General features: G+C 40.9%; 2 protein-coding genes across 4 annotated transcripts; both read left to right on the forward strand.

The window, feature by feature from the left end:
• Nucleotides 1–3,669: 3,669 nt before the first annotated feature.
• On the forward strand, nucleotides 3,670–46,039 carry GPCPD1 (glycerophosphocholine phosphodiesterase 1). Its single transcript, XM_034060672.1, has 20 exons — nucleotides 3,670–3,846; nucleotides 12,212–12,297; nucleotides 14,724–14,808; nucleotides 15,661–15,745; nucleotides 22,297–22,372; nucleotides 24,190–24,231; nucleotides 25,558–25,681; nucleotides 26,779–27,025; nucleotides 28,085–28,247; nucleotides 28,336–28,468; nucleotides 28,706–28,760; nucleotides 30,156–30,248; nucleotides 31,198–31,275; nucleotides 32,351–32,390; nucleotides 33,218–33,279; nucleotides 34,736–34,801; nucleotides 35,775–35,911; nucleotides 36,701–36,836; nucleotides 37,149–37,309; nucleotides 44,266–46,039. The coding sequence occupies exons 2-20, from the start codon at nucleotides 12,249–12,251 to the stop codon at nucleotides 44,465–44,467; spliced, it is 2,034 nt and encodes a 677-aa protein (XP_033916563.1). The 5' UTR covers nucleotides 3,670–3,846; nucleotides 12,212–12,248; the 3' UTR covers nucleotides 44,468–46,039.
• A 1,734-nt stretch (nucleotides 46,040–47,773) lies between these two features.
• Nucleotides 47,774–56,897, forward strand: THUMPD2 (THUMP domain containing 2). Of its 3 annotated transcripts, XM_005147483.3 has the most exons (10): nucleotides 47,774–47,866; nucleotides 48,128–48,260; nucleotides 49,185–49,585; nucleotides 50,639–50,716; nucleotides 52,070–52,122; nucleotides 52,401–52,488; nucleotides 52,997–53,068; nucleotides 53,645–53,759; nucleotides 54,768–54,885; nucleotides 56,055–56,897. In XM_005147483.3, the coding sequence occupies exons 1-10, from the start codon at nucleotides 47,774–47,776 to the stop codon at nucleotides 56,371–56,373; spliced, it is 1,470 nt and encodes a 489-aa protein (XP_005147540.2). In that variant the 3' UTR covers nucleotides 56,374–56,897. The 3 variants fall into 3 exon arrangements, with proteins under 3 accessions (XP_005147540.2, XP_030903466.2, XP_030903468.2); XM_031047606.2 differs by lacking the exon at nucleotides 48,128–48,260 and having other exon boundaries at nucleotides 47,852–47,866; XM_031047608.2 differs by lacking the exons at nucleotides 47,774–47,866; nucleotides 48,128–48,260 and having other exon boundaries at nucleotides 49,412–49,595.
• Nucleotides 56,898–70,840: the final 13,943 nt, after the last annotated feature.

Here is a 70,840-nt window from a genome sequence, read left to right on the forward strand (position 1 = left end):
TTGCCTGATGCGTCATGGCAAAGTAAGACCTTATCTGATCCAACCATATTGAAGCAACTCCTTAAGGAGGAGGAAAGTAAAAAGGACACTGTCAAACTTAATTAAATGTAGACTTTTTTCAGCTTAAGCCAAGACATAACAGTATTTTCCATTCCACCCTTTTCCTACTTGCTCTGCACTGAACACAAGCTTAGTCATCATTCTTAATTAGCAGGTTTTGGTTTATTCAGCAAGACCAAGGAGTGCAATGGAATTATTTACAGGAATTAAGCTATTAAAATTTGTATTTCAGTGAAAGGCTTAAGAGCAAAGCAAGACAGGGATCTCACAGGTTGAGACAGAGTACAGAGCAGAAGACATGGCTCAGCCCTTGTGATGCAAGCCTAGTAACATTAACAGTTTAGAGAAAGGAATCATGCAGCTAACCAAAATTTCTTCCCTTTGAAAAGCCTTATCAATTACAGACTGAAGAACATTATCTCTGATTTTGACAAACTCAAGTTACCTTTAAAGAAAAAAGTAGTCCTTGAAAGTTGCCATGACCAATTAATGCTGCACAGAATCAGCTGTTTCTCTTAACGCAGCACAAAAATTTGTATTAACATTCTTTCCAATTGAATATATACTATTTTAAGATACCTGAAGAATTTAAAAATTATTTGACCAAATTTCAGCGTTTAGCAGAAATCAACCACATAAATTTACAAGGGGAGAGAATTCTCTAAGCATTTCAGATGAGCTCATTCCATTAGCTTCTGTTATCTTAGTGAAGAAGCAGGGAGATGTACATCTTAAAGAGAATGAATGCACGAGCATTTCTTAAATCCATTTAGGGTCTGAATTGCAATTTTTAGCTATAATAAATTGTAGGAAATGCACTAATAGTTTTGACTAGATAAAGGCATTTTTTGAAATAAACAGTAGAGCTGAAAGAGACAAAGTCTTATACTAGTAGGTTTTATCAAAAAATTAAAGGTACAATCTTATAAAATGACTTGCACCATATTACATTTTGGTAAAAATTTAACACACCAAAGCATGTTTGAAAGTGTTCACTTCCACCCCAGCTTTACAATAAATTACTTGAACTAAGAAATCTTAAAAAACAGGCAAGAGAAAACCAGTAGGCAATAACTTTTCTAAATAGTATTTTCTCTGAAGTTTCTTCTTCCCTTTCCTTCAGCTCACTGCTGGGTACACCTGTAGGAGTGATGGCTTCTAATGTTTACTTAATTACTAAGGGTTTGTAACTAGAGTAGTTCACATCCGTGTTTAACAAGATCCTCATTTTCCAACAAGCACTTTTCACCAACACTCCCTCCTCCTTACCCAGAGGAATTCTTCTTATTCTTTTGGCTTCAAAATAAATTGCTTTCAGCTTTTGCTTTTACTGCATACCTTCGCCTACAATTTTTCCTTTAAGCAGGGTACTCTCGTGTTGCAATGCTTATATAAAGACCTCAGCAATTCAGATATATTACATACTTTTCTAGTATAAGCCATCTGATATTAACATTCATTTTCCCTACAACATCCAGGGCTGTATCACAAATTACTTACGTCTGGATTTGCAGGGGATGAATTAATGGAAAATAGCTCTCCATTTAAAGATGGATGGAAAGAAATCATAAAGATGTACCTGTAAAGCTCTACTTGTAACTGTGCTAACTCCCAGTACAAGAGAGGATAAGTGGTTTCTCTTCATACTCAGACTGCAGCTTCTTTGTTAGCTGACACAAGTTGTATAAAGCAGAAGCAAATTACTTACCAAACTATTAATACAAGTACTCTGCTCTTGTGAGACCTCACTTGGAGTATTGTGTGCAGTTCTGGTGTCCTCAACATAAAAAGGACATGGAACAGTTAGAACAAGTCCAGAGGAGGCCACGAGGATGATCAGGGGACTGGAGCACCTCCCATATGAAGACAGACTGAGAAAGTTGGGGCTGTTCAGCCTGGAGAAGAGAAGGCTGCATAGAGACCTCATAGCAGCCTTCCAGTATCTGAAGGGGGCCTACAGGGATGCTGGGGAGGGACTATTCATTAGGGACTGTAGTGACAGGACAAGGGGTAACGGGTTGAAACAAATAGCAGAGGTTTAGACCGGATATAAGGAAGAAATTCTGTACTGTTAGGGTGGTGAGGTACTGGTTGCCCAGGGAGGTAGTGAATGCTCCATCCCTGGCAGTGTTCAAGGCCAGGTTGGATGAAGCCTTGGGTGATATGGTTTAGTGTGAGATGTCCCTGCCCATGGCAGGGGCGTTGGAACTAGATGATCTTAAGGTCCTTTCCAACCCTAACTATTCTATGATTCTATGAGTTTATGACTGGTCATACTCTCACAACTCCATAACTCTGCTACCAAACAGAAAACAAGCTCCCTCAAAAATGCAGAGGAAAATTGTTTCCCTTTGTTTGCTAATGCTTTGTTGGGTGAATTCCAGTGGGATACTAATTTTGTCATAAAATCAGGTTTTGTAAAGGCCAGAAGTTCCAAAAATAACACTACCTTTTAGTGCAGCGAATCTTCCTCAAGTCTTCACCCAATGGTCTCAGGTACCCTGAAACATAAACAAATATCACACTTAAACTTTGCCTGCAGCTTCAGAACTCCAGTGTGGGCATCCCCACATCGAGTTGCCTTGGTGCCATTGCTATGAAAACATGTTTGTAGCCGTACCATGAATGACAGCTCTCTTGCTTATGGAGCTGGGCTCATGGGCAACTGGACCCGTGTAGATGAAGAGGCAGAGCCAGCATGACAGCAGGAGGCCTTCCTGCGAGCCCCAGCCTGGGTCTGTGGGGACCCGGTGCACAGCCCACTGGCACAGGGCCTCAGGAAAATGCACATGGAGAGAGATGGCCAACATCAAATCCGCTAAAGAGACTAAAGCCTTTCAAAACAGGGATGCCGGCCTCCCCCTTCATACCACAAAAACATCCATTGCATCCCTGACGCCATGAGCTCACAGCCTGCCTAAGCCACTGGGACTCAAGGGTACCACAAGAAAACAAGGCTGCTTGTCCGCAGCGCAGCCCTCCCACTCCTAGCCTGGGTACTAGGGCCCCAGCTTGAGGTAAGGCAACGTCCAGGGTAAAAACGTGCTAATGGAAGCCCACCTCACCTCAGCAAGGCCTCTACCCAGCTCGGCCCGTGCGTCTACGGTGGGGATGTGCGGCGGCAGCACGGGACGGTTGATGCGTGCCCCTGAGGAGACCCGAGAGAGTCGGTTTGCCCCCCGGTACCGACAGAGCGCTGAAGAAGCTGTTCCAAACTCCTCGCAGGTGGTACCACGGGAAAGGTGCTAGGTAGATTGCTATGGGGGGAAATGCTGGAGCTTAGCACTGAGGAGATGAAGAAGACTGCGGGCGGGCAAGCAGCCACAAAACAGAACCCCCTTCCCCTCAGCCCCAGCCTTGGCTTAACCCCGCCCCTTGTGCATTACCCCCGCCTCTTGTGCATTAGCCCCGCCCCTGCGCCTTAGCCCCGCCCCCACATTAGCCCCGTCCTCAGGCCCGGCCCTGGGCTTTCGAGGAAAAGCCCCGCCCTTCCTGCTGTGTTCCTATTGGCTGACCCTGGAAGGCGGGGACCAAACCACGGGCTGGGACGCGTCGCCAGGGGGAGGTTACGTGAGGCCACTTCCTCCGCCCCGCCCCTCCGCGGTGCGGCCGGGGGCAGCTGGAACCGGTTGGCGGCCGCGCCGCCCCCTCCCCTCCCCCGCGCTGTCAGGCGGCCCTGGGCAGTGTCCGCGGACCCCTGCCGCGGGAGGAGGGGCCGGGAGCCCGGGCGGTGCCTCCCGCAGCTCCGCACGGACGGGTTGGGAGCAGGGAGCGGTGCGTGGACAGGTCAGTCCGTGCCCGAGGCGGGTGTCGCGGACGGGCTGTGTGGTGGCAGGGAACGGTTGGTTGGTGCGTGCTGCTGAGGAGGCCTGGAGGGGTTAAGGCGCCGTGGGTTTGCCACGCGGTGTGGGCAGGGCGCTGGGGGAGCGGTGCCGCGTTCCTCGGGTGTCGGTTGGTGTGTGGTGACTGGAGGGCAGGGATGGCGTTCGGCCGTGAGGGCGGCCGCGGAAAGGGCGTGTGGCTTCCTGAGGAGGGTGGGTGAGGCGGGGAGTGAGAGGCCGCGCTGCCCGGGGGTGGCTGAGGTGTGGTGGGGACATCGTGCTGCCGGTGCTGCGGTGGAACCGGCACCCGGTGAGCGTGGCTCGGCTGGCTGCGGGCCGCTCTGTTTATTTACGTCCCAGCCGAAAGCTCTCGCCCGGGGCGGTCCCGCGGCTGTTGCATTATGTAAGCGGCCGCGAGGCTGGGATGGGGCGGGTTTGGGGACGCGGCGCGCCGCCTCCCGGCCAGCAGCCGGCCGCTGTGCGGGGTGTGCGGGACGGCAGCCGCCTGCGGCGGGCAGGGAGCAGTCAGTAAGTCCCCGTCAGGCCGGCGGGGTGCGGCCGGCGGACACCCTGCGGCACCGGTCGGCTCCGCTTGGGGTGTGTGTGCCGATCCGCTCTGCTCTTTGTCTTCGCTTTGAACTGAAAGGAGCACTCTAGCAATGCTTATGGCTTGCGTTGTAGTATGCTTGGTGTCACGGAGACTAATAATGTAATGTTAGATTAACATTATTACTTGCTTCCTAACCAGGCTGCTGCAGGAGGCACAGATTAATTTATGTATTTTCTTCTTTTCAATCGATAGCATGTCTTGCAGGGTGTTTGTGTTTTAATTCATTAAAACATGTGGTGTTAGATGGAGGTTTAGCCTTCAAAGTATTTAAAATGTTAATGGCAGAGTGTAATAGTTAAGTGAAATAATTTTTTATCATAAGAGATACTTTTCCTTATAGTTTTTTGTATGTGTTCTAGCACTGTTGCCTGTAAAATAACTGTAGAAAATACAAAAAATTAATCAGGGGGATACCGTGTGTCTTGAATAGAAGCTATGACTAAACTGCCACAAAATTAATCTCTTAGTAAAGCAGGTTGCTCCTGCTTTGAAAACCCCATAAAAATAATTGTTTGTTGCTGTGTTGAATACTGAGAGCTGTGGGGAGCATTATGAATCTTACTTGTCCATGTCATTCCTAAGTGAAGAATATTAATGTGATCATGAAGAGCTTAATTGCTACCTTGTTAAAGATCTTCTCAGCCACGTGTTAATAATGAACAACACATAAGCAAAGAGAAATCAAACTGATGCTGGTCTGGTTTACTTTAAGAACTTTGTCTGCAAAGCTGCTATGACATAGGTAAGACAGAAGAGTCTGCTACATGGACAGGTATTTAAAACATGCTGAAACCTATTAAGGTCTTGTTGTTTAAAACAAAGCAGAGGCATTATAGGCAAACATAGTATGTCAGGTAGGGTTCTTGTGCCTGATTACCAAGGCTGGCTTGGCCCTGCAAATGGGTAGTTAAATTGATACTTAAAATAGCATCTTAAAGATATTTTTCTGTATGCTAATTTGATGTTGTTTCAGAAATAGTACTTAGGCTTTGATTCTTTTTAAGTGTCAGCATAGCCCTATTGGTAAAATTCCTGCCATTGTATCAGATGTGTCCAGATCTTGCATGCAAGTTTGTTTTCTGTCCAGTGTTAATACTGCAATGCAGTATGAGAGCTTCTGACTTTGTGACCGTCCTTTCTCATGCAGTCAAGGTGCGGGGAGGGGAAAAGGAGAAGGAGAGGGCAGGAAGAACCTTCTGGTTGTTTGAGTGAAAATGAAGGTGTTGATGCTGTAATGCTGTTTCTAAAAATTCTTCACTTGTTGGAGTGAATGTCCTGACAGGCATATCCTCTGACCTTGGTCTAAAATCCAGTTGTTGTCAATTATTGTTACTTAATTTTATTATGTATCTAATTTGTTGCTTTAGATGTGGTCGGTAATATTCTGATACCTTATTAGGACCAACAACAAGCCACGTCTGTTCCTCATACTACAAGTTTAATTTTATTTGATTAGATGTCATTTAAATATTAAAGGTATAGTCTGAAGTAGTATTTCTATGCTCTACAGTAATTCTGCGAGTAAAAATGAGAAAACTGAATCTTAAACCGCAGTTTTGTGTGGTGAGCCTCATCTCTCTGTTCAGCACAGCACTAGATCCGATGCATGGTGATGGATTTTTCTATTGCTGCATATAGTACAGCTTTCAGGAAGGCAGAATATAAGTGCAGTACCTTGTCCTGCAGTGCAAGGTAGTGTTCATATGCAGGCCTCCTGAGGCAGGTTGCAGGGAGCTGTGGTGCCCTGCATTGGCCCCACTCTTGCCAGCACGCACTCTCAGATGTCGAATGACTTGGCTGATACTGTGGCACCTTTTCCCTGCTTCAGGCTGGCACTAGTCCTTTCCTTGGTGTTGATATGTCACATAAGTCTGCTTTTAAGGTGGAGAATGCCTGCTTAAAATCAGTAAAATAAAAGCAAAAATATTGCAGCCTTCTTGTCCTTACCCTTTTGATCTTTGAGTGCAAAAAATAAATGGGAGTGATATTTTGAAATAATTGAGCTTATGTTTGCTTTTTGCAGTGCCAGTAGTCTGCACTGTGATCTGTGATGAAATGTGTGCTAATGGTATGGAACAGCCTGTTTGTGCACAGCTGGTCTTTATTTTTCTGCAGGTAACTAAGCAAAGTCAGTAATACAGTGGTTGAAAATATTCTTACATTAAGAATCAGATTTTTGAAAATATTAAACTGCATTCCAGGAATATTATGGCACCTAGGTACCAAGTCTCATTTTAATTGAAAAATGCCATTAAGTACCTATAAAAATGTATATGCCTAGCTATCTTTAAAAAATTCACCCATTAGAAAGATTCTTTTATAAGTTGTATTTTACTGTAATTTTGAAAAATCTATATTATTATCCAGTCATTCTTAATGTTACCCAAGAGAGTTTTGGGTTGATAACCTTACATCAGAAATTTCTACTAATTGCTTATTGAATAATGTTTTGGGGCTTTTTGAGGGGAAGAAATGTCCCACAGTATGTTTCGGTATAAATCTGCTGCTTTTTGGCTTTCTCATTGGCATGTTGCCAGATGCTGGCTATCCTCAATGGGCTAAGTCCATGCAAAAGGTCATGGTCTCATGATCTGTGTCATCTAGATTTTAGGAGCTTAAATTAAGTTGCTTACACTCCCATTAGCTGCATCCTAGAGAGGATAAAACTTGGAACACTTTGGATCTGTTATGTACCAAAAGAGCAGCATTTTGTTTCTCTTTTTGTGTTATGAGTTCAGATTAGTTAAATGGAAATGTTCCCTGTGGGTACCCCCAGTTTAGAAAGCTAGTGTGGAATTTACTTAGGCTTGGTTTGTCTCTCTTCTCTTCCACCATTAGATGTTTATGTATGTTTTTCCTTCTACTGCTAAGTATAACCAACCATTCATCAGCCCTTACAGCCAATTCTGTTGATAAAGTCAGCTTTTCATTCAGATCTAGCTCAGTATAGTTGCTTAATTTTGAAAGCCTTCTGTCAATACAGCAAAAAGAAAGTTCAAGGCCTTCAGCTGTGGAAGTCTGCAGTAGAAAAAAATAATCACATCATACTTCAAGTCCATCTCAGACATTGTCTTGACACCATTATAAGTCAGATCCTCAAAAACCTGTTTGAGTTGCTATTAAGAATCTGCCTTGTGCTGAGAGAGAGTGTGTCATCTGACTTTATGAATGCTCTGAATTTTTGAGTCTAAAATTTGTTCAGTGTTTGCAGTCTAGGCTCTTATATGGCAGGATTGTCACAGATTACTTGGTGTATGTTTATCTAAGCCTGAAATACTGAGTATGGGATACGGGACAGCAAGCAGCCAACACCTCTTAAAATATATTAATACCTCTTAAAATATATTGCAGAGGTTAAGGGAATTAAGGGGAGGGTGTGTGTGTAAGCTGAAGGGCTTTTGTGTACCACCAAACCTGGAAGCCACAAAGTTCAAATGAACTTTGATCTTGGAATTATTAAATTAAGTCTATGTTCTGGTATATTTTGACTACAGTGAAAAATTGTCTTGCTCATCCATGAGGACCTTTGCTACCTCATTTTAGAGGGAGCTATGGTATTTAGTATATTTACATTAGATATTAGTATATTTATATTAGATATTTACTACACAGCATAGCTGTTTAGTAGTTGATTGTGTTATGCCAGAAGGAGGGTCTGAAATGTCATCTTTTCACTTCTTTCAAGTGCCTTTAGGGGTCCACAGCTGTTTGCCTGCATCTTTTATAAGTGCTCTTTTAGATTCAGGATGGGAGAGCTTGTGTTTAATGTTATGTAGAGAAATACATCAGCTCCTGTTGTTCTTGTACTTCAGGTGCCCATGAGGAGGAGGAGGTTGTGAAAGGAAAGCTTTATGTGCAATATTAGAACAAAGAGCACGTTTTTTTCTCTTCTGTTCAACCTGATGGGTACTGTGCTTAAAATCTTCATTGCTTTTTTTTTGGGTGTATAAAGCCATGTAAGTGGATTTCTAAAATTGCAACATTCCCAATTGTTTTTCTTCCTAAGACTATAAGGAGAGCTTTGTGTTGTAGAAGGGGAACCAAGATTGTACATGACCTTAGCTACCAGGCTGTTGATCTTGCCCCTGCCTTGCAGACAGCCTGTGGGTGAGGTTGGTTGATGGGCAGCATTACCTGAGTCAGGCTTTTAAAGGCAGGTTAGCACAGCGCCAAAACTGAGTGCTGCTGCTGTGCAGTCACCATCTCCTTGAGAAGCCTCCAGAGACTGAAAGGTAAGGGTTTGCTGTGTTTGAGGGGGAGAGTGTGAGAGATTTGAACTGTGACATGGCAGAGGAAAGAACGCGTTTCTGTTGGAAAAGCAAAAATCAAGGTAAAGAAACACTTTGGGGGTTTTGTTTTGTTGTTTTAGTGAAGTGCTGATACCATTGTGTGAATGTCTACCTGCTGAGACCTCTTTTCCATGAGGAAATGACCTAGGTGCCGGTGTTCATTCCTTGCTTGCATGTAGTTGCAGTCTGTAAAAGCTGACCAAAGGGAGGAAGTGGGACACAGGATGAGGGGCAATTGTTTGCACCTTAGGTAGCATTTAGGTGCGTGTAGTTGCAGCAGATGTGAATACAGCTTTCATGCTTTTGAACCCAAAGTTAGGTTTAAAATGGTTGTTGCACAAGGACTTCTAGTTTGTAAATCTGCTTGGTTGGCTTTGTTAATAGTTGCTGATTAGGAAATGTTTAATATTTTCAATGTAACTCTTCTTGTTTCAGTTCCCCTAAGCAGACAGTTATGACCCCTTCAAGCTGAGGAGTTTGCATTCTCCCAAACAGTCCATTTTTACAGATGTAGGGAGTGGAGAGGATTTTATTGTTCTTTGTCAGCTCTTTTGGTGAGGCAATGCTGAAAATCAGAAGGAAAAAATGTAGAGTTTAAAAGATTGCCTGACACCTACCGGGCAGAGAATTTGAATGCGTAGGATTTCTTACCATTGCCCTCTGGGAATTAAGTTACTCCCGTTCTTAAGGAACCATCAGTAGCTAGACAGCTAAACTTAGGCTTTTTTACTCCTAAATAAAGCATTTTTGTATTGTGTCTTGAAAGCACAGAATGCTTTGTAGGTGCATGGTAATACACAATGTGTGCTTTTTGTTAATGAATCAAGCTGATCTGTTTTCTTTGCTGTATGTTTCTGCAAGAAAAGCTGTTTCTTCAAAATGAGGGGTAGTACTTAGACCCTAAACATGGATGTAAGTGCGGTACCTGTAGCTGCAATTCTTCTAGAAAAATTGGCCCTGTGTTTGGTGATGCAAACCAGAGTTTTTTCTTCTCCTGATATACATCCTAAAGGCAGGTTGAGTGGGGCTTTGAGATAAAATGCTTTTTGAGTAGAATTTTAGACAGCTGTGGAAAATCAGTTTATCAGTCTCAATACAGTTAACTACTGTTATAAAGAAAACTAAATCTTTTGCCAGGTGGTTTAAAAAAGCCTACAGATGTCTTGCAAGTAAGTGCATAGAATTTTTACAAGACAGGCTAAAAGCTTTATAGACTTAACAGGGTTTCAGATTTTTTTTTTCCTTTCAGAATGGATGGACAGTTAATTTGAAGGTAGGCAGACATGCTGGCTTTTGTCAAGTTTGATTTTGAGTCTTGGGTAACATAGTTTAGCATATGGCATCCCTGCCCATGGCAGGGGTGTTGGAGCTAGGTAATTTTAAGGTCCTTTCCAACCCTAACTATTCTCTGATTCCATGTTGCATTAGCTTTGGAAATAGTGTTTTTTACAAGGCAAAATCCTATTCTTGCTTTGGGGAAGTGAGTTCAGGATTTATCTGCCACTTACCTGCTGTGTTTGGCAAGGAATTTTTGCCTGCTTCATGTCCCCTTTGGCTTCTCTGCCTTTGCAGTTAAAGGGTGTCCAGGTAAGGACAAGTCGGTGAACGCAGCCAGGGCCCTCAACTATTCATAAATGCACACTAGTAGTTTATATTCTCCGCTTTAAACTGAGCATTTTTATGTCATATGGGACCAGTTTCACAACTCTAATTTTAGTTTCAGCACTGAAACATGCTGCGCTTCTGTGTCTATATATAACTGCTAAAAATAAATGCTAGAATGTGTCACTGTTAATGCACAGACTACCTAATGACACACATGTGACAAAGTTCATAAAAGGTGTGCCCTTCATGGAATTCAGGTTAATTGAGATTGTTTCCAGCTTCAGTAGTTCGGGATTTTATCATTTACAGAACTGTTACTTGTAAAAGATTACACGCAGAATTAGAATACATGACCATAAGAATCTATATTGCTGCTATTTTCTTGATCTAGTTTTAGCAATGAAAAGCCATCTCCCTTGATGTGGGGAGAATGACATAAGGGAGGAGAAAAAGTAATATAAAGGCAGCAGTAGTTAGTCAAAGGGTAAATTGAGAGGAAGAGAAGATTAGGTGTTTAAACATCTTTTAACTAACTCTGCCCAGGAGGAATGGGGATTGATTATGAGCTTTTCCCTACCCTACCCGTTTGGTATATCTGACTTTCTATAGTTTTTCTTGTTTTCAAGGCATCTGTTAAACTGCTCTGGGCCCTTTCAAGACAAGGGCTTGTAGCAGAGCTAGTGAAAGGTAGATTTTTTTTTTCTATAGTGCTGTTAGTTTTTCTATTATTAAGCTGTTACTAAAGAATTGCTAACCAGCATTGTACTAAAGTGCCGTTTCCAATTAAAAAATAGCAATACAAATGTTCTAATAAAGTGCTTTTTTCCCGTGTTCAAAAAATAGCAATAAAAATATTCTACTTGTTTGGTTTAAAGCAAACCAAAACAAGCCCATGAGAAAAAAATACACATACACTCCTCCCACACCTCAGTGATATAAAGAAATGGGTAAGTTGAGAGCATTGCAAAGTTCATTTTGCATATAATTAGTATGATTATTTTATAGCTCATGTCCAAATGAATATACTTGGGTGATGACAGTTAATCTAGCAACAAACAGACTTGGACTTTGGTATGATTTCATAAATAATACAAAAAGATATGTTATATTAATAGTGTTTCTGCTGTAATGGGGAGAATGGAATTCTGCCAGCTTTTTTTTTTCCCATCAAGTTACTGTATATTGAAGGAGGATAGAAAATTGAAGCAGGGTCAGTCTTCCCACTGCTGTCCTGGCTGTAGGCAGTTGCTTCCTGCTGCAGTGTTTTGAAGACTGCTTAGTGCTTCTAGTTGCTGGTGCTCCATGTGAAAGGCCAGAAGTATTGGTAGGTAGGGGAGCAGAGTCCAGGGTGATGAACACCACCATGAAGGTGGTAGTGCTTATAGGTGAAACCTTTCTTGTGTTCTGAAGAGAATGCTAAGTAATAGCATAGATGAGGCAGTCAGAAGTTACTGCTTGCTGGAGGTCATGATCTTAAATGTGTTATAATTTCCAGTGGCCTCTTTGGAAGCAAAATCAGTCAAAATGGGCTTTTGAAAAATCTTAGATTAAGACTGATAAATGCTGCATGATATTGATACTTCTGTATGGTATTTGATTTAGTAGTCTTTTTCTTGAGCCAGTGTAGCAACAGTGTCTTCTGCAGCTGGATGTTTTCTGTGGCTGCTGCTGGTTTTAAAGACTTATGTATTTTTACTATTCATTCACAGCAGCATCACTAGTGGCTCATTTCCCTGTAAGTGGCGGGATTTGTGTCTACTTATTTAGGACAGCAACAGATGTAGTGCACTGTTTCTGAAATGCAATATTTTTTCCTCTCACTACAGGAGATTTTAACCATCCTGAGGCAAGAGTTCTGCAGTTATGACCTCTTCTCAAGTCACTTTTGCAGTAAGAGGACCATCAGTGCCAGGTACTTAAATCATGCTTTCTCCTTTTTATATGTGGTTTAAGTAGAGGTTAATGTTGAAAGGCTGCCTTGTCTGTGTTCCTCAGAAGAAAAAGAACATGTCAATTCAAACACAAAAATGAATCCTTGTATAATACATTAATTAAAAAAAAATCACATAGGAATTTGAAAGTGAGATTTGGGAATTAATTTTTACCTTTTTCTTCAAACAACAATTCCATGGTATGCTAGGGAGTTTGATGCTGAAATTGTTATTTTTAAAGGCAGTGTTCTGTCTGCAGCTTTTTATTCCATGGAAATGAGTATTTATGTTCTGATCCAGGCTTGCCAAGCATGCATTGACCTGTTCTGTTTTTTAGTCTCTGTTACTTCCACAGTTGCAGTGGCACTGGCACTAAGAAAGTTGACTTTGTGTGTAACTTTCTCTTGTCCTGATAATATCCACAAAAAAAAAAAAAGAAAGTAAGGCAGGACCTATTTCTCCCTAATCCTACTAGCAGGTTACAAAGAATTGCCTGGAAATACTCACCATATGTATAGCATAAAGACGTGACACTGAAGGCTGCTTCTGCTTATGACAATATTGATACTGCTGCTTTTGACTTGGGAAGAAGAGCTTTGAGATGCAGTAGTGGCAAGATGCAGTCTTGTGAAAGAAGAGGCTTTCAGAGCTATCAACAGTTTTACAAATAGCAAAATCTGGCATTATGTAGAAATGTCATGTACTGGTTGGCAGATCACCATGGTGAGTAGTTAGCTGGTGAGACAGGAACCCTTACCTTGAGCACTAACCTGCTCCCCATGTTCTCATCACTGTCCCTTCCTGTTGATGTCAAAGCCATGCTAACTGGCAGGATGAAAGAGCATCACCAGCATAGGAATAATGCTTTGACTCACTCCCTCTTGCCAAACCACTTTGAGAGTCAGCATTGGTGATGAACTGACATAAGGCTTTGACATATTTGTGACATGCACTGCTTCATTTTTACCTTGTCCTAGCAGAAGGAAGAGGGTCAGTGCTTACTGGCTGTGACTCCTTCAGGTTTTCATCAGGACGTTGTCCCATACCAAGAGACTGCTAGGTGGCCAAAGATTCTTTCTTATGAAAGAAAACCTGGAGCTTCTAACTTCCATCTGTACACTTCTCAACAGAGCTGGCCCAAGCAGAGAGATTGCAACATCAGTGGTACTGTTGCAAGCTTTGAGATTGGGCAGGAGTCTTGGAGTAGCTTCCTCTTTTCTGTAGCTGAAGGAACTCTGCAGGTTGCAGCATTGGATTACCTGGCAAAGGGAGGGGAGAAACTGAAGACCCCTGAACTTAAAGCACAAAACCAAACTGCTGAGTTTAGAGTTGCCTTTGGAAAGGCAGTTGCAGTTTATGATGCATTTCACTTGTGCCTTTCCTGGGATGATATAAGCAGCATTTTACAAATCGTGGTTTAGCCTTGCAGTGTAACTGTCCAAGTGAGTTTAGGGGCAACTGCATCTTATTCAAATGTTGCCTTTTGTGGATTGTTCTTTGAGTGATAAGTATTCACACATGTTCATTTAAAAATGAAGGCTAGAAAACTATTCTAACCACCTGCTACTAAGAGGAATATAATTTAGATGGCACTGCAGAGTTTAGCTGGCATGTACACTAAGTTTTACTAAATGCTGCTATTTTAAAGGGATATTAAAAGAATTTTAGCTTCTCTTTAATATCTCCAGTCAGAAATTCTAACTGTGTGGTATTTAGGTGGTCTTCTCTCTCCCCTTTATCTCCTCCCTGCAAAAACAAACCATAATTACTTCAGCACAGAGTGGAAAAGGTAAAGCACCTGACCCTAGGCAATTGTGTGCAGTGAATTATGTAGTAAATATACAGATTGTCTTTGCTTATGTCTGCTTTATCTGCTTACAGTGAGCATCTACAAAGCTTAATCTAATCCCCCTCAATAAACTGGAACAAAAAATGTATTAAAAAAGTACTGTAGATCAAGATGTTTTCTGAAATTATTTTGGTAAACTTTTTAGGAACAAATTACCTTACTTAATTCCTTGCTTTTGTAGATCCTTCCCTCCCCTCCCAATTGTTATGTCTGCAAAGGTTTCTTTCATAAGCAATTCTGGTGATATCTTTTACTATGTTAAGCTGTATAACTGGAAAAAATGGACATAATTGGGGAGGCATAAGAACTTCCTCAAAACTGAAAAACCTAATCCCTCTGTCAGTGAGATCCTTATGATAGTAAAGAAAATACTGTTGTTTTGGGTGGGGGAAAAATGCCTTTCTGAATGAGAAAGAGGAGGTAGTTTAGATGGATGACTCTGGGGTGTATGTTTAGAATATTTGACAGTTTGACCACGTAGGCTATACTTCTTAATTCCATATATGCTTAAGTAATGATGATTGCGGGTTTCTTCTGCTTGGGTTTTTGTTTTTTTAGGAGAGGTTTTTGCAATATGCGGGAGCTGCAGTACTTTGGGAAATTGGAATCCACAACTTGCAGTGGTCCTCCAAACTGATGACCAGTGAGTTGGGTTTTGGGGGTTTTCATTTGTTCTCTTTGAAGTAGCTGGAGTGCTGGAGCAACAAACTTATTCTGGCTTTGAGTTTGTAAGCTAAGGAGTAAAATTTTATGGTTAGTAAAATTCTGTACTGCCATTGAACATTTTGGATGTTCAGGAATGTGTCTAAGAAAATATTTAACTTGGGTATGCTTTTCTAGTTACAAATGATGCTTCAGCCATTGTGACTGGCATATTTCAGTAGTTTAATTGTAGACATTTTGAGCAAGAAACTGCTATGGGTAAGTCTCAGTCCCAGAACTAAACAGGAAATTAGAGGACACATTTATAATCATAGAATCATATAATGTTTATTTTTTGTTAAGCTGTACAATACATATTGTAGCTATAAAGAGATGGGAAGAAATGGTTGTGTGTATATAAACATGACTGTATGAGAAGAAAGTTAAATGCAGCAGAGGAATTCAGTGTTACCTTAAAATGGTACCCAGCCTGTCACTGTTTGTATGATGCAGGAAAATAGGGCTTTTAGGATGTATTTATATTTGTCAGTGACTCGCTGTGTGATCTTGAATGAGTTCCTGAATTGTTTCATCATGTTTTCCCCATCTGTTAAATGAGGATGAGAATTCTTGCTCCATTAGAGCACTTCAGATCTTGAGATTAGAAAGTGCAATTTCTGTGTAAGTATTTATTGTGCTTTGTGCATGTTTGGCTAAGTTACCTTGTAAAAATCTTTCTTGCGGCAGTATGCCAAATTGTATTTTAGAATATTAATTAGGACAGACATATGTCTGAGACGCTATTAGCCTGTATTTGGAAACTGTTTTGTTCTTGTTTTCTTTTTCCCCACAGTGAATTATGGAAAGCCACCGTAGAGCTTCCTAGAGGAGTTCCTGTTTGTTATCGCTATTTTAAAGGGTACTTCCTAGAACCTAAGGTATGTACAACCTTTTCCATTTTAAGTTGGCTCATCCCTAGTATAAAAAAAATCCCTTATTTGAAGTGAAAAGGATTTTTTGAGTTAAACTTGAGTTTTTAGAAATAAATCTTAAATTGCAACATATGAAACATTAAACTACTTACAGAAATACAAGCAGTTCATTTCTGAAAATTTGTGACCATATGCCATTATTTTTGTTAAATTGTCTATCTTTTACCAGTGTTAGGGTGTTAAAATTGCAGCAGTAGTGAAATGCCTGACATGGTTAGAAAGCTTGAGTGATATGGTGAAGTTCTCATTAGTTATAGTAGGGCTATAACAACTTGTACATTTATAATTGAATATGGACTTCAGCAGAGCAAGGATCTCTAACATGGAAGTAAGTGATAGCAAGAGAAAAATGGTTAATTTGAGCAGGTGGATTTAAATTTGCCAAATCTGCTACAGATTTTAAAATTACTGTGGAACTTTTGTGGTGAAGCGTGAAAAGTATTAACTGGTTTTTGTGCTGCATAATTAACTTGTGTTAATCTCTTGGAGTGAAAAGGTGAAACAAGGAATGGGGCATCCCAGTGTTTTGTCTAGGTTTGTATATAGGTATTTGCATGACTGAGGTGAGGGGGAACCCAGGAGACAGACCCAGATGTGTTTTTGCAGGTACTGATGTGAGAATTGCATGTGAGTTGAATGTATGTGGTAGTATTCTGGTGTGTAACAATTGTGCTGGGTAAGTACGATTCAGACTACTTACCCTTCAGACTAGGGATGAGACTGCATCCAGAAAAATGTTGGACTAAGTTGTGAAAATAAGCACCGCTCTGTTTTTATTAATAACAAGTAATAATGGTAAGAAATAAGCCATTTAATACTATCTTTGCTGTATTTCTTACTCTATTAATATCCTGTAGCTATTCACCCTGGCCTTTAGTTCTTCATTGAAGTTGGGATTATGAAGACTGTAGCTATATGTGAGAACAAGTTATAGAATCATCTGATTTATACCTTCTATGTATTTTAAATTAGTGTTGAGAGTATGTAAGTGTGTGTCAGCTGGACTAGCCTTTCTTTCGCTGAAAGAAATATTTGACAGAGGTATCATCTCTGAAGGATACTAATTTTAAATGAAACACAATTCTGTCTTTTATTACAGCATGTGAAAACAATCTAATCTGAAACTGATGTTTAAATTGTTACTCTGAGGCAAAAGAAGGGAATGCCAATAATAGATTTCTTTTTTGTGAGGCCAGAAGTAGATCAGTTCTTACAGCCTACCAGCTCTTACATTTTTCACAGATGCCTCTAAGTTTAAGATGTAAGCAACAGCACATTAGAAAAAGCATGCTTAGTGAGAACAGATGGGCAGAAAACATGCTCATAGACAACACAGTTTCTGTTTTAACATTTGAAAAAGTTTACAATATGTATTGGTGAGTGTGTTTCTTTAAGTAGGTGCTCTGTATCGTGCACGCTTTATGTACCGTGTGATGCAGAGTCTGCCAAGGTAAGTATAAATTTTATGGAATACAGCATAAAGAGCTACTATGTATAGAAAGGAGCAAAAAGAAAAAAAAGGAAAACGACCCTGCAAAACAAAATGTGAATTGCCAGGGTAAATGGTTACCCACTTAGTGATGTTTAGCCTATACCTGTTTAGTGCACAGGGCTTTATTTCTTATAACACAAGGTCTTTGGAAGAAAAGAATTCCAGCTCCAATGTTTTATTGCTCTTTTTGTAAATTTTTTGTTTTGAAAAATGGAAAAGCAGGATCCCTTAGTTCTAACAAATATAATGCACAGTATAGTGCAAATGAGACACTGTATGGAGAACTTTAGCATTAACAACTCTGATAAGAAAAAGGTACTTCTAAGTTCTAAGTTAAATTATTCTGAATAGTCTTAAGTATGTTGAAGTCAGAATATATGAATTTGACACCACAGCTGAGTAAATCATGCTGAAGATGGCTCCAGTTGAACCTAGTGTTTCCTTCTTTCCAGATCAACTGCGTCTATGAAGATGCTTGAGATGGATGTGGTGGCAAAGCTGGGGGTGATCCATAGTTACACAGAGAAATAGTTCTCATATTATTCAAAATACTGCTACAAACTAGAAGTGAAAATGTATATAATCACATTTTCTTGGGACACCCCCCTGCAACCATAGCAGATAGGAAAGCATTTTCCTCATCTCCCTTAAAAAGTCATTTAGTCTCTGCTAAATTATTTTGCTTGAAAGATAGTACAATGAGATGGGCAGTTTGTTTGCACTGAAATCCTTCAATATTAACATGATTGTGCTTGCATAATTTTTTTCATAATATAATGAAATTTATAGAATTTTTGTATAAATGAATGTATATACAAAGATCATTTTACTATAAAATTGGTGCAAGTCTTTGCTCCTGCATATCAAGAGCTTTTACTATATTATAAACATGTTAATTATAACATAAGTCATCTTAAGCATTTTAAAAGAATACATTTATTTGATGAAATAAGACAGTAATTTAAACTGTTGTGCTTGAGGTTTTTTTGTTCCTTAGACATAGTCTGTATCAGTTATCTTATTGTAAAGATCTTCCCATGTTTTATTCTACACATACCCTCTGTTTGTTAGGAGTTAAGGGAGGTGTGAGACACCAAAACCCCTCTTGTGTGGAATTTAAGTCTTCTGTATACCATGTTTCAGGAGAATGTTTTTATATGTATTGTTTGCATCATGCATCTTTGAAAAATTCAGTAAGGTAAATACATACCTTACTCTGTTAAGCTGTGTTGTGTATTTTCCCAACAGTAAATAAGCGTGCAAGTTCAGGTTACTTATTTCAAGGGAAGTATGAAATAACTAAGCTATCCATGCATGTAGCAGGACTTTCAAAACTAGACTGTGAACATTTTCACACTCATGAGAATATTGCTTAATTATAGAGGCTTCAAATGAGGCTTAAATTTACTTTTCTAAAATATAAATAAATCCATTTAGTGTGTGGAATATAGTAATAAAGGTAAAACTTAGGTCTAGACTCAGTAATTTCTTCAGTATCAGACTACCTTAGGAAAACTTTTGAAGACTAATAACCCATTAACCTGATAATAATGAAGGAACACTTACGCCATGACGCACTGAAATAGCAGACTGTGTTAAACTGTTCTTGGAAATACTAGAGCAAAAAAAAAATCTCTTCTTAGCTCAGGACTTTCTGGCAGGTGACTTACATGTGCTGTTGCCTTACAAAGGCTGAATGACTTGATGGTTGATGTTTGGTTTTGTGCTTTATTATTGTCTCTTACATGGTACAGAAATTCATCAAGATTTTTGTCAGAAAGCCTGCACTGGCAGTTCAGTGTAATTTGCTTGGCTGTTTCGTGTTCTTGAATTAGATTAATGTTCTTGACACAATAGTTTTAAGAAGTGCAGTTGGATGAAAGTAGTTGGGTAGTGCTCTGAAGATCCTGTTTTCTTTTCCCTAATTCCTACTCTGTTATGTTGCCTTAGATCAGGAAGTTTGGAACTGGCCTCCTGAATTACAATTTAAATGTCTATTGAAGTGCTTTCATGTTTTAATTGTACTGAGAAAACAAGCACTTCATGCAAGGAAATTGTTGAATGTCCTTTAAGAGCTTTAAAATTACATCAGATGTTCGGCTAAATACAAATTAAGAAGCATATTATTTTATGTATTTGCTTTAAAAAGAAAAATCTGTTGTAGTAGGGAAGGATCTATGCCATACAGTGCCCCCTACTGTAATCTCAGTGTACTGCCCACTGGAATGCTTGATTTGGATTGGCCTTTTGAAACAGCCCTAGCAGAGGCCGACTCTTTTGTTAACCTTACCGTACCATGACCACTGATGACACATTGTTAACTTCTGCTACAGGCTGATCTGAACTGGGCTGTTGTTCAGATGTGGTCAGGATGTGGCACTGAAATTACATCAGATTTTAACCTCGTCGTAGCACTGATTTCTGTTACATGTGATTAAAACATTATTTAAATACCCATAAACAGAAAGATAGTTTGAGCAGGGATTGCGAGAGGCCTCACAGTCACATCTGTGCCTGTTCTCTAATCCATTGCCCTTTTTTTCCAGGTAGTTTCCTTGGCTTTTCTTAGTACAGAAAGTGTTTGAGGGTTTCTGGGTTTAAGTCATAGAATCACAGAAAGGTTTGGGTTGGAATGGGCTTTAAACTCATTTAGTTTCAAGCCCTCTGCCATGGGTAGTGACACCTTCCACTAGACCAGGTTGCTCCAAGCGCCATCCAACCACGCCTTGAACACTGCCAGGGATGGGGCAGCCACAGCTTCTCTGGGCAACCTGGGCCGGTGTCTCACCACTGTCAAAGTAAAGAATTTCTCCCTAATGTCTGATCTAAATCTCTTTCAGTTTAAAGCCATTCCCCTTTGTCCTGTCTCTACATGCCGTTGTAAAAAGTGCCTCTCCAGGTTTCTTGTAGGTTTGCTTTAGGTATTGGAAGACTGTTAAAAGGTTTTCCCAGAGCCTTCTCTTCTCCAGGTTGAACAAGCACAGCTCTCTCAGCCTGTCTCTGTAGCAGAGGTGCTCCAGCCCTCTGATCATCTCTGTGGCCTTCTCTGGACTCACTCAAGCAGATCAACATCCCTGTTGTGTTGGGGACTGCATGATCAGACCACTGTATTCCTTTCAGGGAATGAATTTTTGCTGCATGTGTCCAGCATGTTGTGCTTATTGTTGGAATAATGTTACTTGAATTCTCATTCATAGCTTTAGGACCTAAAATTACAATTTACATTTACAGTAGTGTAAGAAATAACCCAGTATTATTATTTTAAAACAATAGGTTGGGAGTTTCTATAAGGAAAAGCCTTTGCTTACTTTTTTGAGAAAACTACTTAATCCATATTAGGACAGATTTGCATTCCCCAGGTTCATGAGCTACAAGTTCTGTATGTGTTCATGGGAGTTGCTGTTTGAGAGCTTGCAGGCCTCAATGATGTTAGGAAATTATACCCTCCCTGATGACAAACGCAGGCTTCACCTGCAGAAACTGAAATTGTGACATTCATGTGTGAATCTGCTGTGGAAGAAGGGAAAAAAAGCTTCTTTTTACTTTTCTGGAAGTCCACAAAAGTGATCATTCTGGCAGCAGTGACAGGATGGGAAGTAAAACTGCCCTATAATAACAGGAATAAACTGGGAACAACAGTATCTTATTTTGTTCACATTTACATACATTTAAACTTTAAAGCATGGCTTTAGGTGTTTTATTCTGACATGATCCTTAAGTATAGATGCCTCTGAATTCTTCAGAAAAAATTGCTTTTAGCTAAGACAGAGCAAACCCATCTAATCGAATACTTTTTGAATATTTGGTATTTGCTATTAACTCATCAAAAGCATAGTAGATTAAATGTGTTTGAGATACGTTGAGAAATCACATCTGTTACTAAAGAGTTAAGTGATTTGTAAGATAAAGCATTATGGTACTGTGTAATTGTGTAATTATGTAATTACTGCTGAGTTTGAAGTGTCTTGATGTCTTTGTTGATCTAAAGTCTATTTAAACAGGAACCTGAAATACTGGGATAAGTTGGCATTGAAGCTTATATGACTAGTAGCAACTCTTTTTGGAAATAGAGTCACTTAGGCCCAAAACACCAAAATGAGCTATTTGACAGTGTTTCCTGTGACTGATAGTGACAGCCATACAGTGTTAAGGGAAACATCTTGGGATGACTGAGCTGGGAACTGGACATGTTCTTTCTGTTGTTACCCAGTGGTTACCTCAAAGCCTTAACCTAGAAAGCTATTTCAAACTTAAATTGTTCTGAAAGAAGAGATTAAGTTACTGTTCTGAATACCTGTCTGAGTCTTGGCTGTGTCTGTCAACAAATGTAGTCTTTTGAGGGAAAGTAATTCTTTTTTTGGTGGAAGAGTGTAATTTATCCTACTCCAAATGGAATGCTGCCCAATTGGATCAAGTATTTGTGTTTTAATTAGATGGTAAATAATTTGCTCCTTTGTACCACAAATAAAGAAATGGTGGTTTATAGACTTGACTTAGTCAAGGCAATCTTGAGGGAGAAGCTACCCCTGCAACTGTTAACTGCATGAGTAGGTGCTGAGTGATGTTTGGAATTAGAGATGTGGGATATATTTTTTTCCTAAATTGTTGCTGTAATATCTTAAGGAAAACTCAAGCATGCTGAATGACTTCAGAGACAGTCTGGGGCTTTTTGTATCCAAAGGAAACTGAAGTAGTCCAGCGGAGTAGCTGGAAGCAGTAAAGATTTAAGAATTTTAATTGTTCACACTGTCAGACTTTGTCACAAACTTTGTCATATGTATGCCTGACGCATCAGATAGCATAATCAGCGGTTGCAGGGGTAAGAAACAAGTCTGATCTGTTCTTTCTTTCTCCTTCATTCTCTCTCTTTGTTCTCCCACTCTCTCTTTCTCCTACTTTTTCTTTCTTAAAGAGTTTAGTTCACAACCGTCCCAAACAGCTTCATGGGTAGAAAATCAGATCTAACAAAAGAAATTATTGCAGACATTTAACTTTTAAATTACAGACTATCGATGGTCCCTGCGAAGTCATAGTTCACACGTGGGAGACTCATCTACAACCACGATCAATTACCCCTTTAGGTATGGGCATCAACTGCATCTGTTTGAGGCATATGCATAAGATTGCTGATATGCTGCGCATTGGTTTGGAAGGATTGATAACTATAGTTTTAAAATATGTAAATTTATGAATGTTTTCAAAGTATAAACTTTTTCTTTGTGCAACATGGGCCTTACTCTCAAAATATATGTATAAAAATAAGTGGCTTAAAAATAGAGGGGACATGAAGCTCTTCACTACCATCCTTAAGATATGTGGGTTGGGTGTGTTTGTATTTTTCTTTTTTTTTTCCTAATTTGGAATTGTAATGATTTTCTGTAAGCTTAATTCTTTGAGACTAAGGATCCATATTATTTTTTCAGAGAACATGTGGGGAGGGGGAGGGTGTGAAGTCACTGCTGTTTCTATTTAACTACTGTTTCATTAGCAAAAATGTAAGGTAAAAATTCTTAATTAGGCTTAAGTAAATGGATTAATGTAAACAGAAACATGAATGGTTTTAAATGCCCAGCAATAAAGCTGCAGTTAATTTTGCTGGAAGAAAAGGTGGCATGCAGACTTGTCTACAAGTTCCTAATGGTTTTTTGTACAGGAGGAAAGTTTGGTTTGGAAGAGTGATTGGAATAACCTTTGAATGTAGCTTGTAATTTACATCTCTTGTGCTGCTATGGGATGGCATGTTTTATGCACTGTCTTTTCTAGGGTATGAAAAAGGTTATTCCCTCCATACTTAGGAGTTCCTATCTATTAAATGCTTTCTGATATGTTGAGAAAAAGCCTTCTAGAGAGAAGGTGGTATTGGAGAAACTTCTTGTTAAATATGAATAGTATTAAGATAATTCCTCCCCCCCTTAATTATTTTTTTTCAACTGAATTAGTTGTGTTTCTATTCCTGTAACAAGACTATGTTTGTGTATCTGTCAGTAACTAATTAGGGAGACAGACTACCCTCTGTTAGGGTCTAGACTTAATAATTGAGTTAAATTCATTCCAGTTAGGAAATTCCCCCCCCCCCCCCCCCCCCCCCATTAATCCTCAGTGCTTAATAAGCAGTCTTTAAGAAAGTGCAGCAAAACGAGGGTGTTAGTACTTGGTCATTACAATCCTGAATTGTTGCCTGTGATTATTAAAAATTGAGGTCTGGCCCATAATTCTTCTCAGAAAAAGATGGAATTAATGGTTATAGAGAAGATTTTATTAATACTTGTGTTCTGAGAAATGTATAGTTTTAGACTTAATGCAATTCTGTTAATGCTGGTGAGTTTACTTAGTGCCTTAAGATTTCAGTTACTAAAACTTTGGAGAGGGTAAAGATAAAAGTAAGGGTGAAATGAGTGGTTTGAGTATTTCATCCTAGGTTGGTTTCTGTTGCGTGGACAGAATAAGCATTTTAATTGATTTAGAAGCTTTAAGTATAAATGTGCAGGAAGGCACAGCTTTCTTGGATGCTTGCAGGAAACTTTGACACTAACAAGAAAAGCATCTTAGATTCTAGTAGGATGTAGATATCAGCAAAATACAGCAGCAGACTAGGAAATGATGCAGCCTTCTTGGTTTTCTCAGTTCAGATAACTGTAGGTAAAGCATCTTGGCATCTTGTGTGTTGATTGTTTTATTTTTTTCTTGCAGAAACTAAGAAAAAGCATAAATTAGGAAAAGGCTTTACAGATGTTTGCAGTAAACATGCTTATTCATCTGTTTCAGTTTTCCTACTTTTTTATTAGATGTACTTTGAAAGTGAAATGGACAAGTAGAATTAGCATAACTTGGAAATGATTCTTTATAATGTGGATATTAATTAATTTCTTCCATTCTTTTTCCCTCCTTTTAATTCTAGAAAATGAAATTACTATTGACGATGGACACTTTGGAATCTGTAGTAAGTGAGATCTACTGACCTTTACTTTTAACCACGTATTTAATTTTAAAAAGATTATGTGTTCTAGTTCAAAAATACTTGAAATACAAAGTTTTGACAGGAATTGCCTGTAAGTGATTATTTTCTCTGCTTATATAGTTCTCTTTGTATCTAGAATTTGTGACTTCATACTCAGGCTGTAAACCCTTCTAAAATTAATGAAAGGCTTCTAGGAAGAGTTTAAATATTGTCAATATGCTGGTGTTCAAGGTTGAAATTTGTACACTAGATCACGAGCATGTATATTTGGAAATACACAATAGACATAGCTTTCTTCTAAAACCTAGCCTTAAAAAAAACCTTTTGCCTATCAAAGTGTTATCATTTACACCAAATGTACACAATCTGCCTCTTCAGTTAGCCACATAACTGCCAAAACCTCTCATAAGCTCAAACCTCATGTTCTCATGCATGTATATGTCGGCAGTTCTAACCCACCTCTTAACACTTAACCCTGTAGTGCCTGAGGTAATTCTCTTTATCTTGTCTCATTCTTAAAGTGCCTGAGGTAATTCTCTTTATCTTGTCTCATTCTTAAATATATTAAGTCTTTATCATGTCTCATACTTCCCTTAAAGCTTTGCCATTTTTCTTCATATCCTGATTGAATGATAAGTTTTGCTAGGAACTCATCAAAACTGCGGGGTCTGCTCCAGTACATGGCCTGGCAGCCTGGTCTTTCTGGACATCCTGCTTATAGGCTTGCTTTTCCTGATGGTGAGGCTGAGGATTCTCCTCCGTGCTTTGTTTCCCCATCATATTTGTTGCTATATCCTATCCTGCATACTTTCACTGGCATTGGTTATGATGAGCTAATTTGACACCTGTATCTCAACAGAAATGAGCAGTCTCAAGTTGCATATGAATCTTCAGAGTACCTGTCAGTGTTATTCAATGTAGTGAGAGATCTCAGGATAAGGGAATGTTATGCCTACCTTTGGAGATTTAGACCTTGATACCATAAATAAAAGTAACATTGGAGTACTTAGTGATCTCCTGCAGACAGTTTACACGTGAAGCTGACAAGGATATTTTTTCCTATTTAATCCTCTTTAAAGCCAGCAAACAGCTGCAGTATCTTTTGTCTGTTCTGGGTAGTTCAGAAGAGACAGATGAAAAGATGCACTCAACAATTGCTCTGGAAATACTATTGAAGAAGGCAGGTGATAAGGAGGATTATCTGGAAGATGGAGTCAGAACTGTATTTATGTTTTTGTATATTAAAATATATAGATATCCCTAAAATAAGTTATTAAAGTCTTCTACTTTTTGTCCAATTTTTGCTAGATGGTATTGAAACTGTGGACACTGGGTGGCTGACATGTCAAACAGAAATAAGATTACGCCTGCATTATTCTGAGAAACCACCTGTAGTGATATCTAAGAAGAAATTTAAAACATCAAGGTTCAGGTAAGAGTCTGCTCATCTGAGTTTGCAGTTTAGCTCATGTTAGTTGTCAGTGCTGCTTTTTTACTTAATTAGTGTGGCCTTTAAATTAATTTTTGGTTGCCAGTAGGGATCTGCCCAGGTAGTTTTTGTGACTGTCACTTACTAAGGCAGTGTCACTTTGTGGACCATCTGTGTTTTGACCTCTTTTTTTTTTTCTCCTTTTGTAAGAGGGTATTGAGAATGTGGACTTCGAATACAGGATTTCTATGACTGTAACTGTTTCTTTGAGATACAACTTCAGTTTTACTAGTGAATTGGAATCTAAATTTAACTAGATTAGTTAGACTAAATCTAACTAGATAATCTACTAGTGAATTAGCATCTTACTAAATAACTCTTTATCCCATCTGCTACTTAGATGATTCAGAAAGGGATTTGGATTACTCATACATGCTTCCATCACTGGCATAATTAATTCTGTGTGGAAAGTTTGCTCTGTATAATAATGAATTCTGAGTCTTACAGAGAGGATTATTCCAATCAGTCCCAGATTTTTCAGTAATTACAGTCAATTTACTGTTAAATGATCATCTAGGATTTCTCAAGGGACTTACTGATTCTTACAGACTATCTTATTTATGCCTAATAGAATACATCTATCTGCCTTAATTGGTGTTCAAAGAGACTTAAAGTTGGGTGTGTGCACTTAGCAGCAGCCACCAGAATTCAGATACTGATCTTGGCAATTGCTGCTATTTTCAGTGCTTTTCATCTTAATTTTTTGGCATGATGGGTGTCAGTCTGCAAAGAAAGGCTGTCTGTTTGGAAGCCCAAATTGCATTTTGGTGGAGTGCTGTTTCTCAGACCATTAGTACAATTTTCACATTTACCCAAGTTCCAGTTTCAGAAGTGACTTGAGCACTTACAACTAAAATAGGCTTTAGACCACAGCTGCAAACTGACTCTTGTGAGGGCCCACTGCGTACGGTGCTGTCCTGTCGATGGTGTTGTTGAGAATTCTTGTGTTGCATGAGCTTCTGTTCAAGCTTCTCATTCTCCAGTGGTTCTAAAGACTCTCGTGTGACTTAACCATTTGTTTTGTATTTCTGGTTGAATAGAGTAAAATTGACTCTAGAAGGCCTAGAGGAAGATGAGGATGATGAAGAGGGCCAAGAGAAAACATCCCCTACTGTCCCTCAGAAAATGGCAAACACTGTGGAGTTCTCCTTAATAAGTAACAACGAATATAAATGTCGACACTCTCAGCCAGACTGTGGCTATGCTTTGCAGCCAGACCGATGGATAGAATACACAATACAAACCATGGAGCCTGATAACTTGGAATTAATCTTTGATTTTTTTGAGGTATGTCTCTCCTGCCATGAAGCAACTCAGGTCTGCCTTTAGGAGTTCAGAGTCAATTGCTGTGAAGATTTCACTGTTAGGATAGGGCTGTTGCCTGTTATCTTGGTTTCTTTTAGACTTGTTTACACAAGTTATAAGTCTTTTGGCTACTACCCCATTTTGCAGAAAAGTTTTGTGAGTCTCCTCAATAGGGCACAGAAAGATTTACAGTTTATGCTTATTTAGAAATTGGTATAAATTAGACTCAAATCTTGGTGTCTAGTGCCGCATGTAGTTAGGTTGGCTTGATTTCTGTCCTTTACCCAGGTTTTGCTTATCCTCCTTGAACCTGAGCAATTTGTATATGAACTAGTTACATAATAATTGTCTTATTTTTAAGAGATTTCCCTGAACTGATGCAAATTAAAACTGGATAGCTACAGATTCTCACTACTACTTCTGTTATGTTGCACTCTTTTTTCCCTAAAACATCTTAATATTCAAAGTCCTTTTAAAAAGAAAACAACTCTCATCCCTTCGTGCTGTTTATATAAAAGACAGTTTTAAGCATTCTCTCTTTTGTCTAAAAATACACTTAAGATCACTTATGCTCACAATTAAAAGTGGCTCCATAGTTCCTGAGCTGCCTATGGTCAGGTGCATGTTCTGCATGTTAGTTGCCCTTCTCCTTCCATACAAATGAATACAATGTTGTTATAAGCATATATATTATTCCAGTTCATGTTTTTTCTAAGTATGACTTGGGTGTTTAAGAAGATGGACTATTCCATGCATGCAATTTTGATGTGGGAAGCTTCTCAAATCTAAGACTTCTCAAAGACAATTGTACATGATTTTTGTAGATTTTCATCAACAATTTCATATTTCTAACAACAATTTGGAACATGGTCTTACACAAGTTTTAGCCTGAAATGAGTGTTTTCTGTAACAAAAAACTTCTGTTACAGCAGTGCCTATATATATATATTTCTGAGGAGAAAGGAAAAAGAGTTTGTTCAGAATTCTCACCTATGTATAACAAGAGATTTTTTTCTTTTTTTCCCCTTTATTTTGTTTTAGGAAGATTTAAGTGAGAAAGTAGTACAAGGCGATGTTCTTCCAGGTCATGTAGGTTCTGCCTGCCTCCTGTCATCCACACTTGCAGAACTCGGAAAGAGTGCTGGAATTCTTACACTTGCTATAATGAGCAGAAATCCAAGGAAGACAATTGGAAAAGTTAGAGGTACAGTTGATGCAAACAGATGCAAATAATGGATGATTCCAATTAGATTTATCTATTGACACATGAAGCATTTTTATTTTTCTTGTAGTGGACTTCATAATTATTAAGCCAATCCAGGGATACACTTGCAATATGGAGGCTTCCTATGCAAAGTATTGGAAACCAAGAACAACTTTAGATGTTGGACACAGGGGAGCAGGCAATTCTACGACAACAGCTAAGTAAGTTCCTTTGCATTTTAACCTGGGGATAGATTTTTGTTTAGTTTAGTTTCACTGACATTGGTTGAGGAAGTGGACAGTTTAAAACAAAAAGCTTCAACCCATAATCATTTAAGTCACTTCAATATCAGATATGGGTGTCCTGTAAAACAGAGACTTATTTGTATTTCTGTTGTTTCAATGGACTTTTGTGCCGTGCTGCCTCTACTAAAATCTTTTCCTTTGCTGTTATTTCAGGCTTGCTAAAGTTCAAGAGAACACTATTGCCTCTTTGAGGAATGCTGCTAGTCATGTATGTACACACATTTGCAGGCACCTAGTATTTGGATAGTTAAAACTAGCTTATGTTGTATGCTTGATTTCCATTATTCCATACAATGAATGATAATGATACTTCCATAAAACTACATGAAATCACCATGGAAATTTCTTGACAGAGAGAGGAAGGGAAGTAATAGCTAGGTTAGACTCTCATTGCCGATGTCCTCAAAAAAATCTGAACTTCTATGTATTATTTTCTGGTGGTGTTTTAATACAGGCAAAACTTTAATCTCAGTCCTGCAGAGACACAGGGTTGGAAAATTTTGAATGAATTAATAAAAATTTGGCTCTGCTGGATCTGTTGGCATACTTTCAAGTAGCAAAGGACTTGCTCAGGGGCTGCTGAATACCTAAAACTGGTGTCCAAAACTGAGATTTGGGAGCTGAGCTGGAAGGATAAAACAATCCTTTGTTTCAGTGCTTGCTACAATGAATATTTGGAATACTAGGATAAGACTTTACGTTTGGGAGATACTGTTTTCAGGTGCTTAAATTCTGTGATTGAGGTGGTCACTTTTAGTCCTTCTAGCAATCTCAGTCACTGAAGTGATCTGTGATGAGATTGATTTAGGCAGTGAGACACTGCAGCAGAGTAGCTGAAGTCAGAAGCACGTGCAGAGTTTCCTTGTCTAACTCCTGTTTTCACAGCAAAGACCTGTGGTTACAGTCACATAAAGACGCTGCTATGAGATCACCTGCTGCTTAACTTGTTGGGTGTTCATGGAGGCCTTTCAAAGGAATAATGCACAGACAGTAAAAATAAGTAAAAGAGTAATTTCTTTGTGTTTCTTCATATCCTTATTTCTGTCCCTCTTTTGAGAAAGATTGTACTTTGATCTTAATTCCTTTTTAAAAGAAAACAACACACAATTGAAAAGGACAGAAGAATACTGGATACAGCTATTTCTTCTCTTGCACGTGTTATAACATGCTGTTACTGTATTACTCACTAGTGAGTCCAGAAGGCCATCCCTATATGGAGTATCTCAATAAAGCTTTGCCAGTCTGTAGCAATTGCTCTTCTCTTGGTGGAGAGGAGGCAGGAAGGGCACCATGACAGTTTAAAAACATCATCTTAGCTTTTGTTTGAAATCAATACTTTGTTTACAATGCTTCAAGGTTACTAGAGTGTTTATAAGGGTTTATCAGAGCTGCATTATGGTAATGAAGATACTCTCCCATATGATCTTTTGTCATTTCTGATCCATTGTTGACTGTGATTTAACTGGTAACAGCCAGTTTCATTAAGCTTCTGGTTTATGCCCAGGACCTCTGAGTACTTGGCAGCTCTGCAGTTCTGTAGTCCTTATGCATAAATAGTTAATGGGATTTTGTTTTCTTCTATGTGTTTTTCAACTTTCTGTAGGGAGCAGCATATGTGGAGTTTGATGTACATCTTTCTAAAGATCATGTGCCGATTGTATACCATGATCTCACGTGTTGTATGGCCATGAAAAAGGTAAAGATGATATCTGTATTTTATCTTGAAGTGTAACCATTCCAGAAACTAAAATGCCCAGCTCTCATAGAAATAATTCTGGGGAATCAAGGGATAGAATGGGAATAAATGTGTAGGATTATTGTGTGCATGGAGTAAGAAAGTTGGATGCTTATTTTGATGTTGCAGCAACAGCATGTCAGATGCATGGTTTGAGACTGGGCTTAAAACACAACAATACAGATAAGCATTCTGACAGTGAAAATGGAGATCCTATGGCAGAGCAGACTGCAAGACAAATTCTCTCATTCTTCTTGGCACTAAGTCTGTGTTGTCAAACTTGCACACGTTGCACTATGTGGAAGAAGTTTAGTTTTGAACAGTTGTGGAAACGGAACTTTGAGTAAGGGAAATGCACGTTAAGCTTATATTGAATCAATGTTGTCTTGATAAGTAGAAGCTTCCTTATAATGAAGAGGAGAAGTGAAAATGGACAGAATTTCTTTTAAATCAGATCTTTTATTTTGGTTGTGGGGTGTGTGTCTAGGTTTTACCAGGACATTTTACTTACCAGTTTTTGAGACTGGATAGACAATAATAAACTGAACTGTCTTAAAGTGTTTTTTAATACATTTCTTTACTTGGAGACTTTTTTCTTTAATATATGAAATGATCAAGTTTTTACAGAATATATGTGCTAACCTTTTCCGAAAAAAGAGCAATAAACCATCCGACTTGCATGAAAGACCAAATTTTAATGTGTTTTTTGTTTGGTTTGGTTTTGTTTTTTTTTCCAAATTGACACATTTTATCTCCTGAAATCTGGTCATCTTACTCATTAGAATATCACTTGTATCTTTATAAATAAAAGGGGAAAAAATCAGTTGCCTTTAATGCTATCATATTAAAAGCATGTAGGCTTTTCTGTAGTTTTCAGCAATGCTTAATTATGTATTATTTTTCATCAAAGAAACTGGATACGGAGCCTTTGGAATTGTTTGAGATTGCAGTCAAAGAACTCACATTTGATCAGCTGCAGTTATTGAAGGTATTGTTACTTTGGCTAGTATGATATGCTATGTGTAGAATTTCAAATTGTGTATGAAGCTACACTAGTAGTAACTAGATAGTTTGGGGGAGTACAAGTTTTAAAACTTGTACAAGTAGAAATAGCAGCTAATTCCCAGAATATTACTATTGCACCGCATTATTTCATTACTTCTATTTTCTAGAAAAATGGTCTGCAACTTGTGTAGATCCATCCCATTATGCTAAAATTGGTATTTCCTAGAAAGGAAGAGAGGCTGAAGGTGGTGGTAGGGTTCATTGAAAGCCAGTGCTTTGGAGTCTTTGTTGAAGAAAAAGGTACCTGTTGCAAAGTGGTAATTTTCAAGTGTTTCTCTATTAACAAGGGAGATCGAAATTATATTGACTGCACTCTTGAGGTGCATGTGGAGGTGTAGAAGGTTCTGTGATTCAATGGTATGGATTGACTGGACTGGGTGTCGCTGTATCTTCTGAACAGAAGTGCCCTGCCGACATCAAAGGGGTGTCGGGATGAAACTGGGCTACTGAAGACCCAGCTGAGAGATCTGCCCTTGGTTAAAGAAACACATGGCTGGTCCAAGAACTATGTTTCTTTCTATTTAAAACTACTTGGTCTCCCCCTTTTTGAGGAGAGAGAATTTGAATGGAGCAAGGGAGTTTTCTCTGTGCCTGGCCTGATCACAGTATGTGACTACATTATAAAACCACTGTCAGCTCTCTGTCTGCACTTGTTTGGAAACAGTCTGACGTCTAACAGAGAAGGATTTAATATTTGGACTTCTTCACATCATGTTATATTATGGGTGTTTCTACTCTTGAACACATTTTCTGCATTTTCAGTAAGAAAACTTACAGTTAGTTTTTGAGCTTTCCTTGGAATCTTCACGTTCTAAGGTTTGAAAGAAATATATCATGTATTAGGATTTCCTTTATTCTTTTGCAAATTATTAAAACTGTGCCTATAATGGACCTTTAAACTTAAAACCAGTTTATAAAGAAAATTAGTTACATTTTATGTATGTTAAGATCTCCGTGGATAGAGTATTTGTTAATTTTAGCCTTCTTGTGTTCTTTAGCTGGCTCATGTGACTGCCCTGAAAGTAAAAGACCACAATGGTATGTACATTGGTTTGCAAGAGTCTTGAGGTTTCTTTGTTATCATGTAATGATATTTATATATACTGTGGTTGCAGTCACCTGTTCTAGTCACATTTGGCTTCTTCCTGAACATTTCTAAATGCTTTTGTAGTTACTTGGATTTTGTTTATGCAGTCGAGTTCTTTACTGGAAAGTAAGAAACTGGACAGAACTTCCTCCCTTGAGTAAGAGGGGACAGGATGGTAGAAAACAAATGCATAGATAAATATATCTTTATGAATAATCGTAACAAAATTGCCACTAATGTGCAGTCGTATGCTTCTCTAACCATACCTTTTTGGCAGCTCTTCAGAAGTGCTAGCAAGTACTTTGGTAACTGCTGTGGGGTATCTTACTGGTGCTGCCAATTTTTGGCCTTAATTCACCCCTTTTTGTAGCGGCAGCAAACTGGCAAAGTGTCTTGCACGTCCTGCCCATCTGGGAAAAGATAAAATAAACATAAGCCTTTTAAAGGCAAGGCTGCTTCCACTGGATCTGATCCAGTGACTGAAACAGTAAGGGATAGGAAAAGTTGTTTCTGATAAATACTCTGGCAAGGCTTTTAAAGGGGAGTCAAAAAATTTTCCTACTTGCAAAACAGGAATTGCCTGCACTGTTGTTGGAGAACATTGGTGTTAGAGGGAGGAAGTCTTAGGTAATCAAAAAGTAATCAACAGGTTGAGGTAATCAAAGACCTGATTCCATAGTTTACTCTTAAAGGCCTTATGACTTTCAGCTAGTCTTTTCTTGCTGGGATTAGCAGTACTGCTATTTGTTCTGAGACAATATTTTGTATTTCTTTCCAGCATCTTTTAAAGAAGAAGAAAACTCTGCTTTTGAGATGCAGCCATTTCCTTCTCTGCAGAGAGTAAGCAGTGAATGTAGAGCAATAGAGATGACAACTCTTGAACAGGAAAACAGTATTTTTCTTTCAGTTTTGCACAGATAGCAAGGGGTACCCAGTTTTGGTTTTAGGCCTCCGATATCAGTGCCGGTCCTGAGAACACAGGCTTTATTGTTGGCCATTGTAGCCTTTTCAGTGCTTCAAAGTAATAGGCTGTATATATTTCAAGCTTCTTAATTCATAAACTCAAGCTGTGTTGCTCCAGATATCTTCAGTTTTACAGCTGGTTGACATCCGGGCATTGCGTTTTAATGCATTGACAGCTGATTTCTAATTCTGGGGAACCCCTCCACCCCCCCACCCCCCCCAAAACCTCAACAAAACAAACGACACTCAAGCGCCAAACCAAACAAAGTAAGACCACCACCACCAAAACTCCCAGCAACAGTGAGAACCAAACCTGGTCTCATCTAGCAGAGCCAAACACAAGAGAAATGTTAACTAATTTCTAGTATGTTCCTACTTGTGACTACTTGCCAACTCTGGGCTTTGTGCTGGCTTTTTTTTCGCAGAAGCATCTGGCAATTGTTGACCAAACAAGAGTTTCATACATCTATGGTGATTTTTTTGTTTTGTTTTGTTTTCCTAGAACTACATTTTTTTTCACAGTTACTGTTTTTCCTAATGTCCAAACTGCCCATTAACATGCCTTTTAGGGACTTGTTTTGTACAATAATGCTACTTTTTGTTTGGACTGTATTATTTATAGGCTTGTGCCAGAGGATATAGGCATCAGGTACAGGTCATATGCCTCACTGTGTTTTTTACTGTCTAATCATTTTAACTACAGAAAATCAAGAACTTTGTGTAACAGAATAAACTGTTGAGGTTCAATTCCTCTGCCTATTTTGAGTCCCTAAATTTAATTTTCTTCCTGTGAGAAATGGCATGTTATTTCCCTCTCTGCTTGGTACCTTTATAGGGTTAAAGAATCATCTATGGACTTTTCCTTACCTTCATTAGCTGTTTGATTTAAAGTCGTTTGATTTAAAGTCACTTTCCAAATAATCTGTACAAGAATTTCACATACTCTTTTTCTGATCATCATAATGGCAAGCTCATGGTTTTCATACTTAGGACTATGTATTACTTATGATACTTTTTGCATTCAAAAAACCTTCCTGGTGAGGTAAAAAACCATCTCTTCTTTAGGAGTACAAATGGGGAATTTCTCACACATGTTAAGGTGAATTGACATGTCTTTGTACCTTGTCAGATTTTTGTCCTTAAGATTTCATCCTTTTTTATGTATTTCCTAACTTAAAGATGAAGTAGAAAAAGGTGTATCTTGTGTTAAATGTTTTTTATTCTACTTATAGACCCCACTGATGTTAAAGCTAATGTATTATCCCAGTAATTGCTCTCATAGAGTAGTTTCTTCCTTTGCTCTGAGGTCTCTTTATAATGAATTTTTTTTCAGGTCTTCGATTCTGTTTCTGAAGATGTTGGGTTCAACATAGAAATAAAATGGATCTGCCAGCAAAGGGTAAGTAAATGTACATGCAACTGACTTTGATACTTTGCCATTTTTATGGCTAAAGCTTGTAATTTAACCTGGCAATTAATGAACTAGAAAGCTGTAATATTGGGTTTTTTAATGTGACTCTCTTGTTTTATTATAACCCACTCTCTTTAAAACTGGGAGTATAGCAGCATCACTTTAGCAAATGAACAAACTTACTCTTAAAACCAGTAAGAAGTATTTATAGGATTTAGGTCATAGTGCAGCTGAGACTGCTTTTAGCTGAAGACTATTTTTTAAAGTCAGAGGATCACAACAGATCAGGCATGCTCTACATGGGAAAAGAGACAAGAAACTCAAACTCTCCTGGGCTGGTGCAGGAGCAGCTACAACATGCTGCAATAGTACAAGCAACTCTTCCCTTCTAGTTAGCACTACTGTGGACTCTGCTGGCCTGCTTAGTGCTTGGACTAGAAGGAAACGGTTGTCAAGGCTAGGACTGGAAGTCTGGAGTGGTGGGAAGAAAATAGTAGTAGTATGTGGAAGGCTGTATGCGTGGAGGCATGCTCATGCTCTCAGAGATAGCATAAAGACTGGTACCTGCTATTGTCAAAGACCTAATTTATTTCTACAAATTTGCTGTTGCATTTTCGCATTTAGAAATAGCAATACAAAATATCTGTAGTAGTTTTTAGTGGTCTTTCATGGAATTCCTTTGTGTGTTCAAAATTAGGAAAGGCATCCTAGAAACTCTCTCCTTTGATGGGAGGAAGTGAATTTTTCAGTGGAGGTTACTGCTGTTTGGGTTCAGCTCTATCTCACAGACCGAGAGTCCTATAGAGCTGTAACTAGTGCTCAGTAGGCTGAAGGAGTGACTTCTGTATTCAGACTGGCAAACTGAATTCTCATTTTGCTCAGGTTGAATGAGATACCATTGCTGCTTAAAATAATTTTCGTAAGCATTAGTCTAAATGGCTGAAATTTCTCCTCTTTCTAGGATGGACAGTGGGATGGCAACTTGTCGACTTACTTTGATATGAACCTCTTCCTGGATATTATCCTCAAAACTGTTTTGATGAATGCTGGAAGAAGAAGAATTGTGTTTTCTTCTTTTCATGCAGATATTTGTACAATGTAAGTTAAGAAGAGATAAATTATGTATTTTGCTTTCTTCTTTTTTAATGGTAGCATTTACTTTGGACAAAAGACTACCCAACAAGAAACAAGTAACCCATAATCTTAATGGACCTAACCTTTGGGTGCCAGAACAGTTGGGGATTGAAGCAAGACCACTTTGCCACCTGAGCTGTGCCAAAAATAAGATAGGAAAATAAAGTCAAAGTAGATAGGTTTTTGGTTTTTTTTCTGGTGCCTTCCTGAATGCTTCAGTCTTTCTTGACACAACAAAAAAGGTCAAGATTTCTTCTGGTATTACAGTCTTTTTCAGTCATACTTGAGGTGTACACAAGCCTAGCTTACAAACAAAATCATTTTGGTACAGTTTTTTTCTCCCCCACCAATATATCTGCCTTTTACAAAGTACAGAAAATGAAAGGACTTTGGATTACCTGTATTTGATTTAAGTTTTTCTTGTTTGGTTGGTTTTAAGCAGTTTGCTTTTGTGTTGTGGAATGTCGTATTGAGGGTATTGGGGCACAGAAAAAGCACAGGAGTTAAACTAGGGTACAAACAGTTGGGATCCATAGAAACTAACAATCTGCTGTAGTACTTTGTAAGCAGAAGCGATTTAGCACTGTTAATGAAAGGCTTTTGGTGACATTTGATGAGAGGCTGCACTGATGAAATACCACTGTAGGGTAAATGGGCAGGACAAAACCAAATCAAAGAGCATAATTCTCCTCAAGATTGAATTTCCCTGCTTTTTAACACATTTGCTACTTAACAAACTTGTTTTCGTAACAGGGTTCGGCACAAGCAAAACAAGTATCCTGTGTTATTTCTCACGCAAGGAGAATCTAAACTCTATCCAGAACTTATGGATCTTAGATCTCGTACAACTTCTATTGCCATTACCTTTGCACAGTTTGAAAACTTGCTGGTAAGCTGACCAGTTCGGGTATTACTCTGCAGTAAAAGGAAACAAAATTACTACTACTTGTGAAGTTATTGGTTTTGACACTAATGCTTAAAATTGCAACTAACCTCATAAAAGCAATACAGTAACATTTGGTGACTGCCAATATAATGTCCTTCATTTCAAGTTTCTGTTGAAAAGTGTTTAAAAAATAGTGTTATCAATAATATCTTTATTATGAGTGAAATTATAAGGAGGTGCAGGTGTCAAAAGATTAAAAAGCTGATGTGTGAGTGTTTCAGAAACCTGGGTTTTAATCAAAGTCTTGTTTTTCAGGGAATTAATGTGCACTCTGAAGATCTGCTGAGGAATCCATCATTTATTAAAAGGGCCAAATCTAAAGGCCTAGTTATTTTTTCATGGGGTGATGATGCAAATGACCCAGACAACAGGAAGAAGTTGAGAGAATATGGTGTTCATGGGCTGATATATGACAGGTACTTAATTGTGCTTTAAAAATAATAAATAACACAGCTGAGTGCTTATTGCATCGTGGTTCTTGTGAAATCTCACATTGCTTTTTGGTTGACTGGGTGCGGAATATCTTCCTTTCATACTATAAGTGCAAGAAGCCCATAAGGCCAGGTCAAGAACAAGACTACCACTAGCTCCTACTCTTTCAACTGTATATATATGAGGGAAAAGAACTGTTTTTTGTGACCTTAAATGTAATTTGATTCTTTAAAGAACTAGTGCATAGCATGGACTTCTAACATGCTGTTAACATTTTAACATGTTAGCACGGTAACTTTTCAAATTTATATGCGATGTGGTGAGGACAGTGTTATTTAACTGTTTGGCTGAAGTCTTCAGCTTTCTACATTTAGTTATGGAACTAGTTAAGACAACTTGAATGACTTGAACTTTTGCCAACATTCTGTTGTGTTTCCAAGCTGTGAATTCGCTGGTGTTTTCCTATTAAAATAAGCTTGGAGTTACACGCAGGCAAATTGTCAAATTTAGTCACTTCAGAAAGCACTTACACACAAAATTCAGGTGGACATCAGAATACTATGGTAAAACTTAGAATGAAAGTCTCACCTTAGTTCCTTACAAAAGAGATTAAGTTTTAGCTTTTTTATCATGAAAGATCATAGAATCATAGACTAGTTAGGGTTGGAAAGGACCTTAAGATCATCTAGTTCCAACCCCCCTGCCATGGGCAGGGACACCTCACACTAAACCATATCACCCAAGGCTTCATCCAACCTGGCCTTGAACAGTGCCAGGGATGGAGCACTCACAAAGATGTGAAATTAATTCTTACAAGCTGGTGATTAATTTGGACAGCTGTATTAAATTAGACTGTCTGAATTTCAGATTTCACAAACAGTATGTGACTGGGAAAGCATTAAGTGTAACTGAAGTGTCCAGTTATAGAAGACTAAACCCTTTTGCTTTATGCAAGAACATTCTTACATATCGTTTTACTTTGGGGAAAAAAAATAGGTGTGAGGGAGAGAAGATCAAGTAATTGCCAAGGGATCTGTTTTATAAAGTGAAAACTAAGAGTCAAGGTATCTAGGGGCAAAAAACGAAATAGCTTGCTCTTAAAGTTCTAAGTCTGTTCTTGACTATTGGGAGTCCTTCCAGAGGGGTGGGTTCTTCTGGTTTGCCAAAGGTCTCCCTGCTTGTACTGTATACAATGTCTTTCTGTTCACCAGTGGAAAAAGAAAATGACAAGATTTTTACCTGAGGATCACCTTCAGACTGAAGTCATTGAAACATCAGTCCTCTTTCCTGCTACAGCAGTGCTACATGTTGTGCCTCTCCTGTAAATCAAGATTGAGGCCCTTCTAGTAGCTGAAAACTATCTCTGGACCAGTATGCAGATGAACAAAATGTACTTTGATTCTTTAGTGTACAACCATAGGGTTGTTAGGAAATCTGATCCTATAGCATGCATAACTTGAAGTGATAAATTATTAGTCTACAGACAGGTGGGGTATTTTACTCAAATACTAATGCATAAATTGTTCCTACGAAAAGCTCATCTGATGTCTGCTAATCCAGCCTTCTAGAGTTCTTCATACTCCTGAGTAATAGATACACATTACTAGGGTAAAGTAGGAAAGTGGATGACAGCCTTATTTCTGACTTCACCGTGCTTTTATTACGTTAGATACTTAATTGCCTAAATAATGTTGCATTTATGTCAAGGCAGCAAGTCTGCTGCATGTCACCTTTTGTTCTCTTTGTGCTGTTCAGTGTGTTTTAAGTTGCAGTATGATAGCAGAACACCTTTTACCTTTTGGTGACTATCTAATTCATTGAAATTGCTGATAGGCTGAATTCCCTTGTGGATTTAACTGGGAGGTGTGTGTGGGGAAATTAACCTTCCTGCCCTATTCAGACCATCTAGATTATTCATAGTATTTGTGTCTCCTCTTACCACCTGCCCCCTGTATCTCTTCCATCTTGTTGACATCTTTCACTTTTTTGAGAAGAATCCCAAAATCAACAGTAATTCTAAAGCCGTTTAAAAAAAGTACTTCAGTGGTGCAATTTTTCTTTCTTTTCCCATTTACAAACCACAGTTGAGTACCAAACAATTATCTCAGTGCAGTTGTTGGAGATTCTTAACTCTAAGTGGTATTGACTTTTTTCCTGTAGGTCAAACCAAATACTGGAGTGTTCCTTTATAATTCTCAGTTATTTTCCAGAATTTACTATTTGTCTGAATAGAATAAATTTAATCCTAAGATGAGTTCCTTAGAAGGAACATGACCCTTTGAAAATTGTATAAGATATCGCAAGCTGGATATTTTGAAATGTGGTTGGTATCTGCAAGTCAAGTCCTTTATGGCATATCTAAATGTAAAACCTGGCCGCAAGTGTTTCCATTCACAGCTGGAGCTGCTGGGTAAAGAGGCAGTGTTTCAAATCAATTGAGAGTATGAAGTTAGGAGTCTAAATTGTATTAAATAGGTATGGTGTGAGCGTCCACATTCTGTGCTGTTCAGAATTTAGAAGTAGATAAATTTGGAACTAATAGAGCAGAACTCAGGGAGGAGATGTATGTACTTGTTTCTAGGTCCAGAAATAAGTAGGGACTGCAGTAATCTGTTTATTAGTGTAAAGCCATTTTTTGGAATCATAGAATCAACTAGATTGGAAAAGTCAAGACCATCAAGTCCAGTGGTTACCCCAGCACTGCCAAAGTCCACCACTAAACCATGTCACTGGGGGCCTCATCTACACGGTTTGTGAACGCTTCCAGGGACGGTGATTCCACCGCTGCCTTGGGCAGCCTGTTCCAATGCCTCATTGCGCCCTCTGAAGAAATTATTCCTAATATCCAATCTAAACCTCCCCTGGTGCAGCTTGAGGCTGTTTGCTCTTGTCCTGTCACTTGTTACTTGGGAGAAGAGACTGACCCCCACCTCACTACAACCTCCTATCAGGTATTTGTAGAGAGCAATAAGGTCTCCCCTGAGCCTTCTCCAGACTGAACACCCCCAGGTCCCTTGGCTGTTCCTCATCACGTTTGTGCTCCAGACCCTTCTCTGGATCTGCTCCAGCACCTCGGTGTCTTTCCTTTAGTGAGGGACCCAGATCTGAACACAGGAGTTGAGGTGCAGCCTCACCAGTGCCCAGGACAGGGGAACAATCAGTGCCCTGGCCCTGCTGGCCACATTGTTGCTGATACAGGCCCGGATGCTGGTGGCTTTCTTGGCTGCCTGGGCACAAGCTGGATCATGTTCAGCAGCCATCAGTCAGCACCCCCAGCTGCCACTCTTCCCCAAGCCTGTAGCGTTGGATGGGGTTGTTGCAGCCCAAATGAAGGACCCAGTGCTTTGCCTTGTTGAACCTTGCACCATTATGCTGTGGTTGCTCCTACAAATTCCAGAATATTTCCAGGGCTGAAACAAGTTGTTGCTTTCCATGGCTTCTGCAGGGCTTTTGTTCTCTGGACCAAAGGACAAGTCCATGTATTAAAAATTGCTGTGGCTGGTGTTTTGTGGTGTTGTTTTACTAGACCTTAACACTGAAGATGCTTTAAGTCGTTTGTCTGAGTAAGGTAGGAAGTGTTGCTTGCATATGGCCCTGAGTTACTGCTATTGCATGTGGAGATTGCCTCAAAGATTACAAACTGTCTGGGTAGAGATGGTTTCTATAAGCTGTTTTTTTCCAAACTTTAATCATCCATGTAGAATTGGGCAAAACATTGTAGCCACTTGTGAAGATGGCAGAAAAACTGTGTCCTGAATACCAAAAGTTGCTGATATCAAGTGTCGGGCAATAAGAAAATGCAGGTAGGGGGTCTCCCTTTGTTTTGCATGGAGAAAAAGCTGCAAGATTAAATCTGCAAAGCTTACAAATGCCAGCGCTACTGAAAGAATGATCTCACGTGGGCAGGGGAAAAAGTTTGTTTTGATTTTGCTTTTGCTTCCCCATCCAGTCCTTTCTCCACTTGGGCTGCACATCATTAAACATACCCAAAGTCATTAAACCAAATGGATGCTCTAGTGCAGTTGCTGGGACAATGTTCTGCTTTTTTCTTATGTTCAACCAGCAGCCATCCCAGCATCTGAGGTAGCCAAGCTGCTTGTGAAAAGGGAAACCTACAGAAAAGGTGCCACTTCTGCCTCTAGACTTTCATGTGGGCCCTAATCCAAAAAAGTACTTCAAATGCATGACCGGGTATCTTCTGCTCAGACAAAATTAAATCTCATGCTTAAAATGCTTTATTAATTCAATGCTTAGACTTTATTTAGAGAAGAAACTTTATTGTAGCGAAACTCTTCAGATTGGCAGAAAATATTAATTTTAAAGCAGGATATGTGGGGTGTGTTATCTGGTATCTTTCTCCTGGATAAGCTGTGTAAACAATCCAGGAAATATCTCTATGCCTGAATATACTTAAGTGAGTAAGAACAAGGCAGCCTTATGATTTTACAGCAGTTGGCTATCTGTTAAATACCAGTGTGGAGAGGGGGTGCGTGCTAACTTCCACTTGCATTATCTTTTTTTGTTTATTTTAAATGATCTGAGTTTTGTTTGTTGAATAATAGACACAGTTGCATGAAAATATTGAATCAGTAATCCTCAAACATTTATGCTGAAAGCTTCTCCATGAGAATCTGCACTGTGTTTGTCTCCTCTAGAAACACTACAGTTCCATACAGTTTCATATGGCTGCATGTTGCATTTGCAGACAAAAGCCCTGTGCTCTATTGGTAATAGTAACTTTCCAAAACTCACACAAATTTAGCTGGAAATAAAGGCAAAAACTTTCAAAAGACATCTCAAAACTAGAAACTGTCTAAATCTGTGTTGGTTTGTTTGCCTGAAACTGAATGTTACTTCAAATATTGGTATGGGTATATGTAGGATGTCAACTAGTATTACTTGATTTATAATCTGCTGAATGATTGAATTAAGATGCAATGCAGTGGCAGTCTAAATCTTCCCTGTTTTGTGAATTGCAAGGTAAACTCAAGTTTACCTTGAAATGTAAAGAAAAATGAAAACTCTTAATTGAGCTTCAGAAAAGTTTTAGCATGAAAACAGTATTTCAGTGGTGCTGCCTCTGCTTTTGGACCAAGCAATACTGAAGAAAACCAGCTGTGACTGGGACTTGCTGGAAGTATGTGTTTTCAGAGGTGACAAAAACACCTTATGGGAGCTAAGTACATCAGTTCCATGCTCAATGCATGACCCTAGTAAAGAACTAATAAAATACCTGCCAGAAGCTGCTTACAAACATGGTTAGCCATGTTTTAGGAGCAAGGGGCTTAGAAACATGCGTTTGCTCTTCCAGTGTCTGGCTGATGGGAAAAGACATAAGATTTGCAGTTCCTAAGGTGTGTTACTGTATAAAAAACTATCTTCTAATTTCAGTACTTTGTCTTAAATGCACAAAGAAATTTGTAATAGGTCAGCTAACTTAGCTGAAGAAAGCACAGGTTGTACCTGCATCCTGGAAGAAAGGAAGGTTGGGCTTTTCTTTTGCAGGTAACTTCTGTTAGGTGATTTTGGGTCACATCTTAGGCCTGTACTGGGTTATAGGTGCTGTGCAAGTAATTTTAACTGCTGTGCCTTCTGTGTTATTTTATGCTGTGCCATAAAACTGGACAGCATTTGTCCTCACTTCTAGGAGTTTCTTTACATAAACTGTCTTGGATTTTACTGTATGGAATGTGATCCATGCCCTCTGTTTCCTCCTTTAAATCCATTTCCCATATCACTCTTTGAGCTGCATCATTATTTTTGATGTCTTGGACTTGCCAACAGTTCACTAGTTGTCTTGCTGGGGAGAAGAGGCACCTAGGCACTATATCATATAGCTCTCCATTGTTTTGGTTGTGACATTTTGTTCCTTTTGGACTTACCTTGAAATTATGGCATAAAAGAAAAAGGATGATGCAGTAAACCCAAACCGCTTTCTTGAAGGAATCATAAGTGGAAGTAGGAATATTCCTAAAAGACTAAGGCTCTAAAAGACTCTTTTTCCAGAAGTTTTCGTTTGAAGGACATAAACCTGGAGTTCTACAATACCTGAACCTGTCCACAGTAGCTACACATGAGGGTAACTGGATGCCAGGACTTAGATTTTGGATATAAATAACATGAAGATGTTAGAAATTAATATCAGGAGGTCAGGATGTCACAGTAAGTGTTGTACCAAGGTTAGATTACAGTAACATGAATGCTTTTGCTTTATAATGAATTGCACCAAAATAGTATTTGAGTTATGCTCAGTGCCCGCACTGTCAAACTCAGAGTGTGTTTTGGGTTTGGACAGTCTGGTATGATGGCAGCTCAAATCCTGCAGCCTTTTTTGTATGTGTGAAAACAAGAAAGTGAAAAGATTATTTAGTATTGAAAGTATTTAAAATTGCATTAAGCATGAATAAATACCAGATTTTTTGCTTTCTTTTTCACTCTACATCTCATGTTGTAATAGGAATTTTAAAAAATGGTTCTGAACTGTGTGTGTGAAAATACTTATTGAAACAGCAAGTACAAACTGCGTTCTGTATTATGTACAAGCAGTGTATCACAACATGTTCAAATAATCTCAGGGCTCTGAAATTTCCTTTATGCTTTTAAGTTTGAAGCCTGGAACACTGCTCATATTACTTCACTGCTTTGTGCCACCTGTCAAATCCCGTTTTTCAGGAGAGTGAGGTAGATGCCAGTGGGTTGCTCTTGAGTATATCCAATAAAATATCAACCATTGTGCTAAAGGAATGCCATTTTATATTGCAACATGAGCAGCAAAACTTAAGGTATTAACCTCAGACATACTGTTTTTGCAGACTTGCTGACACCTCATTTTACTCTATGGGGAAAAAAACTTAGTTGCTTCATCTACTCTGCATCTCTGTGAGCTGTTGGGTTCTTCTGTTGTTGCTGATCAGTGGTTCTTCTTTTCTCATTTCTTCAGGATATATGACTCGAATCCTGAACAACCAAACGTATTCCAGGTGGAGCAGCTGGAACGTCTCAAGAAAGAATTACCAGAGTTGAAAAGCTGTGTGTGTCCCACAGTTAGCCACTTTAAATCCATATCTCCATGTAAATGTCATCATAGTTGCCTGGAAGAGAACTCTGTAGATAACTTAAAGAGTGTTCAAGATTCTAGGTAGAATGCTGGTGTGTATCTGTTTAACTTTCACCATTTGGAACAGGGCTGTCTATGCCTTCAGGTTTGTTTGGTTTATTTTGAAGTCCCCAAATAGCAATAACTGTGTTTGCCCTTCCTGATGACAGTACTTACTAAAATTTCAACCAATGTTACAGTATTCAGCCAGTTGTAGTCATCCTTTGATTTTACAGATAGTTTTAACTTCTGCTATAATCAAGTCTCACATCTTGAAAAAGAAATAGTAACACTAAGTGTGTTTTTTAAACATAAAGGAGTGAAAGTTGAGAAACAGAATTGTAGGAAAATTTACAATGATCTGATATTGAATATGCTGAAAAATTGTTTTGACTTAGATTTTATTTCAGTGTGACAGCTTGTCAGCCTCTATCTGACAACAGGAAATTAAGACAGTGATTGTAACACACAGATGATTAGGTCTGGCCTGAATAAATTGGTACCTCATGTATACGAATTTGCACTGACAGATCCACCTGTACAAAGCTTTGTGCCACTGGAAAATATCTCTATATTTCTAAGTAAACTGCAGTGTGTATTAACTCCTTTTTCTCCCACTTCATTTAGGACATTCAGGCTGCTGCTGTTGTTTTCTCCGTTGCCAATTCAGTGGTACAGTGTCTGTATATAGCAGTCAAGGGTGAACCACAAGTACGATTTTCCTTACATTAATCTCACACAGGCCTGCTAAACTTCACAAGTGTTGCTAATAATTTTAACAGAGTAAGAGAAACATCTTCAGTGGTTGAGAATCCTATTTTGCACAATAACCTTATAAACAGAGTATAAACCATGCACAAACTCTGCAAATTGCATGCTTTAGTTATTAAGCATGAAATGTAGGTGTTTGCTGAGGTCCTTGCATCTTCACGGTGCTAGTTATGTGTGAAGGGTGCAGGGACCAACTCAGCTATTTCTCTGCCTAAAACCACAAGCCTGTCATTTACAAACATTTGAAGAAAAGGCTTTACCACACATGGTTTGTCTTATCTACATAATGCAAGCTACTGGCTTTTGTATTTTGCGAGGTTATTTTTGGTTTGGTTTTGTTTGGTTTTTTCTTTTTTCCTCAGAGCAAAAATCACAAGTGTACAGAATTCAGATACTCTGTATTCTGTTGGCTGGTATCTATCCTCTGTAATTTATTACAAAGTCATAGGTTAGAGTTCCTAATAGGTAGGCATGCATGTCCTTTTCCTCCTGAAGTTGCAGGTCATGCCAACACAACAGCTGTAACTTTCTACTGAAGTGTTAATGTATAATAAGAATGAAAAATATTTATTTTTTTCTCTTGTAAATTGACAATGAAAACCATAGTATGTACTATATTCTTTATATACAGGCATTGCTACATAGAACTGACTGTACAAAGAGTAAAGCCATTGCAAATAAGTGCTCGAGCCTGCACTGCTGAGCAGTTTGAAACAGCTTGTTTTGACTTGCCTTGTGCATTTTAGTCTTTGAAGTTCTTTTGTCCTGCACAAACAGCACAGTAATGATTAGGATCCTGGAACCTGTCTTTTATTTAAAAAAAAATAAACAACACACAGAGAACTTGGCAGTGTGTGAGCTGTGGTTTTTGGGAGGGAGGGAGGGAGGGAGGGAGTGGGACTGAACCAGATTCCTGGCATCAGGAACCTGTGGCTGTGTTACAGCAAGTCCAGATTCCTCACTGATGTGATTAATTCTTATTATTTCTTTCCTCTCATTCGTATACCCCTCGGGGGTTTCTGTTGACAGGTCTCGAGGGCTTTGCCAACGGATGTGCTGCCCCTACCAGAGTTACTGGTCATGAATGCTGGGCAGTGCATACTCTGAGATGTTGAACGTGACAGCTATTTAGTGTGAAAGCAGCTTAAAAGCTGTGTTGTCCAAAGCAGTCTCTCAGACTCATAGAATCATAGACTAGTTAGGGTTGGAAAGGACCTTAAGATCATCTAGTTCTAACCCCCCGCCATGGTCAGGGACACCTCACACTAAACCATATCACTCAAGGCTTCATCCAACCTGGCCTTGAACACTGCCAGGGATGGAGCATTCACAGATTCCCTGGGCAACCCATTCCAGTGCCTCACCACCCTAACAGGAAAGAATTTCTTCCTTATATCCAGTCTAAGCCTCCCCTTGTTTAAGTTTTAACCCATTACCCTTGCCCTATCACTGCAGTCTCTAATGAATAGTCCCTCACCAGCATCCTTGTAGGCCCCCTTCAGATACTGGAAGGCTGCTATCACAATGTGATGCTGAGAAGGGCTTAGGCACACTTAGAAACTTCTGTCCAAACTTTCAGTTTCTCAGAACATAGCATCTGCCTGTTCTGTTGGCAGGCGGTGGGGGTGGAAATAAATACACCCACTGTGGTGATGATTTTGAGCAGCGTTACAGCTTCTATGCATTCTTGCCCACTGCCTTCTTTACTGGCAGGTTGGTCAGCAACTTGCTCCAAGCCTGCCTGGACTTCAACACGCTCGTCTGCTGTGTCACTTCTGAGAGCTGAGCTCAGAACAGTCACCAGAGAATCACAGATGAGCACCGTGGGCACGGGTCAGGGGAGCTCTGAGTGAAACTGGTGTTGCCAAAGAGGATTTCAGGTACTGTAGTGACTGTTCCATCCCTGTGCCCTCCCTCACACAAGCATATGGCCACACTACACTGGTGCTGAGCTGGAGTGAAGGCTCCTTGAAGCTGCAGCAGGAGTGCCCTGGCAGCTGCTCTCCCGTTTGCCAACATAAACACGTTGCCCGGTGAAATGTGCTTTTGTTTTCTACTCCTGCTTTTATAGCGTTTCCTTTTGGACCCACCTGAAATCTGGCCTATGTGTGTGAGACCCGAGTTACTTCATACTCAGTCCTCTGTAAGGAAGAGGGAAGGGGACATGAAAACGTTGTCCCACACAACACAGTAGTTGGAGAATGAAGGAAAGCTCCTGTGCACCCTGCAGCAAAGAAGGTTGTCTGCGGTGGGGGGAGCTGCTGGCTTCTGCCGCTTCCCCCGGAGCTGCAGGCGCTGAATCACTTCCAGCGGCTCCTGAAGCTTCGCCTCCCAAACGGTGTGGATGAGGACACGGCTCCTGCAGCACAGCAATGCTCCTCTTCATGGGCAGCGCTGGCGCGGTCTCCTGCTGAACCGAGAGGAGCGAGAAGCGCTCCGCAGCCATCACCTCCCCGCCTGCACCGTCGGTCCTCGGGGCTCCCCCTCCCGTCACGGTGAAGCGGCCCCGGCCGGGCTCACCGCGATAGGGCCGCCCCGAGGCTGGCCGGGCTCAACGCTGAGGGCCGCGGGGCGGGACAAGATGGCGGGGGCCGGGCGGTACTTCTGCACGGCGGGCCGGGGGCTGGAGCCCTTCCTGGAGCGGGAGGTGCGGGCAAGGCTCGGCGCCACCGAGGTGAGGAGCTGCCTAGGCCGGACGGCACCGCTGCGGCTTGGCGGGGAACGCGGCGACCCGAAACCGGACGGGGCTCTGCGGGTCTGGGCTCGGTCTTGCACTGGGCGGGAGGGGGCCTGGAGAGAGCGGTACAGCCCCTGCTGCGGGCAGCGGTGTCTGCCCCTCGGTCAAGGCGTGTACCCTCGGCACTCCTATGAGCTGAGGGGGGCTCACCCACAGCACATCCCCAGCCTGGTTTATGGTTTCTGTGCTTCTCCTGAGGTGGACTGCACCGCGGGAAAGGTGTTCTTCAGCACAGAGGCGGCCCCGGGCGAGCTGAGGAAGCTCAAGTCTGGAGAGCGGCTATTCTTGCTGCTCAAGAAGCGCACAGCGCTTGTGGGTTCTAGAAATAAAGGTACGGCCCTGACACCCCTGCAGTGTGCTGGGGGGGTGTGTGTGTGTGTGCAAAAACGGGAACCCCGGTGCCAGTCGTGTGTGTAAAATAGAAAAGAAACCCAGAAAATCTGGAGAGGGACTTTTGACAGGAGCAGGCAGCGACAGGACGAGGAGGAATGGCTTTGAGCTGCCGGAGGGGAGATTTAGGGTGTTGTGTTAGATCTCTTACCACCTCATGTTCTCCTGGCACTGTACATCTATGTCTATGTGTAAGGCATGGAACAAACACTCCACCCTGAAACTGAAGTCCAGTTCTGGACCGTTTACATTGTAACAAGCCGTTTTCTTTGAAGGGAAGTGGTCCTGACATGTATCTTGTGTCACTTCAGTACACAGATTCCTTTTGAATTTGAGCTGCTCAGGTCACTTTCGCTGTCAGTGCTGGAATAAGAGCTTCAAGTTAGATGGATTGATGTCTGCGTGCTGGTGGGATTTAATTTGGGAGATGTAGATTTGCTTTTAAAGTGGTTTGTAAAATTTAAAATGAGAAATAGCAACACTTCCGCTGTCCTGCTTTACTTCAGACTAGCTTCAAGGTTTTAAAGTGAATTTGGCTCTGTATTCCTGGTACGTCGTTCGTCATGTCTAGTTCAAGGGGACAAACCATGGGCATAAGTTTAGGTGTGGTCTGGATGATTTAATCTTGTATCTGCAGAGCTGGTGATCAGAGGGGTGCGTTGGTGTCTGCTGGGGGTGGGGGTTATGTGGGTGCTGATGTGGGTGCTGAGAGCTCAGCTCTGCCTGTGATGTGCTGCTGCTGTGGTTCCTGGATTCACATATTTACGAAATCTGAACACAGTCTCTGTTAACGGCTGTTCTCAATCCATGGGAAAATCCAGTGTTGAGCCTGAAGTACTTAACCTGAAACAGCTTTTTCTTCCAGGGAAAATGCTGCATGACATTAAAAGCCTTTTCATTGAGGAGCCAAAGTATTGGCAGGACGTTATCTCTATTTGGAGAAACTTTCATGGGTGTGAGGGTAAAAAAGATGATGTCTCTCAAGAAAACCCATCGCCTCTCAAGAGAAAATCCAAAGAGAGAGATACTGCAAGTAAAAGGCAGAAAACAGAAGAACAAGTGAGAGAGACTGTGTCTGAGGAGCATCAGACAGGAGCTGGAGAGAGGTGTGTGGTACCAGAGGACAGCCAGACTGAAAGCGAGACTTCCTTAGCAGACTCTTCCAAAAGCAGTGGAGAAAAAGCTATTGCAAATGAGCAGCTTAACTTCAGTTTCAGAGTTTCTTGTCGTTGTAGTGGAGCAATTGCCAAAGTACTTACGTCACAGGTATGCTAAAGTACGTATGCTTTGAAAGAATTTAGCGAAAGTGAAGGGAGATGTGTGAGTTATTTGTCATTTCAATTGTGTTGTGTGTTTTAGAATAACAAGCTGATCTCATTTTTTTCTGTATTTTCTCAAAAAAAGCCCTTAACCTCCATTTACCTGAAGCAAGTGGAAATACAAGGGCTGTTGTTAATTACTGGGCACTGTTTCTCTGCATATTTTTCAAATCAATGCCTTGTCTAGAGGTTAAGGTAAGAGGCTGAGGTAGCTGGACCCCTGGAGTCTGAAGAGTGATCTTACAGTCGTTTAGAGCTACTTAAAGGGCCATTGCAAAGACAGTGGAGTCAGACTCCTCTCAGTGTAAACCGATGGCAAAACCCAGAGCTTGCAGGTTCGGTGGGCTCTGGTTCAGTACTGGGGAGAACCTGTTCCCCAGGAGGGTGGTGCAGCCCTGGGACGTGTGTTGGGGACTGGATCTTGGTCCTTTGGAGAGAGTGGTAGCATAGAGACTTCCAGGGGCCTTTTCCATCTAGGCCTCTTCCTATCTATAATTCCTTTCTAGCATGAAGAAAATGAAAATATAAAAAAGCCCCAAACAACCCTGTGTAGCTGCAGTTTATGTAGATGTGTCTTACTTGAAGATAGCAGTAGTTAAACTGTGCTATTCTTCTTTCCTACTGAAGTACTTTGGGAAGGTGGGACACATGACCCTGCCAACATGAATATTTGCTTAAATTTGTGCTGTGTGTTCTCATATTCAAAAGACAGTCAGAGCTTTGTAAATGCCACAAAAACATGAAAATTGTGAGTAGCTGATCTTCAGCTTCCTGCCCTGCAGCTGATGGATAGTCATTTTGTCCAGAGATGTGTTTTCTCTGCCCCTTTCTCTCACTTTGGCCTGTTGTACTCCTTCTGGTCTTTGTATGAATTGTTCTCCTAGGGATGGAGAAGGCCTCTTTCTTTTTCCAAGTGTTTCTAAGGATTCTGCAGTCTGTGGTCTGTAGTTTTCTCCGTTCTGTTATTTTTCTGGCCTGTGACTGTTGTTCCCCCTTGCAGGAGATTGGAAGAGCCGTTGGCGTGACGCTCATGAAGCAGTGTGGCTGGCAGGCTGATCTGCGGGACCCTGATGTAGAGGTAGTGGTGCTTGTCTGCCAGAGGGCCTGTTGCTGCTTCCAGCATTGCCCCTGATCTCTTGTTTTGGTTTTTTGCTCCCTTTGCTCTCACAGCCAGAACACTTAAATAACAATGAGAATGGTCATCATGGGCCTGTGAGTCTGAGGAACAACCCATATAGGCAATATCTCAGGATCCAGCATGCTTAACAACAGCTGGACTATGACCGTTGAAAATGGAGGTCACCTGAGCCATTGGGCCACCTTGCAGCCTCTGTAGGCAAGCAGAAAGTCATGTTCTAGAAGGAACTTGCCTTGAGAATGCTGTTCATGGAAGAGCCTTCTCCTAGACCCTGTTCCTGACAAGCAGCTTGCTTAAGGCACTCTGTACAGTGCAAGCTGTCTGGAGACCTGGGAAAGGATTCGTGGCTCTGTCAAAATCTCTTGTCAAAGGTGTTTCTCCATCCCTGTGCTTGGTGTATGGAAGTTGCTGTCAGCACTGATGCTGGAGATCTGAGGCCTTCTGTAAGAGCTCTGAGTTCATCCACTGGTCCTGGTTTTCCCAGGCTGTGCATGAAATAAGAGCTTTATTGATCTTCAAGTGGGGATTTTGTTCTTGTCCGCATTTTTGCTCTGAAACCATTCAAACATGAGGTCTAGGGTATTGTAAAAGTATCACTCTTTGGGCTTTCTGGAGGGAGGGATTGTAGTAATGCAAGACCTGTTGGGGAGCTCAGTCATCTTTTGGGATGCTCTCTGTGGGACAGGAGGACAATTGCTTTGAGCTGCTTACGTTTCTCAAAGGATTGCATTCATGCTTTCCATCTACAGTTCTCCTTAGTAGCAGTCATGGGGTGTTTTTTGGTGGGTTTTTTTGTTTGCTTGGTTTTCTTTAGTTTGTTTTTTTGGGAGGTGGTTGCTTTTTTTTTTTTTTTCTTAAATTAGGAGGGTTGTACTTGAACACCTGAGTACTAGTATGCAGCGAATAATCATAGAATGGTTAGGTTTGGAAGGGACCTTAAAAGATCATCTAGTTCCAGGCTCCCTGCTTAGAGTAAATGCTTTTAGGACTAAAAACATCTATTCAGTGTTACAAAAATTATTTCCCTTAAAGATTCAAGTGCTTGCTGATGCATTCCTAGCTGGCAGAATTCTCTCTGCAGCTTCCTTAAATGGTAAATCCTGTTTAAAGTGGCATTCAGATTATCTAGTGAGATTTCTTCCAATTAATCATGACTTTCTGAAGCATATATTTTTGTTCTCAAAACCTACAGTTAGGAGTTTGTAGGAACATCTTTTGTGTTTGGTTTACATGATTTAAATGTATTCTTGTGTTCGGTTGAGAGTTTCTCCTGTAACCTGTTTCCTCTTTCAGATCTTCCTACATCTTAATGATGTTCACTCTGTGGTGGGGATTCCTCTTTTCAGGTAGGCATTCTCCTCACTGGATTTGTCTTGTCAGTATCAGAACAGGAATGATTTCTAAATCCTTTTGCTGCCCACTGTGAGCATTTATCTTCTGGTTTAATATTCACTGCACTATCACATTAGTCCTGTGGTCTGGCTGGAGCTTATCTGAGCATGTAGGCCAGACTGCGGTGTCTATCTGTCTGTCTGGAGCTCTGTCTAGTTCATTTGTTCATACTACATAGGCTTTTGTGGATGGTTGTATTGCTATCTTAATGTAGATTTTTTGCTGTCTGCAGGCTTCCTTTGGCAAACAGAGAGTACATCAAGACAGCAGGACTGCGGTCAACAATTGCATGGGCCATGGCATCTCTGGCTGAAATCAGTGTAAATGAATGTTCATGGCAAAGATGTAGAGTCCCAGATGCATAGGGTTTGCTGTATCTGTGATCAAAGTGTGCTGTCACCTGCTGTTTGACCAGATATCTGCGGTAATCCCAGGTCCTTTTCAGCAGAGGTGTTATTCCTTGTACAAATAGATGTGTAAATGGCAAGGTTTTTTCCACTGTCTAGGCTTCAAACCCTGTGGGGTTGTTCTCCCAAGGGAAAACAGAATCAAGTGTGATGTTCCCCACAGATTAATTTGATACCAACATCCATCTGCAGTCCACTCATATTCTTTGTCTCTAAATGTCACCTCAAGGCAGGATGCGTTGATGCCTTGTCTTTAGTGCTTTTACTCTACTCCCTACAGGCAAGCTTGGCTTGGTAGATCAGTAATTATTGCACTGGGTTCAGTGGGAGTATGTAGGTGATCTGTACATCCCTGGTTAAGCTTTGTCCCGGGAGAGGAGTCTGTCTTGATTGGCATGCAATAACGCCATTATATCTGTAGGCTGGTGCCTTTGTGCTGGATCCCATGTGTGGGCTGGGAACGATACTGCTGGAAGCTGCCAAAGAGTGGCCTGTAAGTATCCCAGTGGTAACAGTCAGGAGCTTTGCAAGGTGGCTTGTAGTTACATTGAATAAAATCCATACCACAGTTACACGAAAGCCATTACTGTAAACCAAACTCATCTTTTCAGACAGTTGTAAAGTGATCTAGTACAAATGTTCCTCCACAGGAATGTAAATCCAAGTCCTGCATATTTGAGCAGGCAGGTGTTGGTAGCCCTGGATTTATACCTCGGGGTTTGTGTGGGCCTTTAAAACTGCCTGGGCTTATTCTAGGATCAAAGCTGTCAGTGTGAGGTATTGGACAGCCAGTTGTCAGAGGCAGCAGTATGGCTGTTTGTAGCTAGGTGGGGTCTTGCTGTCAGGACATAGCCTCAGTATTTCTGTAAATTACAAGTATTTTGAGCAGACCAGAATATGGAAGGGGTGTAGATAGCACGTAATTCCCCTACTCCTCTGTCCCCTGTGTCCCTGTAGTGGTAGTAGATCTCTCAGGAAGGGCTTTGTCTTGGAAGAGCTGTACAGCTATGTTATAAAATAAATACACCTGTTTGTCAACAAAATGACTTTTCTCCTTTTCTCTGAACAGGAAGCCTGTTACTGGGGTGCTGATATAAGTGATTCACAGTTAGAGGGTGCAGATGTGAATATTAGGAGTGCAGGCCTGATGGATAAGATTGAATTACTTAAAGCTTCTGTGAAAGGTATGTGTGTTGTATGTGAAAGGAGTATTTTAAATGACTATGCCTTTCTTTGGAAACGGGAATCTACTTGCTCTCAGCTCATGATTTAGTCTAGGGAGAAAGTAGGAAGTTTATGTCCTTATTTGGACCTTAGAGCGTGAATCTTAATTAGTCTTGTATGAAATCCATGACAGACAAGAGGTGGGTGTTTTCCCCTGTGCAAGGGTGATGAAATATGCATATATTTTTTACCTTGCAGTATTTATTTCTTACCAGAAGTGCAAGAAACGTTATTTCGTCTTAATAAGAACCCAAAGCTGAGTCAACTTGCTCAGGGCCTTGTCCAGTCGAGTTTGAGCATCCTGAAGGATGGAGAACCCGTAGTCTTATCCTTTTACATGCAGGCTATGCTCTGGGCAACGCAGTTTGTGTGTGACTGGCCTTCATCACCACAAGGGTGCAGTGCTGCATCGTGGTCAAGAGAACTGAGTGTTCCCAGGATGCAGAAATTCTGGGGAGATACTTCATAGACCCTAAATCCAATAGAATCCAAGTGATTGTGGCTGTTACCTGATTCTTGGGGGAATAAAAAGGGTATGGATGGAAATTTAACATGTGGTTCCTTGTCATTCATACCTGTGTATCTGAACATCTTCACTAAGTGAAGTGTTTGCAAGTTTAACTCTTCTGTTGCATTTGGTTTGTAAAGATGCAGAGATGTGTTGAGAAGCAGCAGTTAGTCTGGAACCATGCCATCCCTTGTCTTACTCTCACACCACCAGTAACACACATCCCACCAGTAACAGGGAATCTGCAAGTGAAACCATACTGTCATGCATCTGTTTCTTCCCAGTCTGCATTCACTTTGGCTTTGTAAGTGCAGTTTGTGAGGATGAATACAGAAGGAGCTGTGAGTCTGGGTCCATGATCCACATAAGAGCTGGCAGACAGCTGTGTAAGGTGGATGGAGGCATAGATGCTGCTCATTGTTCACACAGTCAGATGTAAAGACCTGCCTTTATTTTTCAGCATTGCCATTGCCTTCAGAAAGCTTCGATGCTGTGATTTCAGATATTCCATTTGGGAAGAAGTTCAAGATCACAAAAGACATACAGGTGCTACCAGATCTTCTCCAGGAAATGGAGAGGTATGTGTGACCTTTGATATGCTTGGAGTTTGTGTAAGTGTCTTGATGGTTTGCAATTTTACGTGTTCATTCAGCTTGATGTTTGCTCTGCTTCAAACCCTCTCCAGATCTGTAGTTGATCCTGGACAGGTTGTGAAGGTCTGAGTCCTTTTCTTGTTTCTTGGAGGCTTTTGTGGCTTGTGTTGCAAGCTGTGGAAGTGCTGATGGCAGCGCAAGCTGACAGGGAATGAGTGTGTGGTGTGTCACAAATGTGAAAGGAGAAAGAGAAGAGGATCACCATAGCCAGGCAAATAAAGCAATAATCCTTTCCCAGAGGTCTCCTTGTATAGAATCATAAGTTTTCCTTTTGGGTTCACAACCAAGCTTTTACCAGCCTGCATTGGCAAGAAGGATCTCAGACCAGAAAATGGTGGTGTGTGTTTTCCTTTCTGTTAGCATGTCCTGGAATATGCAGCTAGCCACCTGGTCTGCTTTTAGATGCCTCTGTTCATCCGTCAGCCTGTCATTTTGTGGCAGAGTTGAACCAAGTTAATAGTGGCCTGCTTGTAACAGGCAGTTCCATCTATCTGCCTCTTTATGTCTTGGCTGAAAACAAACCCTTTCTGTAGGGCTGGTCTTCAGTGGGTGTTGATCTCACTTACCCAGTTCCAAAATATGGTGGGAAGATGGTGAAGAAAGTGAGGTAGCTCCACCCCTCCTTTGGCCATGTTTGTCTTCTGGTCTCATTGCTCTGCTGGGCCATCCTAACCAAAGTATTTTGTTGGGAAGGGGAGGTGAGGAAGGGCCCATTGTCATGAGAGCTCCATCAGCAAGACTTTTTAATCCACTTGCAGTGAACAGAGCCAGGATAGTCTTTCCCCACCCACCCTGTCTCAAAGCCAAATGTAATGGTTGCTCATGTACTGAGAGAAGTGGATTACAATCAGTGGTTAGTATTAACCTGCTTTCTGGACAGGCTCCAGTTCTCCAGTCTGGGAGGAGTTATGAAGTTTTGGATTGAATTTCCATTTGGAGATATAGGTTACAGAGATGAGCCATGACCCTTAACATGCTTAGGTGTTCTGTCAAATGCAGCTGACTTCTGAGGTGTCAGCAGTATTGAGTTCTGCCCAGATGAACGAAGGTGAGGCAGGATAACACCTAACCTCTATTTTTCCTGCAATTGCCAGGCTACTTCGTGTTGGAGGGACTATTGTATTGCTGCTGAGCCGTGATCTCCACAAGCGCATGGATGACATTACCAAGTGTGCTGAACATGACTCTCCTGATGCCAGTTCTGGTGGCACAAGTGAAACCACCACTGCGGAAGCCCTGCATGCTGATGGAAATTCTTCGTCCTTGGTGAATGGTGTTGAAGAATCCTTTCTCAGTAGCAGACAGACATGTTTTGGATCTCTGGTTCGAGATGGTGTCTATGGGGTTAGTCTTGGAAAGACAGATGCTTTCATATACAAATATAAGAAGATTTGTACTGCTGGGAATCAGTAGCTTTCTTGCACTGTGCCTAAGTGAACTTGAGCCCTTGTACACTTGAAAAGCAGCATGGCAGTGATCTGCTGGAACCCTACTAATCCAAACAAACCCTTGCATTTGGTAGCTCACCTCCCTTCCTTTGGATATCCTATGGTGCTGCTTTTCCCTCCTTTTTTTTAGGAGAGGTGGAAGATGCCTACTAGTGTTTCAAGTATTTTTGCTATAAAATATTGTAATGAGATGAGAGGCCTCATTGTTCAGGCAAAGAGTCTTGGTATTGGGAGGACTTTCTTTGGGAGAGAAGGTCTTCATTTGCAGAACTGGAAAAAAAAGAAGGTACTAAATATAAACTGGTTTTCACCAGTATTCAATATTTTTTAAGGAAGCACATCTTGTCTGAAGAAGTCTCCAGCTCTTTTTGAGGGCTGGATGTATATTTTACCTTGCAGTCTTGTATTTTATTTTAAAGCTCATTTCTGTTGAGTTTGAAATGTCTCTGTGGAGATCTCTTAGTGGAAAACAAACTATTTTTTTGGTATTAATTCTTTGTATTAATTTTTTACTAATTCTTTGCAGTATTTGCATGAGGCTTCTTTATATCAAAATGTTTTTCCTCACTTGATAAAGTTACTCCAAGTGCACAATGTGGAAGATGGAAAAGCTTGCCAAGTGGATGAACAATTTGAAGTGACTTCTGCCTGCAAAGAAGCATGTAGAAAAATTCTCCTGAAGAGAAAGGTCTTAGCAATCCTTTTAGATAATGCAAAAGTATCTGTATGGGGAAATAGTCTAATTCAAAGCTTTACATGTCTGCTGAGCTGACAGAGAAGTATTTTTGTAGAGAATGATAGCAGATTGCTTTCTGTTGCTGTTTTGGACAATCGATTGCAACTTGGCAAGCTGGGATGGACTTGTGCATTGTATTCGTCTGCAGTGATTAGTATGGAGATAACAATTAGCAGTTTGTCTGGGCTGGTTGGGACTTTTTCTGTTTTTAATGTTTGTTGTGTGTAGCCTGTTGGAAGCATTACTGTCTCCATGTGTTTTCCACAGCAGAGCCTTTACTCTGGAGATTTTAGAATTTGAAGTGGACACCTGTGGTGTGGGCTGTCAGGCTGTGTGGGGACCTCATAGGAGCCTTCCAGTATCTGAGGAGGCCAATAAGGATTCTGATGAGGGACTCTTCATTAGGGACTGTAGTGATAGGACAAGTGGTAACGGGTTGAAACTTAAAAAGGGGAAGTTTAGATTGGATATTTGCTTTAAGGGTGGTGAGGCACTGGAATGGATTGCCCAAGGAATCTGTGAATGCTCCATCCCTGGCAGTGTTCAAAGCCAGGTTGGACAGAGCTTGTGGGTGAGATGGTTTAGTGTGAGGTGTCCCTGCCCATGGCAGGGACGTTGGAACTAGATGATCTTAAGGTCCTTTCCAACCCTAACTATTCTGTGATTCTATGAACTGCAGAGACTCAAAGGGAAGAGGATGTGGGTCAGATATATACAGTTCTGCTGCTGTGAGTCCTCCTGTTTCACTGTTACTTGGAAACGTGCTAGTGCACCTCAAATATGGATTCTTGGCTTAAACCAGTACTTTCATAAATATCTGCCTTCCCACCCAAGTTCAGATTTCAAAGAGGCCTTGGAGAAGACTATAAGGAACTAGTCACAAGAAAGGTAATGGGTAACTTGTTCATGAAAGTAGTTCTCAAATTGAATATGCAGAGTCAACGGTATCGTGTCTCTCCTCAGTAGCACCGGTGCAAGTTTGCTGTAGGAGATGAAGTGTTATCTGGGTTACTTAGCTCTTTATGTATCCCGGAGACATAATCAGCAGCTGTAACACTTTTCATTGGGGTATGAAAGAGACTTTTGGGGTTTTAATTATTTTGTTCAGTGAAGCTATGTTGCCCCTATAGATAGCTGAAATGTTAATATTATGGGGTTCTCGTTGGAAGTTTAAGTAAAACACAGGACTTCTTAAAATCTGTTTCCATGTCCCGAGATGTCTCCTCAGGTGACTGATGAAGAGAATGGGGAGATCGAGTTACTGCTTTGTTGGATGGTTGATGCATCTGTAACAAAACACAGATGCTCTTCAAAGACTGAGATTCTTTTAGCTGGCAATCTCAGTAAATTTACTTGTCACGTAATTTAGGTTCATCTAAAATCTAGATTAGAAACTAACAGCAAAAGGGCAGTTACATGTCAGGAAAATTCTTGAATTTTACCTTCCGTTTCTGTCAAATATTCTCATCCAAAATGCCACCCACTAGGAAGGGTGAAAACTGGTTCTGCTGTGGTACAGGTCACTTCTGCCTTTTGTGCTTCTGTTTTCACTGCTGCAAAGAATTTTATTGTGTAGGGTGGACAGCAAAGTGCAGAGGAGTTATATTTGTTTGATGGTGAAAAAGAGGCACTGCCCTGGCCTGTTTGGTTTCAGGAAATACTACTAGAGATAAATGAGGAGGTTGCTTAATTTCTTTTTTTAGTCTTGTAGTTACTTCCTTTCTCATTTAGAAAGTCTGGTGTCTCTGGGTATGAAATTGCCATTCTAATAGTTCCTAGTCCCAGGCTCTCTGTGTTTTATGCTGTTCTTTTAGGGTTTCGGTTACAAGTGCTGCATGCCGTGTTCTGACAGAGACCATATTAATAATTTGTCTTGTTTGTCCTCATTCAGGTACCTTTGGTTTTGGTGGTCAGTGCATATTGATTAAAAGCATATTCTGAGGTGATTGTAGGTCCGTTTCTTTTGTTCATATGATTATATCAGTGTATCTTGGGGGTGTGTGTGAACTTCATTCATTGTGTGTGGGTTGACCCTGCAGAAGTTTTCCAGCATCTCTCTCTAACAGAAATGCCTCCTTTTCCTTCCTTCTTTACTGAAATTCAAATAGGGAGTGAGATAATCAGTTCCTGCAAAGATCTGTTACGCCATGTCTCCTTATTTCAGTCCTTTGTGTCAGTTATGGCTTCAGACAGTTGACAGATGAAGACGCAGGACTCTGCACGTTGCTTGACATCTCATTTTTAAAAACAAAAAGCCTGATTTTCTGCTCCCCAGCCCCTTGGCTTGTGAGTTGGTTTTGGTGAGGGAAGACACGTACCTACGGCTCAACAGCTTCACTCTGCAGCCCTCAGGTACTGTAGGCATCTCTGGGGAACACGTGGTGACTGTCACTGCTGTCAGCCATGTTCCAGTGTCTGGTTTCTGATGGTGCTTCTGTGTGTTGCTGGAAGAGGATGTGTTCAGAACAGATGAACCTGAATTTTGATGAACTCCCATTTGGCAGCATCCTAAACACAAATCTCTTCTTTCCATGTCTGTGTCCTTGCTCTCTTTCCTGGGGTGATCCAGTAAGACATCAATTCTTTTACAGCTTTGCTGCTACTGAATCTGTACCTTTTAGTTGTGTGCTTTTTCAGAGGCATTTTAGTTATCCTGTCTACTTGATTGACCTTGCAGCTGTTGAAACTTCTTCTGACTTTTCTATGAATAAATGTTGATGTTTCAAAGGCTATAATTTGAGCTCTAATTATCTTTTGATGCTTGTCAGGCAGACAGAGATGGGTGATTGTTTTGCCATCGCATTTTTACTGCCCTGAGTAAGTACTACAGGGCGTAGTTTCTGTGACTCTGGTTTCGTTATCCACTAATCCATGCCTTGTGTAGGGAGTTTTGTTTGCCTTCATTTCAGATCCTTTTGTCTGACATCACCTTTATCAAAACATTGCTTTCTAAAATGGTAGTTCTGATGGGTTTTGGTATCATGCCTCCTACCAAAATGTGGAACTTTATTATTTTTAGCATAATTCTTAGTTCAATTCCTGTTAAGTACAGCTCTGATTCTGTAGGATGAGCTGAACTGATGTAACAGCTCACTGTTGCCAGAGAGGGGTGATTCCCTACCCTGCTCCTAGCTCTAGTGCTGCCTACCTTCTGTGACCCTGGCACTCATTGTGGTGTCTGGGCTGGTGTGGTTGGTTCACCTGGCAGAAAACTAAGCAAAAAGAAGGGGCAAGTGAGTTTCTGCTGGCTGTTGAATGTGCTCCTGGGCCACTTGTGTGGGTTGGAGGGAAGTTCAAGGGAAGGACTGTAGGGCTGGAAGCAAGGGAGTTGGGAAGCTTCTTGCTGGTGTTTTCCCATAAAATAGAGCTAATCTAGTTCAGGGAACCTCTCTGTGCCCTGGGAACAGTTATCCTATGAAGTAGCAACATGTTTAGAAATACCTCATGTGCACTTTGTTCAACAATTCACATAGAAAGAAGTCAAAACATCTCCTCTTTTCATTTCCTTTTCAGACACACAGAACATTTAATGTTTTGAATAATTTTATATAAGCTTTGAGATACATACAATCTTCTACGTACAATCTTCTACGTACAATCTTCTACGTACAATCTTCTACGTACAATCTTCTACGTACAATCTTCTACGTACAATCTTCTACGTACAATCTTCTACGTACAGGCTTCCATGTACAGGCATGTATCTCCCAAAACGCCCAGTGCTGCTGCAGTCCTCGGGGCCGTGCAGTGAAGCACTGCTGCAGGTTGCTGAGCTGAAGCACTGCTCTGTGGCTGCAAGGTGATGCACTCTGCAGGGGCTGCATGGAGAAGTGCTCCTCAGGGACATTCCATGTAGTACTCGCTCCTCTGTAGCTGCAAGGTGATGCACTCCTATTCCATTGGAGTATTCCACAGCGGTTTTCCAAGAGGAAAAAAACCCAATCAAACATGGTGAAGGACTCAAAAAACTCTCCAGACTAGAGAGCTCCCAAAAATGCTCTGGGTGGAAAGTTGCGAAAAAATAGTGGGTAGCTCCCAAAAAACCAAATGCTGATGATGTCTTGGAGAGCCATGTCCTGATGTCCTCCTCTGAGGCTGCACAGGGAAGCATTCCCAAGTTGCTGGTGTTGCAGAATTCCAGGGGGGAAAAATGAAACAAAACCAAAAACCGTAAAAGTTCTCCCAAAAGGCAAAATGTTGGAGCTCTCAGAAACTGCCCTGGGTGCAAAACTGCCAAGGAGTCCAGGGCACAGAGCACCCAAAAATGCCCTGGGTCCAGAGGTGCCAAAAATGAGTGAGTAGCTCCCAAAAAACCAAACGCTGGTGAAATCTCTGCTTCAGGCCATGTGCGGATGCAGCATGTCCAGGCCTTGTGGGTGAGCACTCCAGAAATGGCAGGAATTGCAGAAATCCAGTTAAAGAAAAAAAGAAAACCAAAATGAAAATAAATTGAAAAAAAGAAGTTGAAGTGCTCCAAAAATGCCCTGGGTGGAAAGATCCCTTTAAAGTCTCCAGGTTGGGAGCTCCCAAAATGCTGCCACATGGAGAGCGACAAAACAAGCCAAGCCTGAACAGCACTCAAAAATCAAAACCTTTCCAAAATTGCCTGGAATTGTGGAATTCCAGAAAAAAATCCCAAAGGATGAAGATTGCTACAAAAAATGGGGAAAAAGTGACTCCCTGCAAAGCTCTCCTGGCTGCAGAGCTCCCAGCAATCCCTGGGATCAGAGCTAACACAGGATAGTGAGAAGCGCCCGAAAAACCAAAGGCTGATGAACTGCTTGAGGCCATGTGCGGATGCAGCACATCCAGGCCTTGTGGGGAAGCACTCCAGAAATGCCAAGAATGGTAAGTTCCAGAAAACAAAACAGAACAAATTGTAGAATTCGAGAGTATAAAAAAATAAATAAATAAAAAAACAGACCCCAAACCAAACCCACACACACAAAAAATAAAATCAATAAAATCAAAGCCTCAAAAAAAAGGTGCAGCCCTGCAGAGATCTCCAGGCCACAGAGCACCCAAAAATGCCCAGGGTCAGAGCTGCCAAAACAGAGTGAAAAGCACCCAAAAAACCAAATGCTGAGGAACTCCTTGAGGCCACGTTCTGATGCAGCACCTCAAGGCCTTGTGGGGAAGCCCTCAGGTAATGCCAGGCATGGGAAATTCCAGGAAAGAAAGCAAAAGAAAACAAAAGAGAAAAAAATGTAGAATTAAAGTTAAAAACGAACCAAAGCACAAAAAAAAAAAGATAAATAATCCAAGCTAATAAAAGAAACAAAAGATGTTGAAGGGCTCCAAAAATGTCCTGTGTGGAAAGATCCTTAAAAAAGACTCCAGGATGGGAGCTCCCAATATGCTGCCACATTGAGAGCGGCAAAACAACCCAAGGCTGAACACTCAAAAATCCAAAACTTCCCAAAATTGCCTGGAATTGTGGAATTCCAGAGAAAAACCCAAATGATAAAGACTCAAAAAAGCCCAACCAAAACCAAAAGAAGGGGAAAAAGAAAGCACAGAACTGCAAAGCTCTCCCTGCTGCAGCGCTCCCAAAAATCCCAGGGCCAGGGCTGCCAAAAGATAGGGAGTAGCTCCCAAAACACAAATGTTGGAAAATAAAACCCCAAACCAAACCAAAAGAAAAAACATTCCAAGAATTCCAGTTAAAAAAAACAAACAAACAAAACACACCAAACAAAAAAAACACACACAAAAAATAGGGCTAAAGAAGATGCTGAAGTGCTCCAAAAATGTCCTGGGTGGAAAGATCCCTATAAAGACTCCAGGATGGGAGCTCCCAAAATGCTGCCACATGGAGAGCGACCAAACAACCCAAGGCTGAACAGCACTCAAAAATCAAAACCTTTCCAAAATTGCCTGGAATTGTGGAATTCCAGAGAAAAATCCCAAAGGATGAAGATTGCTACAAAAAAGGGGAAAAAGTGACTCCCTGCAAAGCTCTCCTGGCTGCAGAGCTCCCAAAAATCCCTGGGATCAGAGCTAACACAGAATAGTGAGAAGTGCCCAAAAAACCAAACGCAGATGAACTGCTTGAGGCCATGTGCGGATGCAGCACATCCAGGCCTTGTGGGGAAGCACTCCAGAAATGCCAAGAATGGTAAGTTCCAGAAAACAAAACAGAACAAATTGTAGAATTCCAGAGTATAAAAAAATAAATAACTAAAGAACCAGACCCCAAACCAAACCCACACACACAGAAAATAAAATCAATAAAACTAAAGCCTCAAGAAAAAGTGCAGCCCTGCAGAGATCTCCAGGCCACAGAGCACCCAAACATGCCCAGGGTCAGAGCTGCCAAAACAGAGTGAAAAGTGCCCAAAAAACCAAATGCTGTTGAGCTCCTTGAAGCCATGTTCTGATGGAACACCTCAAGGCCTTGTGGGGAAGCCCTCAGGTCATGCCAGGCATGGGAAATTCCAGTAAAAAACAAACAAAAGGAAAACAAATTTGTAGAATTCCAGATTTTAAAAAACAAACCAAAACCAAACCACAAAAAGCCCAAAATCCTTCACCAAAAAGAAAACTAAAATCAAAGCTTGTAGGAAAACAGAAAACGCAGAAATGTTCCAAAAATTCAGAGGGGGGCAAGCTCCATAGAAGCCTCTGGGGTGTTTCCAGAATGGTGCCATGTGGGGAGCTACAAAAGCCCCCATGGTGAATGGAGAGTGAGAAGTGCCCCAGAAACCAAATGCTGAGGAACTCCTTGAGGCCACGTTCTGATGCAGCACCTCAAGGCCTTGTGGGGAAGCCCTCAGGTAATGCCAGGCATGGGAAATTCCAGGCAAGAAAGCAAAGGAAACAAAAGAGAAAAAAATGTAGAATTAAAGTTAAAAACAAACCAAAGCACAAAAAAATTAAAATAAATAATCCAAGCTAATAAAACAAAAAATAGAAGTTGAAGTGCTCCAAAAATGTCCTGTGTGGAAAGATCCCTATAAAGACTCCAGGATGGGAGCTCCCAAAATGCTGCCACATGGACAGCGACAAAACAACCCAAGGCTGAACAGCACTCAAAAATCCAAAACTTCCCAAAATTGCCTGGAATTGTGGAATTCCAGAGAAAAACCCAAATGATAAAGACTCAAAAAAGCCCAACCAAAACCAAAAGAAGGAACAAGAAAGCACAGAACTGCAAAGCTCTCCCTGCTGCAGCGCTCCCAAAAATCCCAGGGCCAGGGCTGCCAAAAGATAGGGAGTAGCTCCCAAAACACAAATGTTGGGGAAAAAAAACCCAAAACCAAACCAAACCAAAAAACATTCCTAGAATTCCAGTTAAAAAAACCAAACAAAAAAACAAAACACACCAAACAAAAACCACAAAAAAAAAGGGCTAAAGAAGATGCTGAAGTGCTCCAAAAATGCCCTGGGTGGAAAGCTCCATCAAAGGATCCAGGGTGAAATCTTCCAAAACGCTGCCACATGGAGAGCTACAAAACCCCCCTGGTGAATGGCTCTGGAAACACCCAAACAAACAGCCAAAAGATTGGTGAGTGTCTCCCAAAACCCCCAGTGCTGCTGCAGTCCTCGGGGCCGTGCAGTGAAGCACTGCTGCAGGTTGCTGAGCTGAAGCACTGCTCTGTGGCTGCAAGGTGATGCACTCCTATTCCATTGCAGTATTCCACAGTGGTTTTCCAGGAGGAAAAAAACCCAATGAAACATGGTGAAGCACTCAACAAACTCTCCAGACTGGAGAGCTCCAAAAATGCTCTGGGTGGGAAGTTGCCGTAAAAATAGCGGGTAGCTCCCAAAAAACCAAATGCTGATGATGTCTTGGAGAGCCATGTCCTGATGTCCTCCTCTGAGGCTGCACAGGGAAGCATTCCCAAGTTGCTGGTGTTGCAGAATTCCAGGGGGGAAAATGAAACAAAACCAAAACCAGTAAAAGTGCTCCCAAAACGCAAAATGTTGGAGCTGTCAGAAACTGCCCTGGGTGCAAAACTGCCAAGGAGGCCAGAGCAGAGAGCACCCAAAAATGCCCTGGGTCCAGAGGTGCCAAAAATGAGTGAGTAGCTCCCAAAAAACCAAACGCTGCTGAAATCTCTTCTTCAGGCCATGTGCGGATGCAGCATGTCCAGGCCTTGTGGGCGAGCACTCCAGAAATGCCAGGAATTGCAGAATTCCAGTTAAAAATCAAAAAAAAGAAGAGAAAAAGAAAATGAAAGTGAAAGTGAAAAAAAGAATTTGAAGCGCTCCAAACATGCCCCGGATGGAAAGATCCTTAAAAAAGACTCCAGGACGGGAGCTCCCCAAAATGCTGCCACATGGAGAGCGACAAAACAACCCGAGGCTGAACAGCACTCAAAAATCCAAAACTTCCCACAATTGCCTGGAATTGTAGAATTCCAGAGAAAAACTCAAATGATGAAGACTCAAAAAAGCTCAACCAAAACCAAAAGAAGGGGAAAAAAAGCACAGAACTGCAAAGCTCTCCCTGCTGCAGCGCTCCCAAAAATCCCAGGGCCAGGGCTGCCAAAAGATAGGGAGTAGCTCCCAAAACACAAATGTTGGAAAATAAAACCCCAAAACCAAACCAAAACAAAAAACATTCCTAGAATTCCACTTAAAAAAAACCAACCAAACAAACAAAACACACCAAACAAAAACCACAAAATAAAAATAGGGCTAAAGAAGAAGTTGAAGAGCTCCAAAAATGTCATGTGTGGAAAGATCCCTATAAAGACTCCAGGATGGGAGCTCCCAAAATGCTGCCACATGGAAAGCGACAAAACAACCCAAGGCTGAACAGCACTCAAAAATCAAAACCTTTCCAAAATTGCCTGGAATTGTGGAATTCCAGAGAAAAATCCCAAAGGATGAAGATTGCTATAAAAAAAGGAGGAAAAGTGACTCCCTGCAAAGCTCTCCTGGCTGCAGAGCTCCCAAAAATCCCTGGGATCAGAGCTAACACAGAATAGTGAGAAGCGCCCAAAAAACCAAACGCTGATGAACTGCTTGAGGCCATGTGCGGATGCAGCACATCCAGGCCTTGTGGGGAAGCACTCCAGAAATGCCAAGAATGGTAAGTTCCAGAAAACAAAACAGAACAAATTGTAGAATTCAAGAGTATAAAATAAATAAATAAATAAAGAACCAGACCCCAAACCAAACCCACACACACAAAAAATAAAATCAATAAAATCAAAGCCTCAAAAAAAAGTGCAGCCCTGCAGAGATCTCCAGGCCACAGAGCACCCAAACATGCCCAGGGTCAGAGCTGCCAAAACAGAGTGAAAAGCGCCCAAAAAACCAAATGCTGTTGAGCTCCTTGAGGCCATGTTCTGATGGAACACCTCAAGGCCTTGTGGGGAAGCACTCAGGAAATGCCAGGAACGGTAAATTCCAGTCAAAACACAAACAAAAGGAAAACAAATTTGTAGAATTCCAGATTTTAAAAAACAAAACAAAACCAAACCACAAAAAGCCCAAAATCCTTCACCAAAAAGAAAACTAAAATCAAAGCTTGTAGGAAAACAGAAGATGCAGAAATGTTCCAAAAATGCAGAGGGGGGCAAGCTCCATAGAAGCCTCTGGGGTGTTTCCAGAATGGTGCCATGTGGGGAGCTACAAAAGCCCCCATGGTGAATGGAGAGTGAGAAGTGCCCCAGAAACCAAAGGCTGAGGAACTCCTTGAGGCCACGTTCTGATGCAGAACCTCAAGGCCTTGTGGGGAAGCCCTCAGGTAATGCCAGGCATGGGAAATTCCAGGAAAGAAAGCAAAAGAAAACAAAAGAGAAAAAAATGTAGAATTAAAGTTAAAAACAAACCAAAGAACAAAAAAAAAATAAGATAAATAATCCAAGCTAATAAAAAAAAAAAAAAAAAACAGAAGTTGAAGTGCTCCAAAAATGTCCTGTGTGGAAAGATCCTTAAAAGAGACTCCAGGATGGGAGCTCCCAAAATGCTGCCACATGGAGAGCAGCAAAACAACCCGAGGCTGAACAGCACTCAAAAATCCAAAACTTCCCAAAATTGCCTGGAATTGGGGAATTCCAGAGAAAAACCCAAATGATAAAGACTCACAAAAGCCCAACCAAAACCAAAAGAAGGAAAAAAAAAGCACAGGACTGCAAAGCTCTCCCTGCTGCAGCGCTCCCAAAAATCCCAGGGCCAGGGCTGCCAAAAGATAGGGAGTAGCTCCCAAAACACAAATGTTGGAAATAAAAAATACCCAAAACCAAACCAAAACAAAAAACATTCCTAGAATTCCAGTTAAAAACAAACAAACAAACAAACAACAAAAAAACACCAAACAAAAACCACAAAACAAAAGTAGGGCTAAAGAAGATGCTGAAGTGCTCCAAAAATGCCCTGGGTGGAAAGCTCCATCAAAGGATCCAGGGTGAAAGCTTCCAAAACGCTGCCACATGCAGAGCTACAAAACCCCCCTGGTGAATGGCTCTGGAAACACCAACAGCTGATGCACTCCTGCAGAGATGGCTCCTCCAGGGTGAAATGTGTCCAAGTTGGCAGGTGTTGTAGAAGTCCAGAATGAAATCCAAGTATCAAAGTACTCCCAGCAATCACAATGGTGAAGCACTTCCAATAGCTCCAGGGTGGAGAGCTCTGGGAAAGGCCGGGATGCAGAGCTTCCAATGAGCTCAGGCTGGAGAGCACCCAAACAAACAGCCAAAAGATTGGTGAGTGTCTCCCAAAACCCCCAGTGCTGCTGCAGTCCTCAGGGCTGTGCAGTGAAGCACTGCTGCAGGTTGCTGAGCTGAAGCACTGCTCTGTGGCTGCAAGGTGATGCACTCCTATTCCATTGGAGTATTCCACAGCGGTTTCCCAAGAGGAAAAAAACCCAATCAAACCTGCTGAAGCACTCAAAAAACTCTCCAGACTGGAGAGCTCCAAAAATGCTCTGGGTGGGAAGTTGCCGTAAAAATAGTGGGTAGCTCCCAAAAAACCAAATGCTGATGATGTCTTGGAGAGCCATGTCCTGATGTCCTCCTCTGAGGCTGCACAGGGAAGCATTCCCAAGTTGCTGGTGTTGTAGAATTCCAGGGGGGAAAAATGAAACAAAACCAAAAACCGTAAAAGTTCTCCCAAAAGGCAAAATGTTGGAGCTGTCAGAAACTGCCCTGGGTGCAAAACTGCCAAGGAGGCCAGAGCAGAGAGCACCCAAAAATGCCCTGGGTCCAGAGGTGCCAAAAATGAGTGAGTAGCTCCCAAAAAACCAAACGCTGCTGAAATCTCTTCTTCAGGCCATGTGCGGATGCAGCATGTCCAGGCCTTGTGGGCGAGCACTCCAGAAATGCCAGGAATTGCAGAATTCCAGTTAAAAATCAAAAAAAAGAAGAGAAAAAGAAAATGAAAGTGAAAGTGAAAAAAAGAATTTGAAGCGCTCCAAACATGCCCCGGATGGAAAGATCCTTAAAAAAGACTCCAGGACGGGAGCTCCCCAAAATGCTGCCACATGGAGAGCGACAAAACAACCCGAGGCTGAACAGCACTCAAAAATCCAAAACTTCCCACAATTGCCTGGAATTGTAGAATTCCAGAGAAAAACTCAAATGATGAAGACTCAAAAAAGCTCAACCAAAACCAAAAGAAGGGGAAAAAAAGCACAGAACTGCAAAGCTCTCCCTGCTGCAGCGCTCCCAAAAATCCCAGGGCCAGGGCTGCCAAAAGATAGGGAGTAGCTCCCAAAACACAAATGTTGGAAAATAAAACCCCAAAACCAAACCAAAACAAAAAACATTCCTAGAATTCCACTTAAAAAAAACCAACCAAACAAACAAAACACACCAAACAAAAACCACAAAATAAAAATAGGGCTAAAGAAGAAGTTGAAGAGCTCCAAAAATGTCATGTGTGGAAAGATCCCTATAAAGACTCCAGGATGGGAGCTCCCAAAATGCTGCCACATGGAAAGCGACAAAACAACCCAAGGCTGAACAGCACTCAAAAATCAAAACCTTTCCAAAATTGCCTGGAATTGTGGAATTCCAGAGAAAAACCCAAATGATAAAGACTCAAAAAAGCTCAACCAAAACCAAAAGAAGGAAAAAGAAAGCACAGAACTGCAAAGCTCTCCCTGCTGCAGCGCTCCCAAAAATCCCAGGGCCAGGGCTGCCAAAAGATAGGGAGTAGCTCCCAAAACACAAATGTTGGAAAATAAAAACCCAAAACAAAAAACATTCCTAGAATTCCAGTTAAAAAAACCAACCAAACAAAAACCACAAAATAAAAATAGGGCTAAAGAAGATGCTGAAGTGCTCCAAAAATGTCCTGTGTAGAAAGATCCCTATAAAGACTCCAGGATGGGAGCTCCCAAAATGCTGCCACATGGAAAGCGACAAAACAACCCAAGGCTGAACAGCACTCAAAAATCAAAACCTTTCCAAAATTGCCTGGAATTGTGGAATTCCAGAGAAAAATCCCAAAGGATGAAGATTGCTATAAAAAAAGGAGGAAAAGTGACTCCCTGCAAAGCTCTCCTGGCTGCAGAGCTCCCAAAAATCCCTGGGATCAGAGCTAACACAGAATAGTGAGAAGCGCCCAAAAAACCAAACGCTGATGAACTGCTTGAGGCCATGTGCGGATGCAGCACATCCAGGCCTTGTGGGGAAGCACTCCAGAAATGCCAAGAATGGTAAGTTCCAGAAAACAAAACAGAACAAATTGTAGAATTCAAGAGTATAAAATAAATAAATAAATAAAGAACCAGACCCCAAACCAAACCCACACACACAAAAAATAAAATCAATAAAATCAAAGCCTCAAAAAAAAGTGCAGCCCTGCAGAGATCTCCAGGCCACAGAGCACCCAAACATGCCCAGGGTCAGAGCTGCCAAAACAGAGTGAAAAGCGCCCAAAAAACCAAATGCTGTTGAGCTCCTTGAGGCCATGTTCTGATGGAACACCTCAAGGCCTTGTGGGGAAGCACTCAGGAAATGCCAGGAACGGTAAATTCCAGTCAAAACACAAACAAAAGGAAAACAAATTTGTAGAATTCCAGATTTTAAAAAACAAAACAAAACCAAACCACAAAAAGCCCAAAATCCTTCACCAAAAAGAAAACTAAAATCAAAGCTTGTAGGAAAACAGAAGATGCAGAAATGTTCCAAAAATGCAGAGGGGGGCAAGCTCCATAGAAGCCTCTGGGGTGTTTCCAGAATGGTGCCATGTGGGGAGCTACAAAAGCCCCCATGGTGAATGGAGAGTGAGAAGTGCCCCAGAAACCAAAGGCTGAGGAACTCCTTGAGGCCACGTTCTGATGCAGAACCTCAAGGCCTTGTGGGGAAGCCCTCAGGTAATGCCAGGCATGGGAAATTCCAGGAAAGAAAGCAAAAGAAAACAAAAGAGAAAAAAATGTAGAATTAAAGTTAAAAACAAACCAAAGAACAAAAAAAAAAATAAGATAAATAATCCAAGCTAATAAAAAAAAAAAAAAAAACAGAAGTTGAAGTGCTCCAAAAATGTCCTGTGTGGAAAGATCCTTAAAAGAGACTCCAGGATGGGAGCTCCCAAAATGCTGCCACATGGAGAGCAGCAAAACAACCCGAGGCTGAACAGCACTCAAAAATCCAAAACTTCCCAAAATTGCCTGGAATTGGGGAATTCCAGAGAAAAACCCAAATGATAAAGACTCACAAAAGCCCAACCAAAACCAAAAGAAGGAAAAAAAGCACAGGACTGCAAAGCTCTCCCTGCTGCAGCGCTCCCAAAAATCCCA

This window comes from Melopsittacus undulatus, chromosome 3 (assembly GCF_012275295.1).
Source record: "Melopsittacus undulatus isolate bMelUnd1 chromosome 3, bMelUnd1.mat.Z, whole genome shotgun sequence".
NCBI lineage: Eukaryota > Metazoa > Chordata > Aves > Psittaciformes > Psittaculidae > Melopsittacus > Melopsittacus undulatus.

Excerpts from the sequence above, each read along its gene's own strand:
- GPCPD1 (XM_034060672.1), top strand. The coding sequence starts at position 12,249 with ATGACCTCTTCTCAAGTCACTTTTGCAGTAAGAGGACCATCAGTGCCA. Across the intron at positions 22,373-24,189 it reads ACGATCAATTACCCCTTTAG|AAAATGAAATTACTATTGAC; the intron begins GTATGGGCATCA and ends TTTTAATTCTAG. Across the intron at positions 37,310-44,265 it reads CATGGGCTGATATATGACAG|GATATATGACTCGAATCCTG; the intron begins GTACTTAATTGT and ends TCATTTCTTCAG.
- THUMPD2 (XM_005147483.3), top strand. The coding sequence starts at position 47,774 with ATGGCGGGGGCCGGGCGGTACTTCTGCACGGCGGGCCGGGGGCTGGAG. Across the intron at positions 53,069-53,644 it reads AAGCTGCCAAAGAGTGGCCT|GAAGCCTGTTACTGGGGTGC; the intron begins GTAAGTATCCCA and ends TTCTCTGAACAG. Across the intron at positions 54,886-56,054 it reads CTTCTCCAGGAAATGGAGAG|GCTACTTCGTGTTGGAGGGA; the intron begins GTATGTGTGACC and ends TGCAATTGCCAG.